At 40.2% G+C, this 72,089-nt stretch overlaps 1 protein-coding gene across 1 annotated transcript; it reads right to left on the bottom strand.

Annotated features, from left to right (window-relative positions):
* Nucleotides 1–10,090: 10,090 nt before the first annotated feature.
* On the bottom strand, nt 10,091–57,633 carry LOC137073748 (adhesion G protein-coupled receptor L3-like). The gene is made up of 47 exons (XM_067442457.1): nt 57,579–57,633; nt 53,692–53,751; nt 52,473–52,526; nt 52,223–52,279; nt 51,845–51,880; nt 47,106–47,156; nt 46,929–46,979; nt 44,672–44,725; nt 44,386–44,421; nt 44,204–44,288; nt 44,036–44,092; nt 43,859–43,909; nt 37,799–37,849; nt 37,622–37,672; nt 35,005–35,055; nt 34,828–34,878; nt 30,824–30,874; nt 30,647–30,697; nt 28,030–28,080; nt 27,853–27,903; nt 24,429–24,479; nt 24,252–24,302; nt 22,660–22,714; nt 22,013–22,082; nt 21,726–21,761; nt 21,376–21,432; nt 21,199–21,249; nt 18,965–19,018; nt 18,678–18,713; nt 18,328–18,384; nt 18,151–18,201; nt 15,918–15,971; nt 15,282–15,332; nt 15,105–15,155; nt 13,952–14,095; nt 13,406–13,437; nt 12,890–12,961; nt 12,591–12,777; nt 12,280–12,399; nt 11,999–12,180; nt 11,728–11,889; nt 11,446–11,652; nt 11,136–11,368; nt 10,995–11,061; nt 10,807–10,898; nt 10,483–10,645; nt 10,091–10,202 (listed from the first exon to the last, which is right to left on the bottom strand). The coding sequence occupies exons 2-47, from the start codon at nt 53,702–53,704 to the stop codon at nt 10,113–10,115; spliced, it is 3,429 nt and encodes a 1,142-aa protein (XP_067298558.1). The 5' UTR covers nt 53,705–53,751; nt 57,579–57,633; the 3' UTR covers nt 10,091–10,112.
* Between the last annotated feature and the right edge of the window lie 14,456 nt (nt 57,634–72,089).

Below are 72,089 nucleotides of genomic sequence, written 5' to 3' on the forward strand. Positions count from 1 at the left end.
CAAAAAAATAAAAAAATAACTTAATTTTATTTCTGAGGCACAAAGACACAGAACATAGCCCCGAAAGTGGCTGGCATTAGCTAGCTAGACAGACCAAGAGATGCATAGCCTGTCCAGCTTAGCAAGACAACAGAAGAGATGCACATCAACTTAACTTTAGAGTACTGTTATTTGCTGACATCAAACTTGGAGAGGAGAGAACACAAGTTTACCTGTTCCTGCAATTCACTCTCGTGGTGTTTTTTCCCCTCTTTTCATAGCCAGAAGGATAATTCCACTTAATTGTATCATCAGTGTTTACAACATTGATTGACGCATTTTGACATGAGGAGGAGGCGGGGCCTCGAGTAAATTGCGGGGCCCTATGCAGCTTGCATAGTGAGTGTATAGGGCTGTTTGGCTCTGACTACAACTGACTTCAGCCACAGCTTTAGATGAAATCAACTGAAGATAAAAGAAGACATTAAATCTCTGAAGATCTCAGCAGAGGATTAAACTACTTCACAGTTATTTTATGGAAAATGTTTGGTCACAATTATACTGATCAGTGTTTCATTTAGTTGGGCGGTTTGACTTGGCTTTTTGAAGAGCGGTGTTGCTAACAGTGTTTTCTAAAACGTAGTTACAATTGAAGCCAGAAGAAAATCAGTTAATATAGTTTTCATAATAAAATAGAATGATTTACTAATCTCATCACTGACCAGGTGTGCTATTTAGTAGATTGTTTTGCCACAGATTAGATTTTGAATTTAGATTTTTTTTTTTTTCAAAATTACGGAACCAAAGATTTTAGCCAGACATCAAGAATCAGCATATGATTCTCAACAATGGTGACATGGTGCATGCTGGGAACCATGAGTTTTATAATTGGGTGGCTCCCAGAATGCATTGTGACATAAAACATGTCACCATTGTTGAGATTCATATGCTGATTCTTGATGTCTGTTTGTCCTAAAATGGTTTCCTCTATAATTAAGAAATCTAAATTCTGTTTAATTTGTGGAAAGAATTTAAGAACTACAACTGACTTCTACAGCCTTAGATGAAATCAACTGAAGATAAAAGAAGACATCTTCTTAAATCTCTGAAGATCTCAGCAGAGGATTAAACAACTTCACAGTTATTCCTGTCATACTGTTCGTCTACATAGGATCTAATTGAGAATTAACAGATTTAGATGTTGATGTTTTTTGGAAAATGTTTGGTCACCATTATGCTGATCAGTGTTTCCTTTAGTTGAGCAGTTTGTCTTGGCTTTTTGAAGAGCGGTGTTGTTAACAGTGTTTTTTGCACTTAGTTACAATGGAATCCAGAAGCAAATCAGTTCATATAGTTTTCATAATAAAATAGAATGATATATGTATATATATTTTGCCACAGGTCAGATTTTGAATGTAGATTTTTTTTTTTTAATTACAGAACCAATTATTTTAGCCAGACATCAAGAATCAGCATATGATTCTCAACAACCGTGACATGGTTTATGCTGCAATGCATGCTGGGAGCCATGAGTTTTATAATTGGGTGGCTCCCAGAATGCATTGTGACATAAAAACATGTCACCATTGTTAAGATTCATATGCTGATTCTTAAAGTGTCTGTGTGTCCAAATATCGACTCAAAATGACCCGTCCTGTTTTTTTCGAGGAAGGGTGATGCTTAACGACCGAAAACACGGACCTGAGAAAACCAAGGTTGAGAAAACTGAGAAAACCCACAGGAGACTCAGGCGGTTCGTCAAGAAACGAAGGCCTCGGAGCTGCGTCGGCACGCCCGCCGAGGGAGGCCCGGCTGCTTGGGGCTCTGCTGACACGCAACCCCCGGCGGATCACCGAACCGGTGCTGTCAGGGGCGCAAATCAAAGCTCACAAGCAAAAGGGAGGAGAAACCTCCATAAACACGGACAAGGTCCAAAAATGCAAACACAGGCCGAGGTTATGGCAACGAAACCGAACCCAGAGATGATGCACTGTGTGCGGGCTGAGACTTACAGGAACGACCTGCTAATACATTTTCCCCATATCCGAGCAGGTCAGGTACCATCCGGGGCCCGAAACAAAGCTCAGAAGCCCCTGGAGGAAAATCCTGCTTGAAAATGAACCGAGTCAGAAAGTTGAACTCGGTGAGAAGCTCCATGCTATCAGACCTCCCCGGCCTGCCCAGGGAGGGTGCCTTGTCCCAGGCACGGGGAGGTCGGCGGCCCCCCTCTGGAAGGCGGGTGCGAGCAAAGTCGGACTCAAAACGACCCGTCAGGGTTCTGTCAGGGGGAGGTCAAAAACCTGACATCAAAACACGCACCCGAGAACCGGACCCAGGGAATGGCGTGCCAGAAAGCCTGTAAAAAGAGGTGCGCTGTAGGTTGGGTGCGAGTTGGGCGAGAGACTTCCAGGAACAACCCGCCGAGTGACGAGCGGGTCCGTGAAGCGTGAAGTGTGAGGCGCGGGTCAGACACCTCCCAGGGCGGACGTACCATCCGGGGCCTGGATTTACTGCTCAGAAGTGCCCCTGGAGGAAAATCCTCCACGAAAATGGACAGAGTCCAAAAGCGGAACTCGGTAAGAAGCTCCATGCTATCAGACCTCCCCGGCCTGCCCAGGGAGGGTGCCTCGTCCCGGGCACGGGCAGGTCGGCGGCCCCCCTCTGGAGCGGGGGTGCAAGCCAAGAAGGACTCAAAATGACCCGTCAGGGTTTTGTCAGGGAGGGGGCAAAACCTGACATCCAAACACAAACCAGAGAACCGGACCCAGGGAATGGCATGCCGGAAAGCCTGTAAAAAGAGGTTCGCTGGCGGTCCATGCTGGCGGTCTTCCCCGACTGGCGACCGGGGACGGTGTCTCGGTTTCGGGCACGGACGGAAAAGGTGGGCCCTAAGGTTGGGCGGTGCCATACCAAGACGGACTCAAAATGACCCTCCACCGGGCCCATCCTGAGGGGTGCTTAACTTTTTTTTTTTCACTTGGTCAAAAGGAACTTGAGACGCGCCATGGGCAGGCTCCCTCGCAGAGCTAATTCATGCAAACGAGCGCCAACCCGGCCGTCTCGGGGGTCGGGACGCGTGCATTTATCAGATCCAAAACCCATCTGGGTGCGTCCGGGCAGTCTCGGGTCATAAACTCGCATTGATTAAGTCCCTGCCCTTTGTACACACCGCCCGTCGCTACTACCGATTGGGTGGTTTAGTGAGGTCCTTGGATCGGCCCCGCCGGAGCTCCTCGCGGGCCCTGGCGGAGCGTTGAGAAGACGATCAAACTTGACCATCTAGAGGAAGTACATATAGTGGGTTTGCGGAAAAAAAACATGCATTTAATTGTCCAAAGGGCGAATAATTACCCGGAGGGACCGTAGGGCAAATTCAGATCACTTTACTCTGTTAATTACCATGCCATCTGACCTTTCGTACTAACCCAGCTCCCACTGACCGCTCCTTTGATTCCCCCAGATAGTGGACGCAGATAGGGGGCGACCAAGGGCTAAAAGGTGACCCCCCCCTCCGTCCGCTTGCCCATTCGAAAGGTCAAAAAAGAGGCCGCGATCCCTCTGGGCCGGTATGGGAGTAAATCCGGCTCGGGACGGCCCCCGTTCGGGGAGGGAGGGGCGGGGCGGGGCGTCTCGAGATTATCTAGATACATTTTAGTAATCTTTCTGTTCAACGTTAAATAAAATGAGGCATGGTATGCTAACTGTATCTTATATAGCTTGCATATAACCATCTCGCGGCTCAACAATTTTAGCTCCTACCGACCAAAATCCAACGTACTTCCAGACGTGGCTTTTTAGATTATGGAGTTAAAAACGCTTTCTCTGCTGCGGTCGAGATAGTGCAGAGCCTTTCTGCCAACTTCCCTGCAAGACGCGTCCACTTTCAGCAGTGACATTGCGACTCCGGCTATGACCTGCTCACTCGCAAAGCAGGCAGCCACGCCTCTACTACCGCGGCGGAGGATTTTTTTCCACTTTTTATTTTATTTTTATTTGAATATTAATTTTCACCTTCGAAATTCGTTTTTTAAAAACTATTCAAATATATATTTGAATATTCGTTGACAGCCCTAGTGTCATTTGAATAGAAGTTTCATATTGGAACTGGTTTATTTTGTATTGTATATTATTCAACTCTTTTGTCCATTTACAACAAGTTATTTCCCTCTACTGAATACTATATCTCTTTTATTTTATTTCAGTAAAGTGTATATAATTTCTTCCCTTCACATTTTGTTGTGTTATTTGATGTTACAACCGTAATTTAAAGGTCACATTCCTAGTGGGATAATTTAAAGTAAACTTAGAATTACTACTAAACGGAGGCACCGCTAATAAGTTTTGTTTAAAACAAATAGTTATAAAAAAGAAACTCAACTCTGAAGTTAGTCGTTTTATTAGTTTTTATTTTTTGAACCAGACCCAGAGCCCTTAGGGCCCTATAAAATCCATTTTATTTTTTCCCAAATTCTGTTTTATTTTTCCCCAAATTCCATTTTTTCCATTTTAATTTTTGCAGATTCCTTTTTTTCCGTTTTAATTTTTGGGAATTTTTTTTTTTTACCCTTTACTGTTATTTTAGTCAAAAAATAGTGTGCTTTTAATGTTAATATAATAGAACATAAAACAAAAAATAGGAATGACCTTACATTTTTTGAGGTAACAAACCACATTTACTTTTTAGGACAAACACTGCATGATGCAACATAACACTGCACTTTAAATATTAATGGTTATGAGATTAAAAATTCCAGTAAAATACATTATATTAGTTTATGTAAGTTAAAATGAAAGTGCTCCATTAACTTTTTCTTTCAATTAAAAAAAATAATAAAGAACTAAAAAAAAATCATTAATCATCTTTTATATACAGTACTATTAAGTAAAACATTTAAAGCTGAAAATTAATGTGAAAAAATAACAAATTTCACCATGAAATCATGTAGTGAATTGTTCTGTGGGTTTAACAATCACCATTATGATCCAGAGATGTGAAAAATAAAAAATAAAATACACAAAAACACAACACTGCCAGAAGTTTTTCCCAACTTCAAAGGCCCCTTTAAATGATTAAAACGAGAGGCTTATCTTAACTTTAAGGTTACTTCTATCATGTAAACTACCCATATACCGCATGTTAAATGCATATGTGTTTGGAACAGAGGGGAACACGGTCGCATTTGCAAGAGATATGCTGCCTAATATGTCTATAATAAATCAAAGCACGAGAATGACAGGGGTCGAGCAGACCACCGGAAAATCTGACAGAATGGACAATATTTGTCTGTATTTGCAATACACGAGCCGCGGTTCAGCTGCGCATGACCAATGCTGCCTGAGCACAACGGCTGCGCGGCTCCCGTTCTCCATACGCAAAGCTTCTGCGCTGCCTGCGTGTGCAGTGCGAAACCGGCGTTAGCGTCGAGTTTCTTAACTTTTTCGCTGAAGAAGGCAGAGCCGTAGAGACCAAATTCGCCATACTTTCATTGTTTTGAAGGGTGAGCTTAAGTGACAGGAGGGGTTGTGTCGCCAAGATTTGCTTCCCCCAGTCTGCATTTTCCTCAGACATACGTTCTGCTCCCACACAAATCAGAATTGCATTACAAATATGTACAATTCCGTGAAAATCTGCATTAACACTAGATTCCGTGTTAATATGAAAATTCCGCATTAATTTGCCAATTCCGCGATTCCGTGATCGTGGAAATTATAGGGCCCTACTATCTCGCGTTCACATTTACTACAGTACTATAAGCACAGGGATAAGGGGTTTTATTTATATATATATATATATATATATATATATATATATATATATATATATATATATATTATGGCTATCTATTTTTCATCGTTGAAATAACATTTCAGGGTGCAAACCTGATGAAAAATCTATGTTAAATTTCAATATTGATTCAATTATATTTTAGTTGATGCATTAACATTGATTCAATGTTTGTCTGCTATCTGGGAGTTTTTTCCACAGCTAGAACAGATGCACACAGCCCGAGTCCGGGAACGAGATTTCAGGTCACAGAGCTAGTTTAGCCTTGACAAACATAAAGCCATCTTCTATGTTACCTCTTGTACTGGCATCCCTGATGTAAGCAACAGCTGCAATAGCATTTGTGTAAACATCACAGAAGAAACACATCTCTTTGTTTTGTGCTCGAGAGAGATAGTAGCATATGTGCAGGGAATTTTGAAATGCCTTTCCAAACCTTCCATTCTTTATATTTCTCATCTGGCAGAGGAGCATCCCAGTCACAAGACTCTTTGGTAAGCACTCTTAAGAGTAAAATCTCACCTGGCCTGCAACATGGAAAATGAACATATCCTCAGATACATCCCAGCTCACCCCCAAACTTCTCTGAACTGGAGGGAGGGCAGAGCTCAGATCCAGATTCTTTAAATTATTTGCAAGTACTTCTGGAGGAAATGTTTTCATCAATTCCACTTTGTTAGAGGCAATCTAGTGAATATTTAGATTAGACAGAGCATAATGTCCTGTGGGGAAGGAGGAAAGGCCATCATCCACATAAAATTACCTTTCCACAAAAGAATTAGCCTCTGGTATTTTTGGTCTGCAAGGGAAGCTTTCATAAGCAATGTATTTGCACTGGTACTCTAGTAATTTGCTGTTTAAAGGGTTACTTCAGCGATTAGCATATGGCTTTGTATCAGTAGAAACCCTGGAGTGTATTCGAATGATTGTGCTTCCCCCCCTCCCTCTCATATCCCCCTGAGACAAGAGATTTATGCATTTTATTTCTGGAAAAATTCCTCTCATCCATGACTGTCAATATATCTGACTCCTGCAGCGTTTTGGGCTGTAAAAATCAGCGGCTAAAATCACACATTGAACAGACACGTTCAGTTTTTAATTGTAGTGTCTGTTCTCTAACTGAACTGATTTTATGAAAATGAACGTGGTCGTGGTCGCGGTGGGAAAATGATCAGTAATTCAGTAATCTAGTAGCAGTGGCTTTGGGAGTGGCCTCATAGGGCAGCAAAACATTCTGGGAATTGTTCTCTTTCATCCCCATGAGGCAAAAATACATTTTCTGTCTTTTCTCAGTCTAGAAAGCACTAAATTTAAAAAAAGAAAATAACATTTCTACTACATTAATGACCCAGTTTAAATACAGATTCATCTTCCCAGCACTGAAGTACTCCTTTAAGTTTGATGTTGTTGTACCAGAGGAAGTGCAGAAAGTTAATATGCTATTTTGTGGCAACAAAGGAATGGAACATTTGCTGGATATCAGCCATCACTGCCACATGTTCCTTCCTGAAATGCATTAGAACCCCCAAAAGGCTATTTTTTTTTACATCAGGGCCAGTAAGAAGGACATCATTTAATGACACCCTCATGTCGAGCACTAGAGTCGAACACCACTCTTATCTGACCAGGCTTCTTTGAATGGTATACCCGAACATTGGCAGATACCAGCACTCTTCATCTTTCTGTAATTGTGAATCGCTTGCCCATTCGCAAATATCTTAGGCATCTGCAAAGTGTCCCTTTCCATAATGTTCAGGAAGGCGAGGTCAGCCATAGAGGGACCCGTCTTGTCGTTATACTATGTGTAACAGAAAACTGATTCACTTATGGGACATTCATTATGTATGGGCAAGCTACTTAAGAATCTGGGAGGAAGATCTCTGAGGCTCATCATGATGGTTGAAAAAGTCCTTCACATTCATGCTGTTTGGACATGGACTCATGAATGATAATAATCAATCTTTTTTTTGTTTAGCCATCTTTTGGCCAAAGCCATCCTCCACAGACTTACCTTTGGTAGGGATATTTCAATGAGTTTCATGTTGATGTGCTGTTGTAGAAGGTGTTTCTGGAGGTTTGAGGTTGTGTTGAGAGAGTCACCGTGGAGAGACTTAATACCTGTGATGCGGAGGCTTTAGAGTTAGCATCCATTGCAGATATCAGAATAATAAAGAACATGCAAATAATAGCATCAAAGTGCTTCAGTCCACTGGGAACACAGTGATACACACAATGTAACAGTTCCAATCAATCACACACCGCAGAGAGAAATCATTCCAAGGGAATCCGACAGAACATTTGACAACCCAGCGGCAACCTCACCCAGTTTCTGTTGAAGCTAATGTGGAAGTGACTTAAACTGTAATTTATTGACTGGCCACTAGAGACAGGCTCCAGAATGGAGCAGAATCTCATTGAGCTCCATGCTAAAATTCCCAGCTTTACAGCAGAAAAAAAAAAAACATTTACAGCCTGGTACAAATTATGGTTTTGGTCTATATGGCTAATTTTGGCCTTCATGACAACTGTGAGGGGGTGAATCTTCTTTATAACTACTTTGTTTACATTATATAAAGCAATAATAAGCTCTAAAGGCGAGAACTAAATCTTGCCCTTAATTAAGTTCTGCATAATTAAGGGCGTGGCCATTTTAAGTGACAGGTGGATAGCCATTCATCTCTTATCAGTTACTCATTGCGTAACCCCAGCTCCGCCCATGTCCCGCCTCTTTGACCATTTTCTATTATCCGCAAGATAAGGCGCTGCCAAGATAGCAACAGCCAGCTCAACCCTACTTTATGCTTCAAAACTGCTTTGCAGATTCCTATGGGTGATGTCACAGACACTACGTCCATATTTTTGAGTCTATGGTGACAATAGGCATGGGTCAATACACAAGCAAACACTCTGAATAATCCAAATCAAGGGAAAAGGCAAAATAATGTTATCCAAAAAACAAGCAAAATCAAACAGATAAATCCAGTCCAAAGAATAATCCAAATTGTGTAGCTGTTTTCAGAGCACAACAAAAGTTACACTCAGCCAAGTGAGCCAAGCGCTTAAATAGGGCATCAGTGCCTGATGCAAATAAGGATAAATAATGTAAAAACTGGAGGCCGCTGGGGGCATTCAGGGGAAGCGACAAGTTCAGAGGGTGTTACAGAACCTCTACCTATTTACATGTAACAATACAAAAATGTGGTCCTTTAACAAAAACATCACCTAAACATAAGTTACATAATTTCAGGAATATACTGAGTGTAGAAAGTGCCCTCCCCCTCCCTTTGAGTCATGGACTCTCCCAGTCACCCCTGTCATTCAGTGCAAAATGGACTGTTCCAAAACTTTCCACAGGAGTTCGCGAAGTGACGGAGAAGAGAGCAGACGGTTGATAATGAGAATGGGAGATCGGCTGAAGATTGTATATAGTTTGAGTGAATAAAGTATTAGACCAATCAGTGGAGGCCTTATCGACTGTGCGTGTGCGTGCATTACACCGTAAGTCGTCACTTAATCATTTAACACTCAACTAACGCTATTCCGCCTGTATTAAACACGGATGTTTACAGTTAATGTTGTTTCCGTAATTATAGTCTACTGCTGTAACATCACTGTCATTCTATATTTGTCATTTACTGTCAGTTTTAGTCATATTAATATCATATAAACACCGATGCACGGTTGCATCTCAGGTAGCGCGCATGCGCTATAAAGTTGTTTACATCTGAGAGCTGATCGCACGTGAAGCAGCAGTCATGCTCACGCGCACAGCTCATGGACACTTAGCGCACAAATATTTTGTATTGTACTGAACGTCCATTCCGATTTATTCTAGTTCATCCTCATAGAGATTATATTGTGTTCTATTTCATAAGTGTTTATCAGAAGCTTTATTAGTATTGTGTTGTGTTTATATATGTTTCTTATATCCATATTTATATCTGTATTTTGTATTGTGTATTTACAGAACCACACATCTATGCACATTTAATAAAACCACCAGTTTGGATAAACCTGAGTAAGACATCATTGTTCTGACCGGATAAACTGTAGCCTTCAACCAAACCCGAACAAGCAATTAGAGTCAAGATTCACAATATTTTTCACTGAGCATCTTTCAAGTATCATTTACAAAAAACAATAAAGGTTGTTTAACAAAGTTGAAAAGCAATGTTCAAATGCTCCAAAAAATGGCTTGTGTACAACCAGAGCAATTATAGTAAGATATGCAATATTACAATCAAAAAGAGTTATCAACATCTAACTAATTAAAATAAAAGCAACCCGGGAGGTGGTGATTTACACAGACATACACTAGACAACATGTTTACTGTTTAAATAGTTTTTTTTATTCTTTATAAGGATTTATGGCCTTTGTTTCATGTCTCATCTGGACATTTGTGATGACTTTCCACCAATTTCTGTACTGTTGCCTGACCTGCACAAGAAGAGAAACCCAGTCAAATTGGCTTATTTCTCAAAAAAAAAAAAAAAAAAAAAAAAAAATTACCACATCAGGAGATAGACTGACTAAAAGGCCTTTGAAACAAACTTTGTGTTAGATGTGTGCTTATACAGACTAAATGCTTTATAATAGCCAGTTCACTGGGTTCTGGAACAGTGCTGTAGTCTCTCAGGTGTGAATTTAAGATTGAATTCATATGAATTAGGTGAAGCAAATAAAGAAGATTATCTGGTAGAGTAAATTGATGTCTGACCTCATCATTGAGGACACAATAGACCAGGAAGATGAAGGTTCCCTGCTGGGAGTTCACGATCACGAAGAGGATCTCCAGAATCTTACTGTCATTACTGAAGGGACCCAGAATCCAGGAGCAACCAAGAACCACAAACTGAGCCAGTGTTTTAAATGTCCTAATCCTGCAGAGCAAGAGAGAGAGAGAGAGAGAGAGAGAGAGAGAGAGAGAGAGAGAGAGAGAGAGAGAGAGAGAGAGAGAGAGAGAGAGAGAGAGAGAGAGAGCAAGAGAGTCTTTTTGTGTATTTATTGACTATATGTTATTTTGTATCAGATTGTTTGTTACTTGGTTCGTTTCATCTGTGAAACGTCAGGGTTCAATTTTTTCAAAGTTGAGTTGAGACTGATGATGATGTTGATAAGGATAATCATGTTTAACTGCATAGTAAGAGAGAGAAACAAAAAAGTAACTAATCATCACTGTTTTCCATTTAATACAAAGTCATGAGATAAAAGAAAAAGAAATGTGCCTACTGCCATTATGACCGCAACAGGTCCCAGAAAACTCCAGAAAAAACCTTTATCCTCTTTAATCCAGCAGCTGTTTGGAAGAAGATACAGTCAACAACTGTTAATGTACAAAATATGGATGAAGGTCACTCGATCTAAACTCACTCTTTACTTTCGTATCCTTTAGGATCCACCACAGCAGACATGCCCACCACAACCAGAGGAACCGTATATCCAATCACACATAGGAATCGACTGCTAAGCACCTTCCTCTTTTTGGAGCTGATCTGTGATAGGTTCTTCACACAGATGAAGAGCAGTACAGCTTCAATGAACATCCACACAAAGCCGGAGAGAAAGAGGAAGTGCAGCACACCTGATATCACGGCACACAACACCTGGAGAGCATGAGAGACGGTTATGATGATTCTCAGTGAGGCTGTGCTGAGCTGTAGGGCTCCTTCATCATTCTCACCTGCTCACGGCGTATGAGGCTCAGGAACTGTTGTGTGAGCAGGAACAGAAGGTGAGCCAACAGCAGACTCACACAGAGGTTGATTCGAGCCACATTATTCACTCCAGGACTCCACTGACAAAGGGCAAAGGTCAACAGGGCCAAACTGAAGAACACCAGCCCCACGATCACACACATCAAATTCAACAGGTCCATCAGTGAGTCGCTCTGAGAAAACATGTCAGAGTACATGAGTGCCAAATCTGTGCTCTTCTTCAATGGTCTCTATAAATGTTCTCGTACCTCTGGTGGGCGGCTGGTTTGCATGATGAGAGCGAATGTCGACAGATGAACACAGGAACACACAGTGAAGCTGCTGTTGGTCTCTAAAACAGAACAACCATCTACAATCCACTCGCTGATATTCCAGTACACACAGGACAGAGAACCGCTGGGGTCAAACTCCTGCAAAAAGAAGAAAGAACATGCAGAAAATGTTACAACACTGAATATTAGATGTTTTCAGATGTTCATCAGTTCTCAGGCTAGACAAAAACTAATTTCAGTCTCTCACTCTGATGTGTCTGAGGGTGAAGTTGACTGGTTTGGTGAGTTTAGTGTTGGTGGTTTTGGGAAGAGTAGCTGAGATCACAGTGGACATCATGGTTTTAATCGTGTCATTTGGTGTTTTGAAGAAGTCAGGCTTCAGTAGATTCTCCATTGTCTTATAACTCATGAAAGCCACAGCAGCTGATCCTGTGTGAAAAAAAATAGAAAACCACATTCGCTGAATGTGAAATTGTATTGGTAATGTCAAAAGTTATTTAATGAGTCATACTAAAACCTTTCACATACTTGTTTCACAGTTTTTCTTGGCGATCTCAATGAGATCAATGTCCACAGAAGAATGTGTTGTGTCAAGTCGAGGGATTTTATCTAAGGTGACATTTGGTCCAACCATGAAGACTTGTCCCTCTAAAGAAAAAGAAAAAAACACACATTGTGTAAATTATTCAATCTAACAATATTTTACAGCCAGATGAGAAGTTCTGAAATAATTAGGTCATCTAAAAAGTCACCAATTAGTTCATACTTTAGAGTACAACGTTAGTAATAACATTTAGGCTGTCCCTTGTAATTACTGCTACAGTTCTATTTTCACTTACCCACAGCTTCAAGAGTAAAATTGACATTGGCAGTTGTGTCTGTCCAGTTCACCAGCATGGACACAAGCTTCTCACTGGCTTTTAACAGACGGTTTCCATCTGACACCAGTTTATTTGGGTCAGCTGATAGTGCCACTAAAATCTTCTCTGAAGCGTTGAAGACCGCATCCAGAAATGTGGTCACATGCTATTTTAGTGATCATATAATTTTCATTATTTGTAAATGTTTAAACAAAGAAAGCATTGCTACAGTCTCATCTGGTGACAAATAATTATGTCTTTGGTAATTTTTCTCTTACGGTAAATGGAAGTACTTCAGCTGTAATGTTTTCTATTTGCTGAAGAAGACCCTCTACGCATCGTCCTTTGGCCTGAAAATCACATTGAACACTTTAGAGTATTTGTTGAATTTAATGTTTGTATTTTATTCTTTCTAAATAAAAGTACATTTTTGGTCTAATAAAAGAAAAGGAAAAATACAGTTCTACATACTATAGCTACCAAATGAAAGAACCAACAACTTAAAAAAAAAAAAACTTTGTTCTTCAAAAAAATTTTTTATTTTATTTTAAAACAAGTTGCCTATTAGCATGTATAATACTAAGATATTGGCGGTTTATTAGTAACTATTGATAAGCAGTAAATTAGGAGTCTACTGAGGTAAAAGTCATAGTAGTAGTTAAAATGTGTTCCCCATACTAAAGTGTTACAAAAATAATAATCATAATAAAACACATTATGCCATTGTGATGTTGCTTCAAGTTTTATGGTATGTCCAACCTTCCAATCAGTTTCAGATACTCATCTCAACTTACCGTGCAGTTTTCCAATGGTGCAATACTAAGACCTGGAATGATAAGACTCAGAATGAATTAAATAGAAGCTCTTTTCAAAAGTAATTTCAGTGTGACTGGCAGATGCTGTGGTTGTAAGAATAATCAGTTGTAGATTGGTTTACATGCATATTTTATTTAATTATAACTGGTAAAATACATTACTTGGCAAATCTAAATGGATTTATTCTAGATTTTTCTGAAATCAATAGTTAATCCCAGGCCAAGTTTAAAAAATACCAAAGCCTATCATTTTATTTAACAGATGTGCAGTTCGGTTTTATGTTGAATCTTTTTATTTAAGGTGTCTTTTGCAAAAATGGCAAACCAAATTTGGCCAAATGGTAAGTTCTTGCATTTATGTTTTCAGACCATAATAACAAATCTTGTAGATGTAGTGGACATGACACTGTAAATAAACTGATACATAACAGATGGAAGCTGATGTTAAATTAGACTCAGGTGATAGATAAATAATCCTCTAAGGGATTTCTTAAAAGTCTGCATTCAGTCTAGAATCATCCTCACCTGTAGATGTAAAAGTGGTTGACGATGTAGAAGTATAGCTGGTAGAAGTTGTAGATGTAATCCTGGTAGATGACGTAGAACTGGTAGATGATGTTGACGTAGAACTGGTAGAAGTTGTAGATGCTTGGACTGGCTGCAAAGAAACTGAAAAAATAGCAGATGGAAGTGTATGATAATGATCAGACTCAGATGCTGAAACGTTGGGTTCATGAAAATATTATGAAAGGAACATCTTTTGAAAGCCACATTCAGTCCAAAAACATACTTATAAAGACAGTGCCTATTTAAAAAAGAATACTCTTGCGTTTTTGGAGTTGTAAGATCAAGCGATCTCTGGGCACTCAGCGCTAGTTAACCCTGGCGAGAGCAGCCTTTCCTCAGCCAGTCTTTCTGGCATTTGCCGCTGGCTCGGATGTGTCTGTATTGGTTAAACATGACAAATAATTTGTCTCTTGTACATCTAATGGCCAATCTTTGGTCCAATTAATATATTTTTGCCTACCAAATCATTTTGACTGGGGGCAAAGTGAAGTTTCATAACTTTATATTTTATTTAAATATACATGCAGCGAAGATAATCCAGGTAGTGCGTTGCCTGAACTACATGTGTGGCTTTTAATGCTTAATATATCTATTTTTTGAAAATGAAAAGAGGCAGAGTGGTGTTTTAGGACATCTTTCAACTGGAGCATCTTTAACCGAATCTAATTTGCTTCAAATGCTGGATTTGTACGCACGTCCAATTTGCTGCGGACGCACGAATGGATTCAAAATGTTCACGCGTCAAGCTAGATGCGATTTTGACGCTCAATTCACATTTGGTGTGAACGCAGCATCAGTGTGAGTAATAGGTGAGCTCATTGTGAGTTCAAAATGTTGAGCAGGTTGAGAGGAGGTGGCTCAAATATGGGGTGCACTGGGGTGGTCACCGTCAACTCCATAAATAAATGAACTGAACTGAAGTGAACTTAAACAATAACAGATGATAAATCAGATGATGAGTTACTGTCTTCTTCATGCAGACACTAATTATTGAGTGTTTTGTTTTAATATTACACTAAATATTCCAAGAATATCATCAAAAAAAAGAAAGAAAAAAGAATGTCATTTTAAAGGGTTTCTTAGGCTACATTAAGTCTAGATTTATCCTCACCTGTAGAAGAAGAACTGGTAGATGTTGTAGAAGTGACCGGCTCTAAAGGAACTGAAACAATAACAAATGGAAAACCTGTTAAATCAGACTCAGATACTGAACATCTGTGTTCTTCATGAAGACTAATTTAAAGGAGCTTCTTTTGAAAGCCACATTCCAGTCCAGCATCATGCTCACCTGCAGTAGTGGGACTGGTAGATGTTGTGGGAGCGACTGACTCTAAAGAAACTGAAACAATAAAAAACAGATGTGAACAGACTCAGATGCTGAATTACTGTGTTCTTCAAGTCAATTATTAGAAAGACTTCTCATAATCATCCCGTTGAATTGGCTCTATCACGCTACTCTCCAGCTATAGTTAATGTGCAGGGAGTGTACTGGTGACGTTGTACTGTTGATGCAGTCACATCATCCAGGTGGATCCTGCACACTGGTGGCGGTTTAGGAGAGACCACTGATCCTTCAAAGCACTTTATTATCTAAAAGTAAAGAACTTTAGTATCCATCCATCCTTAAAATATGCTCACCTGTAGTAGTAGGGGTGATGGATGTTGTGGAAGTGACTGTTGAAAAAAGGCCATTAATATTAAAAAGACGACGATTAAAAAAGGGACTGCAACCTCTAGTGTCAGTTGCTAGACCGTCTCATGAGATCGGAGGAGTGAGGTTTACTCAAACAGCAACTATTAGCTGGCCTCCGTTACATATGTAAATGGTTATTTTATGATATTTTTACATAAGTTTTAAAAGTGGTCCCCATTCATTGACATTATATGAGAAAGAGTAAACAGAGGAAACATAAAACTACATTACCAGCTGAGGTTGTCTCTGGTCTGACTGTTGTATCGGTGCTGCTGATGTTAGTAACTGAAAAGAAGAACGACTAATGAAGAGCAACAAATAAACAAACACACAATAAAGGGACTCATGAAAATATTATTCTGTTGTGACATCTCTGGGACAATGCTGCTGTTGGTTATTGTGGCTGCCACTGCAAATACACAGATGACAGGCACAACATTAGAACAGCAATTGCAGCAGAACGGAGCGAAGCAGGTCTGGGCTGGCATGAAAAAAAAAAAGAAGAAAAAAAATGAAACAGAAGGGGCTTTTGCAACTGGACAGTGACCAGAACCTGACTGACAATCAAATGGGTTCTTTAATATTTTTGATAACCCAGCCTGTCCCGTACAGTCCGCTGCCTGGTGCTGTGTCCGTTCCTCCTATCATTCCATCCATGACATCATCTCCCAACCATCACATTCATGACATATATTCCCAAGAATCCTCGCTCTGTTCCCTTGTTCCTCCATCTGTAGCTCAGTCTATAATACTCCATCCATCTCATGTTAAGAAGGGACTGAACAGAATGAAGCCATGGAAAGCAGTGGGGACTGATGGTATTAGGCCTAGACTGCTGATGACCTGCTCTACACAGCTGTGTGGTATTTTCACATACCCGTTTAATCTGTGGAAAACATCTTGTCTGATCCCTGTTCCCAAGAAATACCCCTCTGAGTTCAATGATTATAGACCTGTAGTGCTCACCTCACATATTAGGAAGATGTTTGAAAGACAGGTCCTTTCTTACATAAAGACTCGCATGTCAACATGGATCCTCTACAGTTTGCATATCAGCCCTACATGAGCATAGATGATATCCTACATGCTACAGAGGACCTATACACACCTGGACACTCCTGATGCATCTATGAGGTTCACGTTCTTTGATGTCTCAAGTGCCTTCAATACATTCCAGCCTTGTTTGCGGTGTGAGAAGATGCGGGGAATGTAAGTGGATTCATCACTGATCATGTGGTGCATGGACTATCTGTCATGCAGACCACAGTATGTGTGTCTGCAGAATAATGTCTCCAATACCATCATGATTAATACTGGGGCACTACAAGGAACCATCCTGGCTCCATCCCTGTTAACCATCTATATGGCTGACTTCTTGCATTTAAATCTTTAATAAATTGTCTCGATAAGGCAAAGCTTTGGTTAGCAAGCAACTTTTTAACATTGAACGATTCAAAGACAGAGGTCATAGTTTTTGGCTAATCAGCTAAATTTGAGTATGACAGCCACCCTTGGTGATTTATCTATTTTTAATACAAGCTGTGCACGAAACCTGGGAGTTTTCCTAGATAGGCGATCAACTCTAGAGAAACAGGTGTCCTCTGTTGTCACTTCTTTTTTCCAACTCTGCCTTCTCACCAAAATTAAATATCTTGTGCCCAAAAAATCCACGGAGACAGCAATTCATGCATTTGTAATATCTCACTTGGATAACTGTAATTCATTGTACTGTGGCATTTCAAAGTCCTGGTTCATTTGTCTACAATTGGTCCAAAATGCTGCGGCCAAATAATAATAATAATAATAAAAAAATATGTAGACGATGTCACGACCCTCCTGCGAGCTCTCTATTGGCTACCAGTCAAATTCAAAAGTGACTATACAGTTCTCTTAGTCGTTTACAAATGTCTGTATCATCTTGCTCCAAGTTACCTGTCTGATCTGCTACATCCCAATAATCCGTCCCGCGACCTAAGATCTAGAAATCTAAGTTTACTCACGGTTCCTTGTGCTAGGCTCAAACATCGAGGAGACAGAGCCTTTTCAGTGGTGAGGCCTAGATTGTGGAATAGCTTGCCAACACAAACTAGAACAGTGCCTTCTTTGTCAGTTTATAAATCTCTGCTGAAAACTCTAGATTTTCTTTAGATTTTAATATGTGCTAATGTCTGCCCTTTATGTTGTAAAAAAAAAAATCTGTTCTTGTAGATTGTGAGATGCTGATTTAGCTTATGCTTGTACAGCACTTTGGTCAGTCCGGTGACTCCATAAATAAATGAACTGAACTGATCTTAAACAATAACAGATGATAAATCAGATGATGAATTACTGTGCTCTTCATGCAGACACTAATTATTGAGTGCTGTGTTTCAATATTACACTAAATATTCCAAGGACATCATTAAAAAAAAAGTGTCATATTAAAGGGTTTCTTAGGCTACATTCAGTCTAGATATATCCTCACCTGTAGAAGAAGAACTGGTAGATGTTGTAGAAGTGACCGGCTCTAAAGGAACTGAAACAATAACAAATGGAAAACCTGTTAAATCAGACTCAGATACTGAACATCTGTGTTCTTCATGAAGACTAATTTAAAGGAGCTTCTTTTGAAAGCCACATTCCAGTCCAGCATCATGCTCACCTGCAGTAGTGGGACTGGTAGATGTTGTGGGAGCGACTGACTCTAAAGAAACTGAAACTATAAAAAACAGATGTGAACAGACTCAGATGCTGAATTACTGTGTTCTTCAAGTCAATTATTAGAAAGACTTCTCATAATCATCCCTTTGAATTGGCTCTATCACTCTACTCTCCAGCTATAGTTAATGTGCAGGGAGTGTACTGGTGACGTTGAACTGTTGATGCAGTCACATCATCCAGGTGGATCCTGCACACTGGTGGCGGTTTAGGAGAGACCACTGATCCTCTAAAGCACTTTATTATCTAAAAGTAATGCACTTTAGTATCCATCCATCCTTAAAATATGCTCACCTGTAGTAGTAGGAGTGATGGATGTTGTGGAAGTGACTGTTGAAAAAAGGCCATTAATATTAAAAAGAAGACAATTAAAAAAAGGGGCTGCAACCTCTAGTGTCAGCTGCTAGACCGTCTCATGAGATCGGAGGAGTGAGGTTTACTCAAACAGCAACTATTAGCTGGCCTCCGTTACATATGTAAATGGTTATGTTATGATATTTTTACATAAGTTTTAAAAGTGGTCACCATTCATTGACATTATATGAGCAAGAGTGAACAGAGGAAACATAAAACTACATTACCAGCTGAGGTTGTCTCTGGTCTGACTGTTGTATCGGTGCTGCTGATGTTAGTAACTGAAAAGAAGAACGACTAATGAAAACAACAAATAAACAAACACACAATAAAGGGACTCATGAAAATATTATTCTGTTGTGACATCTCTGGGACAATGCTGCTGTTGGTTATTGCGGCTGCCACTGCAAATACTCAGATGACAGGCGCAACATTAGAACAGCAATTGCAGCAGAACGGAGCAAAGCAGGTCTGGTCTGGGCTGGCATGAAAAAAAAGAAGAAAAAAAATGAAACAGAAGGGGCTTTTGCAACTGGACAGTGACCAGAACCTGACTGACAATCAAATGGGTTCTTTAATATTTTTGATAACCCAGCCTGTCCCGTACAGTCCGCTGCCTGGTGCTGTGTCCGTTCCTCCTATCATTCCATCCATGACATCATCTCCCAACCATCACATTCATGACATATATTCCCAAGAATCCTCGCTCTGTTCCCTTGTTCCTCCATCTGTAGCTCAGTCTATAATACTCCATCCATCTCATGTTAAGAAGGGACTGAACAGAATGAAGCCATGGAAAGCAGTGGGGACTGATGGTATTAGGCCTAGACTGCTGATGACCTGCTCTACACAGCTGTGTGGTATTTTCACATACCCGTTTAATCTGTGGAAAACATCTTGTCTGATCCCTGTTCCCAAGAAATACCCCTCTGAGTTCAATGATTATAGACCTGTAGTGCTCACCTCACATATTAGGAAGATGTTTGAAAGACAGGTCCTTTCTTACATAAAGACTCGCATGTCAACATGGATCCTCTACAGTTTGCATATCAGCCCTACATGAGCATAGATGATATCCTACATGCTACAGAGGACCTATACACACCTGGACACTCCTGATGCATCTATGAGGTTCACGTTCTTTGATGTCTCAAGTGCCTTCAATACATTCCAGCCTTGTTTGCGGTGTGAGAAGATGCGGGGAATGTAAGTGGATTCATCACTGATCATGTGGTGCATGGACTATCTGTCATGCAGACCACAGTATGTGTGTCTGCAGAATAATGTCTCCAATACCATCATGATTAATACTGGGGCACTACAAGGAACCATCCTGGCTCCATCCCTGTTAACCATCTATATGGCTGACTTCTTGCATTTAAATCTTTAATAAATTGTCTCGATAAGGCAAAGCTTTGGTTAGCAAGCAACTTTTTAACATTGAACGATTCAAAGACAGAGGTCATAGTTTTTGGCTAATCAGCTAAATTTGAGTATGACAGCCACCCTTGGTGATTTATCTATTTTTAATACAAGCTGTGCACGAAACCTGGGAGTTTTCCTAGATAGGCGATCAACTCTAGAGAAACAGGTGTCCTCTGTTGTCACTTCTTTTTTCCAACTCTGCCTTCTCACCAAAATTAAATATCTTGTGCCCAAAAAATCCACGGAGACAGCAATTCATGCATTTGTAATATCTCACTTGGATAACTGTAATTCATTGTACTGTGGCATTTCAAAGTCCTGGTTCATTTGTCTACAATTGGTCCAAAATGCTGCGGCCAAATAATAATAATAATAATAAAAAAATATGTAGACGATGTCACGACCCTCCTGCGAGCTCTCTATTGGCTACCAGTCAAATTCAAAAGTGACTATACAGTTCTCTTAGTCGTTTACAAATGTCTGTATCATCTTGCTCCAAGTTACCTGTCTGATCTGCTACATCCCAATAATCCGTCCCGCGACCTAAGATCTAGAAATCTAAGTTTACTCACGGTTCCTTGTGCTAGGCTCAAACATCGAGGAGACAGAGCCTTTTCAGTGGTGAGGCCTAGATTGTGGAATAGCTTGCCAACACAAACTAGAACAGTGCCTTCTTTGTCAGTTTATAAATCTCTGCTGAAAACTCTAGATTTTCTTTAGATTTTAATATGTGCTAATGTCTGCCCTTTATGTTGTAAAAAAAAAAATCTGTTCTTGTAGATTGTGAGATGCTGATTTAGCTTATGCTTGTACAGCACTTTGGTCAGTCCGGTGACTCCATAAATAAATGAACTGAACTGATCTTAAACAATAACAGATGATAAATCAGATGATGAATTACTGTGCTCTTCATGCAGACACTAATTATTGAGTGCTGTGTTTCAATATTACACTAAATATTCCAAGGACATCATTAAAAAAAAAGTGTCATATTAAAGGGTTTCTTAGGCTACATTCAGTCTAGATATATCCTCACCTGTAGAAGAAGAACTGGTAGATGTTGTAGAAGTGACCGGCTCTAAAGGAACTGAAACAATAACAAATGGAAAACCTGTTAAATCAGACTCAGATACTGAACATCTGTGTTCTTCATGAAGACTAATTTAAAGGAGCTTCTTTTGAAAGCCACATTCCAGTCCAGCATCATGCTCACCTGCAGTAGTGGGACTGGTAGATGTTGTGGGAGCGACTGACTCTAAAGAAACTGAAACTATAAAAAACAGATGTGAACAGACTCAGATGCTGAATTACTGTGTTCTTCAAGTCAATTATTAGAAAGACTTCTCATAATCATCCCTTTGAATTGGCTCTATCACTCTACTCTCCAGCTATAGTTAATGTGCAGGGAGTGTACTGGTGACGTTGAACTGTTGATGCAGTCACATCATCCAGGTGGATCCTGCACACTGGTGGCGGTTTAGGAGAGACCACTGATCCTCTAAAGCACTTTATTATCTAAAAGTAATGCACTTTAGTATCCATCCATCCTTAAAATATGCTCACCTGTAGTAGTAGGAGTGATGGATGTTGTGGAAGTGACTGTTGAAAAAAGGCCATTAATATTAAAAAGAAGACAATTAAAAAAAGGGGCTGCAACCTCTAGTGTCAGCTGCTAGACCGTCTCATGAGATCGGAGGAGTGAGGTTTACTCAAACAGCAACTATTAGCTGGCCTCCGTTACATATGTAAATGGTTATGTTATGATATTTTTACATAAGTTTTAAAAGTGGTCACCATTCATTGACATTATATGAGCAAGAGTGAACAGAGGAAACATAAAACTACATTACCAGCTGAGGTTGTCTCTGGTCTGACTGTTGTATCGGTGCTGCTGATGTTAGTAACTGAAAAGAAGAACGACTAATGAAAACAACAAATAAACAAACACACAATAAAGGGACTCATGAAAATATTATTCTGTTGTGACATCTCTGGGACAATGCTGCTGTTGGTTATTGCGGCTGCCACTGCAAATACTCAGATGACAGGCGCAACATTAGAACAGCAATTGCAGCAGAACGGAGCAAAGCAGGTCTGGTCTGGGCTGGCATGAAAAAAAAGAAGAAAAAAAATGAAACAGAAGGGGCTTTTGCAACTGGACAGTGACCAGAACCTGACTGACAATCAAATGGGTTCTTTAATATTTTTGATAACCCAGCCTGTCCCGTACAGTCCGCTGCCTGGTGCTGTGTCCGTTCCTCCTATCATTCCATCCATGACATCATCTCCCAACCATCACATTCATGACATATATTCCCAAGAATCCTCGCTCTGTTCCCTTGTTCCTCCATCTGTAGCTCAGTCTATAATACTCCATCCATCTCATGTTAAGAAGGGACTGAACAGAATGAAGCCATGGAAAGCAGTGGGGACTGATGGTATTAGGCCTAGACTGCTGATGACCTGCTCTACACAGCTGTGTGGTATTTTCACATACCCGTTTAATCTGTGGAAAACATCTTGTCTGATCCCTGTTCCCAAGAAATACCCCTCTGAGTACAATGATTATAGACCTGTAGTGCTCACCTCACATATTAGGAAGATGTTTGAAAGACAGGTCCTTTCTTACATAAAGACTCGCATGTCAACATGGATCCTCTACAGTTTGCATATCAGCCCTACATGAGCATAGATGGTACCCTACATGCTACAGAGGACCTTTACACACCTGGACACTCCTGATGCATCTATGAGGTTCACGTTCTTTGATGTCTCAAGTGCCTTCAATACATTCCAGCCTTGTTTGCGGTGTGAGAAGATGCGGAGAATGTAAGTGGATTCATCACTGATCATGTGGTGCATGGACTATCTGTGATGCAGACCACAGTATGCGTGTCTGCAGAATGATGTCTCCAATACCATCATGATTAATACTGGGGCACTACAAGGAACCATCCTGGCTCCATCCCTGTTAACCATCTATATGGCTGACTTCTTGCATTTAAATCTTTAATAAATTGTCTCGATAAAGGCAAAGCTTTGGTTAGCAAGCAACTTTTTAACATTGAACGATTCAAAGACAGAGGTCATAGTTTTTGGCTAATCAGCTAAATTTGAGTATGAAAGCCCCCCTTTGGTGATTTATCGATTTTTAATACAAGCTGTGCACGAAACCTGGGAGTTTTCCTAGATAGGCGATCAACTCTAGAGAAACAGGTGTCCTCTGTTGTCACTTCTTTTTTCCAACTCTGCCTTCACACCAAAATTAAATATCTTGTGCCCAAAAAATCCACGGAGACAGCAATTCATGCATTTGTAATATCTCACTTGGATAACTGTAATTCATTGTACTGTGGCATTTCAAAGTCCTGGTTCATTTGTCTACAATTGGTCCAAAATGCTGCGGCCAAATAATAATAATAATAATAAAAAAAAAAAAAAATGTAGACCATGTCACGACCCTCCTGCGAGCTCTCTATTGGCTACCAGTCAAATTCAGAAGTGACTATACAGTTCTCTTAGTCGTTTACAAATGTCTGTATCATCTTGCTCCAAGTTACCTGTCTGATCTGCTACATCCCAATAATCCGTCCCGCGACCTAAGATCTAGAAATCTAAGTTTACTCACGGTTCCTTGTGCTAGGCTCAAACATCGAGGAGACAGAGCCTTTTCAGTGGTGAGGCCTAGATTGTGGAACAGCTTGCCAACACAAACTAGAACAGTGCTTTCTTTGTCAGTTTTTAAATCTCTGCTGAAAACTCTAGATTTTCTTTAGATTTTAATATGTGCTAATGTCTGCCCTTTATGTTGTAAAAAAAAATCTGTTCTTGTAGATTGTGAGATGCTGATTTAGCTTATGCTTGTACAGCACTTTGGTCAGTCCGGTGACTCCATAAATAAATGAACTGAACTGATCTTAAACAATAACAGATGATAAATCAGATGATGAATTACTGTGCTCTTCATGCAGACACTAATTATTGAGTGTTGTGTTTCAATATTACACTAAATATTCCAAGAACATCATTAAAAAAAAGTGTCATATTAAAGGGTTTCTTAGGCTACATTCAGTCTAGATATATCCTCACCTGTAGAAGGAGAACTGGTAGATGTTGTAGAAGTGACCGGCTCTAAAGGAACTGAAACAATGACAAATGGAAAACCTGTTAAATCAGACTCAGATACTAAACATCTGTGTTCTTCATGAAGACTAATTTAAAGGAGGTTATTTTGAAAGCCACATTCCAGTCCAGCATCATGCTCACCTGCAGTAGTGGGACTGGTAGATGTTGTGGGAGCGACTGACTGTAAAGAAACTGAAACAATAAAAAACAGATGTGAACAGACTCAGATGCTGAATTACTGTAGCCTAGAAACCTAGACGCACCCTAGCGGCAGCAAACTTAATTTGCCCGCAAGTGTGGTCTAGCAACTCTCAATTCTTATTTGAGCTGTATTCCTCAGAATCTGGACGGCCCAATCGCATCGTGTAGGTAGGCTATAGAGTCGGCGGGCGGGGCCATAATGACGACGGCCGAGTTGCGTTTGCGTGCTTCTAGTAACACAGTCTTCTAGTAAACACAGAAACTGGCGAACGGCGGCGGTCTTTCGAATCAGCTCTGCCCGCGCCTCCGGAAGACATGGAGTTAAGCTTTCCTCTGAGAAAAGAACAAAGAGCGGCACTGAAGTCATTCTTAAAAAGGGAAGATGTGTTCGGAGTTTAGCCGACCGGATACGGAGAATGTTTAATCAGTCAGCGAGCTCCCCTTCACCGTCGTTGCTCCGGTTGGTGTAGCGCTATCCTATCACGTGCAGAGGGAGTTTGAAAGACAACCGTTTATCCCGCCCCTCGGACTGAGCCCTGTCTATGGTGAGTTTCCAGACCAAACATCTTGATGTGGGTCTGGCTTGTCAGGCTAGAATTACTGTGTTCTTCAAGTCAATTATTAGAAAGACTTCTTATAATAATCCCCTTTGAATTGGCTCTATCACGCTACTCTCCAGCTATAGTTAATGTGCAGGGAGTGTACTGGTGACGTTGTACTGTTGATGCAGTCACATCATCCAGGTGGATCCTGCAAACTGGTGGCGGTTTAGGAGAGACCACTGATCCTTCAAAGAACTTCATTATCTAAAAGTAAAGCACTTTAGTATCCATCCATCCTTAAAATATGCTCACCTGTAGTAGTAGGAGTGATGGATGTTGTGGAAGTGACTGTTGAAAAAAGGCCATTAATATTAAAAAGAATACAATTAAAAAAGGGGCTGCAACCTCTAGTGTCAGCTGCTAGACCGTCTCATGAGATTGGAGGAGTGAGGTTTATTCAAACAGCATCTATTAGCTGGCCTCCGTTACATATGTAAATGGTTATTTTATGATATTTTTACATAAGTTTTAAAAGTGGTCACCATTCATCGACATTATATGAGCAAGAGTGAACAGAGGAAACATCAAACTACATTACCAGCTGAGGTTGTCTCTGGTCTGACTGTTGTATCGGTGCTGCTGATGTTAGTAACTGAAAAGAAGAACGACTAATGAAGAGCAACAAATAAACAAACACACAATAAAGGGACTCATGAAATATTATTCTGTTGTGAAATCTCTGGGACAATGCTGCTGTTGGTTATTGCGGCTGCCACTGCAAATACACAGATGACAGGCACAACATTAGAACAGCAATTGCAGCAGAACGGAGCGAAGCAGCTCTGGGCTGGCATGAAAAAAAAGAAGAAAAAATGAAACCGAAGGGGCTTTTGCAACTGGACAGTGACCAGAACCTGACTGACAATCAAACGGGTTCTTTAATATATTTGATAACCCAGCCTGTCCCGTACAGTCCGCTGCCTGGTGCTGTGTCCGTTCCTCCTATCATTCCATCCATGACATCATCTCCCAACCATCACATTCATGACATCAATTCCAAAGAATCTTCGCTCTGTTCCCTTGTTCCTCCATCTGTAGCTCAGTCTATAATACTCCATCCATCTCATGTTAAGAAGGGACTGAACAGAATGAAGCCATGGAAAGCAGTGGGGACTGATGGTATTAGGCCTAGACTGCTGATGACCTGCTCTACACAGCTGTGTGGTATTTTCACATACCCGTTTAATCTGTGGAAAACATCTTGTCTGATCCCTGTTCCCAAGAAATACCCCTCTGAGTACAATGATTATAGACCTGTAGTGCTCACCTCACATATTAGGAAGATGTTTGAAAGACAGGTCCTTTCTTACATAAAGACTCGCATGTCAACATGGATCCTCTACAGTTTTCATATCAGCCCTACATGAGCATAGATGATATCCTACATGCTACAGAGGACCTATACACACCTGGACACTCCTGATACATCTATGAGGTTCACGTTCTTTGATTTCTCAAGTGCCTTCAATACATTCCAGCCTTGTTTGCGGTGTGAGAAGATGCGGAGAATGCAGGTGGATTCATCACTGATCATGTGGTGAATGGACTATCTGTCATGCAGACCACATTATGTGTGTCTGCAGAATAATGTCTCCAATACCATCATGATTAATACTGGGGCACTACAAGGAACCATCCTGGCTCCATCCCTGTTAACCATCTATATTGCTGACTTCTTGCATTTAAATCTTTAAACAATTGTCTCGATAAGGCAAAACTTTGGTAAGCAAGCAACTTTTTAACATTGAACGATTCAAAGACAGAGGTCATAGTTTTTGGCTAATCAGCTAAATTTGAGTATGACAGCCACCCTTGGTGATTTATCTATTTTTAATACAAGCTGTGCACGAAACCTGGGAGTTTTCCTAGATAGGCGATCAACTCTAGAGAAACAGGTGTCCTCTGTTTTCACTTCTTTTTTCCAACTCTGCCTTCTCACAAAATAAAACATCTCGTGCCCAAAAAATCCACGGAGACAGCAATTCATGCATTTATAATATCTCACTTGGATAACTGTAATTCAATATACTGTGGCATTTCAAAGTCCTGGTTCATTTGTCTACAATTGGTCCAAAATGCTGCGGCCAAATAATAATAATAATTAAAAAAAAAATTGTAGACGATGTCACGACCCTCCTGCGAGCTCTCTATTGGCTACCAGTCAAATTCAAAAGTGACTATACAGTTCTCTTAGTCATTTACAAATGTCTGTATCATCTTGCTCCAAGTTACCTGTCTGATCTGCTACATCCCAATAATCCGTCCCGCGACCTAAGATCTAGAAATCTAAGTTTACTCACGGTTCCTTGTGCTAGGCTCAAACATCGAGGAGACAGAGCCTTTTCAGTGGTGAGGCCTAGATTGTGGAACAGCTTGCCAACACAAACTAGAACAGTGCCTTCTTTGTCAGTTTATAAATCTCTGCTGAAAACTCTAGATTTTCTTTAGATTTTAATATGTGCTAATGTCTGCCCTTTATGTTGTAAAAAAAAAAATCTGTTCTTGTAGATTGTGAGATGCTGATTTAGCTTATGCTTGTACAGCACTTTGGTCAGTCCGGTGACTCCATAAATAAATGAACTGAACTGATCTTAAACAATAACAGATGATAAATCAGATGATGCATTACTGTGCTCTTCATGCAGACACTAATTATTGAGTGTTGTGTTTCAATATTACACTAAATATTCCAAGGACATCATTAAAAAAAGTGTCATATTAAAGGGTTTCTTAGGCTACATTCAGTCTAGATATATCCTCACCTGTAGAAGAAGAACTGGTAGATGTTGTAGAAGTGACCGGCTCTAAAGGAACTGAAACAATAACAAATGGAAAACCTGTTAAATCAGACTCAGATACTGAACATCTGTGTTCTTCATGAAGACTAATTTAAAGGAGGTTCTTTTGAAAGCCACATTCCAGTCCAGCATCATGCTCACCTGCAGTAGTGGGACTGGTAGATGTTGTGGGAGCGACTGACTCTAAAGAAACTGAAACAATAAAAAACAGATGTGAACAGACTCAGATGCTGAATTACTGTGTTCTTCATGTCAATTATTAGAAAGACTTCTTATAATCATCCCTTTGAATTGGCTCTATCACTCTACTCTCCAGCTATAGTTAATGTGCAGGGAGTGTACTGGTGACGTTGTACTGTTGATGCAGTCACATCATCCAGGTGGATCCTGCACACTGGTGGCGGTTTAGGAGAGACCACTGATCCTCTAAAGCACTTTATTATCTAAAAGTAAAGCACTTTAGTATCCATCCATCCTTAAAATATGCTCACCTGTAGTAGTAGGAGTGATGGATGTTGTGGAAGTGACTGTTGAAAAAAGGCCATTAATATTAAAAAGAAGACAATTAAAAAAGGGGCTGCAACCTCTAGTGTCAGCTGCTAGACCGTCTCATGAGATCGGAGGAGTGAGGTTTACTCAAACAGCAACTATTAGCTGGCCTCCGTTACATATGTAAATGGTTATTTTATGATATTTTTACATAAGTTTTAAAAGTGGTCACCATTCATCGACATTATATGAGCAAGAGTGAACAGAGGAAACATCAAACTACATTACCAGCTGAGGTTGTCTCTGGTCTGACTGTTGTATCGGTGCTGCTGATGTTAGTAACTGAAAAGAAGAACGACTAATGAAGAGCAACAAATAAACAAACACACAATAAAGGGACTCATGAAATATTATTCTGTTGTGACATCTCTGGGACAATGCTGCTGTTGGTTATTGCGGCTGCCACTGCAAATACACAGATGACAGGCGCAACATTAGAACAGCAATTGCAGCAGAACGGAGAGAAGCAGGTCTGGGCTGGCATGAAAAAAAAGAAGAAAAAAAAAATGAAACCGAAGGGGCTTTTGCAACTGGACAGTGACCAGAACCTGACTGACAATCAAACGGGTTCTTTAATATTTTTGATAACCCAGCCTGTCCCGTACAGTCCGATGCTGGTGCTGTGTCCGTTCCTCCTATCATTCCATCCATGACATCATCTCCCAACCATCACATTCATGACATATATTCCCAAGAATCCTCGCTCTCTACCCGTTTAATCTGTGGAAAACATCTGGTCTGATCCCTGTTCCCAAGAAATACCCCTCTGAGTACAATGATTATAGACCTGTAGTGCTCACCTCACATATTAGGAAGACTTTTGAAACACAGAGGACCTTTACACACCTGGACACTCCTGATGCATCTATGAGGTTCACGTTCTTTGATTTCTCAAGTGCCTTCAATACATTCCAGCCTTGTTTGCGGTGTGAGAAGATGCGGGGAATGTAAGTGGATTCATCACTGATCATGTGGTGAATGGACTATCTGTCATGCAGACCACAGTATGTGTGTCTGCAGAATAATGTCTCCAATACCATAATGATTAATACTGGGGCACTACAAGGAACCATCCTGGCTCCATCCCTGTTAACCATCTATATTGCTGACTTCTTGCATTTAAATCTTTAATAAATTGTCTCGATAAAGGCAAAGCTTTGGTTAGCAAGCAACTTTTTAACATTGAACGATTCAAAGACAGAGGTCATAGTTTTTGGCTAATCAGCTAAATTTGAGTATGACAGCCACCCTTGGTGATTTATCAATTTTTAATACAAGCTGTGCACAAAATCTGGGAGTTTTCCTAGATAGCCGATACACTCTAGAGAAACAGGTGTCCTCTGTTGTCACTTCTTTTTTCCAACTCTGCCTTCTCACCAAAATTAAACATCTTGTGCCCAAAAAATCCATGGAGACAGCAATTCATGCATTTATAATATCTCACTTGGATAACTGTAATTCATTGTACTGTGGCATTTCAAAGTCCTGGTTCATTTGTCTACAATTGGTCCAAAATGCTGCGGCCAAATAACAATAAATTTTTTTATTTTTTTTTTGACCATGTCACTCCCCTCCTGCGAGCTCTCCATTGGCTACCAGTCAAATTCAGAAGTGACTATACAATTCTCTTAGTCATTTACAAATGTCTGTATCATCTTGCTCCAAGTTACCTGTCTGATCTGCTACATCCCAATAATCCGTCCCACGACCTAAGATCTAGAAATCTAAATTCACTCATGGTTCCTTGTGCTAGGCTCAAACATCGAGGAGACAGAGCCTTTTCAGTGGTGAGGCCTAGATTGTGGAACAGCTTGCCAACACAAACTAGAACAGTGCCTTCTTTGTCAGTTTTTAAATCTCTGCTGAAAACTTTAGATTTTCTTTAGATTTTAATATGTGCTAATGTCTGCCCTGTATGTTGTATAAAAAAACCAACATCTGTTCTTGTAGATTGTGAGATGCTGATTTAGCTTATGCTTGTACAGCACTTTGGTCAGTCCGGTGACTCCATAAATAAATGAACTGAACTGATCTTAAACAATAACAGATGATAAATCAGATGATGAATTACTGTGCTCTTCATGCAGACACTAATTATTGAGTGTTGTGTTTCAATATTACACTAAATATTCCAAAAAATCATCATCATCAAAAAGTGATTTTAAAGCGTTTCTTTTAAATGCTACATTCAGTCTAGATATATCCTCACCTGTAGAAGAAGAACTGGTAGATGTTGTAGAAGTGACCGGCTCTAAAGGAACTGAATCAATAACAAATGGAAAACCTGTTAAATCAGACTCAGATACTGAACATCTGTGTTCTTCATGAAGACTAATTTAAAGGAGCTTCTTTTGAAAGCCACATTCCAGTCCAGCATCATGCTCACCTGCAGTAGTGGGACTGGTAGATGTTGTGGGAGCGACTGACTCTAAAGAAACTGAAACAATAAAAAACAGATGTGAACAGACTCAGATGCTGAATTACTGTGTTATTCAAGTCAATTATTAGAAAGACTTCTCATAATCATCCCGTTGAATTGGCTCTATCACTCTACTCTCCAGCTATAGTTAATGTGCAGGGAGTGTACTGGTGACGTTGTACTGTTGATGCAGTCACATCATCCAGGTGGATCCTGCACACTGGTGGCGGTTTAGGAGAGACCACTGATCCTCTAAAGCACTTTATTATCTAAAAGTAAAGCACTTTAGTATCCATCCATCCTTAAAATATGCTCACCTGTAGTAGTAGGAGTGATGGATGTTGTGGAAGTGACTGTTGAAAAAAGGCCATTAATATTAAAAAGAAGACAATTAAAAAAGGGGCTGCAACCTCTAGTGTCAGCTGCTAGACCGTCTCATGAGATCGGAGGAGTGAGGTTTACTCAAACAGCAACTATTAGCTGGCCTCCGTTACATATGTAAATGGTTATTTTATGATATTTTTACATAAGTTTTAAAAGTGGTCACCATTCATTGATATTATATGAACAAGAGTGAACAGAGGAAACATCAAACTACATTACCAGCTGAGGTTGTCTCTGGTCTGACTGTTGTATCGGTGCTGCTGATGTTAGTAACTGAAAAGAAGAACGACTAATGAAGAGCAACAAATAAACAAACACACAATAAAGGGACTCATGAAATATTATTCTGTTGTGACATCCCTGGGACAATGCTGCTGTTGGTTATTGCGGCTGCCACTGCAAATACACAGATGACAGGCACAACATTAGAACAGCAATTGCAGCAGAACGGAGCAAAGCAGGTCTGGGCTGGCATGAAAAAAAAGAAGAAAAAATGAAACAGAAGGGGCTTTTGCAACTGGACAGTGACCAGAACCTGACTGACAATCAAACGGGTTCTTTAAATGGTCCCATGGAATGGGTTGTTTTATTGTTTTATAATGTTTCCTGGGGTGTACTTATATTGTTAGTATGTTCTTTACATCAAAAAATGTCATAATTTAGAAATAAAAGCCATTTTTCTATACTGATACTAGCCCTCTGTTTAGAATGCTCTGTTTCAAGAGGCGTGTCTGCTGTGAGTCATCAGTGAAAACACCCACTGTTGTGATTGGCTGACATCTTTGCATTTGAAATGAGATTACGTGCGGAGGGGGTGTGGTTTAGTCATGCAGGAGCTGGAGCAGCTGCAGCTGCCAGTGGAGAGAGAGAGAGAGAGGGAGCTGGGGAAAGATTGCTGAGGAAGTGTTATTGTACCGACTTTTTGAGTGCGCAATTTTATTTTGTTTGTATCTGAGAGCTCTGAATAAACACGAGTTAACTTTGCAACGTTATTTCTCTCACAAAATGCTTTCACCACAGCGAACAACAAACACGACATCGACATGAATACAGTAAGAGCTTCTGTTGAGCATAATGAGCAGCGTCATTCAAACGGGGGATTGACCGATCCGAACATAAAACGAGTGTTCTTTTAATGCTCTCTCTAGTTTAATCATCTAAATAACAGATTTGTTTCATGCTACAAACAGAAATGACGTGAAGTTGATAGTTTTAGTCACTGGCTTGATTCACTGATGCATTAAGATGGCCAGCGGCGGGACTAACAGTTTTAAAGGACTTAGAAAAATATTCTGTGTGAACTTGAATGATTAGCTACACATCAGAACTCACTGATCCCAGATCAGGCATTAATGAACACTGTTAGTCACTGTTTTTGGCGGTGCTGTTGAATCTGTATGGTAAAGCCTGTGCAGTGCTGACATCCACTGATAAACTGCCTCCATTCTCTAATCTCTACTAATTCTCTGGGCGGGCAAAGCAGAGGAAGGGGCGGTAACCTTTCCTGGTATGACGTCATAACAGGAGAATTAAAGATCAGCTCGTCTCAGCTCTACTTTTCTCAAAGGCAGAGAAAGACAGCCTGAACTTGGTTTACACTGATCAAAATTTCTAGTGACTTGGGGACGACATTTAGGCTAGGGGAACTCATATTAATGTTGAAAAACCTCATAAAATAAAAATGTCATGCCATGGGACCTTTAATATATTCGATAACCCAGCCTGTCCCGTACAGTCCGCTGCCAGGTGCTGTGTCCGTTCCTCCTATCATTCCATCCATGACATCATCTCCCAACCATCACATTCATGACATATATTCCCAAGAATCCTCGCTCTCTTCCCTTGTTCCTCCATCTGTAGCTCAGTCTATAATACTCCATCCATCTCATGTTAAGAAGGGACTGAACAGAATGAAGCCAGGGAAAGCAGTGGGGACTGATGGTATTAGGCCTAGACTGCTGATGACCTGCTCTACACAGCTGTGTGGTATTTTCACATACCCGTTTAATCTGTGGAAAACATCTGGTCTGATCCCTGTTCCCAAGAAATACCCCTCTGAGTACAATGATTATAGACCTGTAGTGCTCACCTCACATATTAGGAAGATGTTTGAAACACAGGTCCTTTCTTACATAAAGACTCGCATGTCAACATGGATCCTCTACAGTTTTCATATCAGCCCAACATGAGCATAGATGATATCCTACATGCTACAGAGGACCTATACACACCTGGACACTCCTGATACATCTATGAGGTTCACGTTCTTTGATTTCTCAAGTGCCTTTAATACATTCCAGCCTTGTTTGCGGTGTGAGAAGATGCGGAGAATGCAGGTGGATTCATCACTGATCATGTGGTGCATGGACTATCTGTGATGCAGACCACAGTATGTGTGTCTGCAGAATAATGTCTCCAATACCATCATGATTAATACTGGGGCACTACAAGGAACCATCCTGGCTCCATCCCTGTTAACCATCTTTATGGCTGACTTGCATTTAAATCTTTAATAAATTGTCTCGATAAAGGCAAAGCTTTGGTTAGCAAGTAACTTTTTAACATTGAACGATTCAAAGACAGAGGTCATAGTTTTTGGCTAAACAGCTAAATTTGAGTATGACAGCCACCCTTGGTGATTTATCAATTTTTAATACAAGCTGTGCACGAAACCTGGGAGTTTTCCTAGATAGGCGATCAACTCTAGAGAAACAGGTGTCCTCTGTTGTCACTTCTTTTTTCCAACTCTGCCTTCTCACCAAAATTAAACATCTTGTGCCCAAAAAAATCCACGGAGACAGCAATTCATGCATTTGTAATATCTCACTTGGATAACTGTAATTCAATATACTGTGGCATTTCAAAGTCCTTGTTCATTTGTCTACAATTGGTCCAAAATGCTGCGGCCAAATAACAATAAATTTTTTTATTTTTTTTAATTTTTTTTGACCATGTCACTCCCCTCCTCCATTGGCTACCAGTCAAATTCAGAAGTGACTATACAATTCTCTTAGTGGTTTACAAATGTCTGTATCATCTTGCTCCAAGTTACCTGTCTGATCTGCTACATCCCAATAATCCGTCCCGCGACCTAAGATCTAGAAATCTAAATTCACTCACGGTTCCTTGTGCTAGGCTCAAACATCGAGGAGACAGAGCCTTTTCAGTGGTGAGGCCTAGATTGTGGAACAGCTTGCCAACACAAACTAGAACAGTGCCTTCTTTGTCAGTTTTTAAATCTCTGCTGAAAACTTTAGATTTTCTTTAGATTTTAATATGTGCTAATGTCTCTGCCCTGTATTTTGTAAAAAAAAATTAATCTGTTCTTGTAGATTGTGAGATGCTGATTTAGCTTATGCTTGTACAGCACTTTGGTCAGTCCGGTGACTCCATAAATAAATGAACTGAACTGATCTTAAACAATAACAGATGATAAATCAGATGATGAATTACTGTGCTCTTCATGCAGACACTAATTATTGAGTGTTGTGTTTCAATATTACACTAAATATTCCAAGAACATCATTAAAAAAAAGTGTCATATTAAAGGGTTTCTTAGGCTACATTCAGTCTAGATTTATCCTCACCTGTAGAAGAAGAACTGGTAGATGTTGTAGAAGTGACCGGCTCTAAAGGAACTGAAACAATAACAAATGGAAAACCTGTTAAATCAGACTCAGATACTGAACATCTGTGTTCTTCATGAAGACTAATTTAAAGGAGCTTCTTTTGAAAGCCACATTCCAGTCCAGCATCATGCTCACCTGCAGTAGTGGGACTGGTAGATGTTGTGGGAGCGACTGACTGTAAAGAAACTGAAACAATAAAAAACAGATGTGAACAGACTCAGATGCTGAATTACTGTGTTCTTCATGTCAATTATTAGAAAGACTTCTTATAATTATCCCCCTGAATTGGCTCTATTACTCTACTCTCCAGCTATAGTTAATGTGCAGGGAGTGTACTGGTGACGTTGTACTGTTGATGCAGTCACATCATCCAGGTGGATCCTGCACACTGGTGGCGGTTTAGGAGAGACCACTGATCCTCTAAAGCACTTTATTATCTAAAAGTAAAGCACTTTAGTATCCATCCATCCTTAAAATATGCTCACCTGTAGTAGTAGGAGTGATGGATGTTGTGGAAGTGACTGTTGAAAAAAGGCCATTAATATTAAAAAGAAGACAATTAAAAAAGGGGCTGCAACCTCTAGTGTCAGTTGCTAGACCGTCTCATGAGATCGGAGGAGTGAGGTTTACTCAAACAGCAACTATTAGCTGGCCTCCGTTACATATGTAAATGGTTATTTTATGATATTTTTACATAAGTTTTAAAAGTGGTCACCATTCACTGCTATTATATGAGCAAGAGTGAACAGAGGAAACATCAAACTACATTACCAGCTGAGGTTGTCTCTGGTCTGACTGTTGTATCGGTGCTGCTGATGTTAGTAACTGAAAAGAAGAACGACTAATGAAGAGCAACAAATAAACAAACACACAATAAAGGGACTCATGAAATATTATTCTGTTGTGACTTCTCTGGGACAATGCTGCTGTTGGTTATTGCGGCTGCCACTGCAAATACACAGATGACAGGCGCAACATTAGAACAGCAATTGCAGCAGAACGGAGCGAAGCAGGTCTGGGCTGGCATGAAAAAAAAGAAGAAAAAATGAAACAGAAGGGGCTTTTGCAACTGGACAGTGACCAGAACCTGACTGACAATCAAACGGGTTCTTTAATATTTTTGATAACCCAGCCTGTCCCGTACAGTCCGCTGCCTAGTGCTGTGTCCGTTCCTCCTATCATTCCATCCATGACATCATCTCCCAACCATCACATTCATGACATATATTCCCAAGAATCCTCGCTCTCTACCCGTTTAATCTGTGGAAAACATCTGGTCTGATCCCTGTTCCCAAGAAATACCCCTCTGAGTACAATGATTATAGACCTGTCGTGCTCACCTCACATATTAGGAAGACTTTTGAAACACAGAGGACCTTTACACACCTGGACACTCCTGATGCATCTATGAGGTTCACGTTCTTTGATTTCTCAAGTGCCTTCAATACATTCCAGCCTTGTTTGCGGTGTGAGAAGATGCGGGGAATGTAAGTGGATTCATCACTGATCATGTGGTGAATGGACTATCTGTCATGCAGACCACAGTATGTGTGTCTGCAGAATAATGTCTCCAATACCATAATGATTAATACTGGGGCACTACAAGGAACCATCCTGGCTCCATCCCTGTTAACCATCTATATTGCTGACTTCTTGCATTTAAATCTTTAATAAATTGTCTCGATAAAGGCAAAGCTTTGGTTAGCAAGCAACTTTTTAACATTGAACGATTCAAAGACAGAGGTCATAGTTTTTGGCTAATCAGCTAAATTTGAGTATGACAGCCACCCTTGGTGATTTATCAATTTTTAATACAAGCTGTGCACAAAATCTGGGAGTTTTCCTAGATAGCCGATACACTCTAGAGAAACAGGTGTCCTCTGTTGTCACTTCTTTTTTCCAACTCTGCCTTCTCACCAAAATTAAACATCTTGTGCCCAAAAAATCCATGGAGACAGCAATTCATGCATTTATAATATCTCACTTGGATAACTGTAATTCATTGTACTGTGGCATTTCAAAGTCCTGGCTCATTTGTCTACAATTGTTCCAAAATGCTGCGACCAAATAACAATAAATTTTTTTTTTTTTTTTGACCATGTCACTCCCCTCCTGCGAGCTCTCCATTGGCTACCAGTCAAATTCAGAAGTGACTATACAATTCTCTTAGTCGTTTACAAATGTCTGTATCATCTTGCTCCAAGTTACCTGTCTGATCTGCTACATCCCAATAATCCGTCCCGCGACCTAAGATCTAGAAATCTAAATTCACTCACGGTTCCTTGTGCTAGGCTCAACATCGTGGAGACAGAGCCTTTTCAGTGGTGAGGCCTAGATTGTGGAACAGCTTGCCAACACAAACTAGAACAGTGCCTTCTTTGTCAGTTTTTAAATCTCTGCTGAAAACTTTAGATTTTCTTTAGATTTTAATATGTGCTAATGTCTGCACTGTATGTTGTATAAAAAAACCAACATCTGTTCTTGTAGATTGTGAGATGCTGATTTAGCTTATGCTTGTACAGCACTTTGGTCAGTCCGGTGACTCCATAAATAAATGAACTGAACTGATCTTAAACAATAACAGATGATAAATCAGATGATGAATTACTGTGCTCTTCATGCAGACACTAATTATTGAGTGTTGTGTTTCAATATTACACTAAATATTCCAAAAAATCATCATCATCATCATCAAAAAGTGATTTTAAAGCGTTTCTTTTAAATGCTACATTCAGTCTAGATATATCCTCACCTGTAGAAGAAGAACTGGTAGATGTTGTAGAAGTGACCGGCTCTAAAGGAACTGAATCAATAACAAATGGAAAACCTGTTAAATCAGACTCAGATACTGAACATCTGTGTTCTTCATGAAGACTAATTTAAAGGAGCTTCTTTTGAAAGCCACATTCCAGTCCAGCATCATGCTCACCTGCAGTAGTGGGACTGGTAGATGTTGTGGGAGGGACTGACTCTAAAGAAACTGAAACAATAAAAAACAGATGTGAACAGACTCAGATGCTGAATTACTGTGTTCTTCATGTCAATTATTAGAAAGACTTCTTATAATTATCCCCCTGAATTGGCTCTATCACTCTACTCTCCAGCTATAGTTAATGTGCAGGGAGTGTACTGGTGACGTTGTACTGTTGATGCAGTCACATCATCCAGGTGGATCCTGCACACTGGTGGCGGTTTAGGAGAGACCACTGATCCTCTAAAGCACTTTATTATCTAAAAGTAAAGCACTTTAGTATCCATCCATCCTTAAAATATGCTCACCTGTAGTAGTAGGAGTGATGGATGTTGTGGAAGTGACTGTTGAAAAAAGGCCATTAATATTAAAAAGACGACGATTAAAAAAGGGACTGCAACCTCTAGTGTCAGCTGCTAGACCGTCTCATGAGATCGGAGGAGTGAGGTTTACTCAAACAGCAACTATTAGCTGGCCTCCGTTACATATGTAAATGGTTATTTTATGATATTTTTACATAAGTTTTAAAAGTGGTCACCATTCATCGACATTATATGAGCAAGAGTGAACAGAGGAAACATCAAACTACATTACCAGCTGAGGTTGTCTCTGGTCTGACTGTTGTATCGGTGCTGCTGATGTTAGTAACTGAAAAGAAGAACGACTAATGAAGAGCAACAAATAAACAAACACACAATAAAGGGACTCATGAAAATATTATTCTGTTGTGACATCTCTGGGACAATGCTGCTGTTGGTTATTGCGGCTGCCACTGCAAATACACAGATGACAGGCACAACATTAGAACAGTTGATGCAGTCACAACTTCCACAACATCCATATTTCCACAACAAAATCAACACCACCTCAAACTCACGCACACTTTTCAGAACTTTCACCTCTCTCCTCTGTCCCCCTCCACCACCTCCCACCACCTCTCTTTCTGCAGACGATCTTGCCAATTTTTTCACAAACAAAACCACACTCATCAGCAGTCAGTTCACACCTCCACACAGACACACTTTTGAATCAGCCACTTCCACAGCCAAACATCTTCTCTCCTCCTTCTCTACACTCACTGAGGACGAAGTATCTAAGCTTCTCCTCTCCAGCCATCCCACTACCTGCCCTCTAGATCCCATCCCCTCACATCTCCTACAAGCCATCTCCCCTACACTCTTACCAGCACTCACACACATCATCAACACATCTCTCTCCACCGGCATCTTCCCCACCACATTCAAGCAGGCTCGGGTAACCCCACTGCTTAAAAAACCCACATTAGACACATCACTTGTAGAGAACTACAGACCTGTTTCTCTCCTACCATTCATTGCGAAAACACTTGAAAGAGTTGTTTTCAACCAGGTCTCATCTTTCCTCTCACAGACTAATCAACTGGACGTAAACCAGTCAGGCTTCAAAAAGGGCCACTCAACTGAGACGGCATTACTGTCAGTTACTGAAGCCCTGCGGCTGGCTAAAGCTGCATCCAAATCATCAGTCCTCATCCTCCTTGATCTGTCTGCTGCCTTTGACACTGTGAATCATCAGATTCTTCTGTCCACCCTCTCATCACTGGGCATCACAGGGACTCCTCTCCACTGGTTTGAGTCCTATCTCACAGGTAGGTCTTTTAAGGTTGCCTGGAGAGGAGAGGTATCCAAAACACATCAACTGACCACGGGGGTTCCTCAGGGCTCAGTGCTTGGACCTCTCCTCTTCTCCATTTACACTACATCACTGGGACCCATCATTCAGGCACATGGTCTCTCTTATCATTGCTATGCTGATGACACACAGCTCTACCTCTCATTTCAACCAGATGATCCCGCAGTAGCTGCACGAATCTCAAACTGTCTGGCGGACATCTCGGCATGGATGAAAAAACATCACCTGCAGCTCAATCTAGCAAAGACTGAGCTGCTTGTTTTCCCTGCTAACCCCACCATACAACACGATTTTACCATCCAGCTAGGTTCATCTCTGATTACTCCTGCGGGGTCGGTCAGAAATCTTGGAGTAATCTTTGATGACCAGCTGTCCTTCAAAGACCACATCTCGAAGACGGCTCGGTCATGCAGGTTTGCATTGCACAATATCAGGAAAATCAGACCGTTCCTTACGGAGCATGCAACACAGCTTCTTGTCCAAGCCCTGGTCATTTCTAGACTTGACTATTGCAACGCGCTTCTGGCTGGACTTCCATCTTGTGCAATCAAACCGTTGCAAATGATCCAGAACGCTGCAGCACGTCTTGTATTCAATGAGCCCAAAAGGGCTCATGTCACACCTCTATTCATCTCTCTGCATTGGCTACCACTCGCTGCCCGGATCAAATTCAAAGCCCTGACTCTTGCTTATGGATCTTCCACAAGCGCAGCACCCGCATACTTCGACTCACTCCTACGCGTCTACACACCCACCAGAAGCCTTCGCTCAGCTAATGAGCGAAGGCTTGTGGTACCATCACAGAGAGGCATGAAATCCCTCTCTCGAACTTTTTCTTTCATTGTTCCGGGTTGGTGGAACGATCTTCCGTCGTCCATACGCACAACAGAATCACTCACTTCGTTCAAAAGACAGGTAAAAACTCATCTCTTCCATGAGCACTTAATCTTACATTAAAAAAAAAAAAAAAAAAAAAAAAAAAAAAATTCCCCCTCTATTTCTCCTTTCTTCTTTCCTTTTCTGGTCTTTGCTACTCTAAGCAGTGTACAAATCTTAGTATTTAGGGCACTTTTTGTGTTTCGTTGCCTCTTCTTGACGGATCGCTTCCTGTTCTCCTGAGTTGTAAGTCGCTTTGGATAAAAGCGTCTGCTAAATGCATAAATGTAAATGTAAATGTAAATGTAGAACAGCAATTGCAGCAGAACGGAGCAAAGCAGGTCTGGGCTGGCATGAAAAAAAAAGAAGAAAAAAATGAAACAGAAGGGGCTTTTGCAACTGGACAGTGACCAGAACCTGACTGACAATCAAACGGGTTCTTTAAATGGTCCCATGGAATGGGTTGTTTTATTGTTTTATAATGTTTCCTGGGGTGTACTTATATTGTTAGTATGTTCTTTACATCAAAAAATGTCATAATTTAGAAATAAAAGCCATTTTTCTATACTGATACTAGCCCTCTGTTTAGAATGCTCTGTTTCAAGAGGCGTGTCTGCTGTGAGTCATCAGTGAAAACACCCACTGTTGTGATTGGCTGACATCTTTGCATTTGAAATGAGATTACGTGCGGAGGGGGTGTGGTTTAGTCATGCAAGAGCTGGAGCAGCTGCAGCTGCCAGTGGAGAGAGAGAGAGAGAGGGAGCTGGGGAAAGATTGCTGAGGAAGTGTTATTGTACCGACTTTTTGAGTGCGCAATTTTATTTTGTTTGTATCTGAGAGCTCTGAATAAACACGAGTTAACTTTGCAACGTTATTTCTCTCACAAAATGCTTTCACCACAGCGAACAACAAACACGACATCGACATGAATACAGTAAGAGCTTCTGTTGAGCATAATGAGCAGCGTCCTTCAAACGGGTGATTGACCGATCCGAACATAAAACGAGTGTTATTTTAATGCTCTCTCTAGTTTAATCATTTAAATAACAGATTTGTTTCATGCTACAAACAGAAATGACGTGAAGTTGATGGTTTTAGTCACTGGCTTGATTCACTGATGCATCAAGATGGCCAGCGGCGGGACTAACAGTTTTAAAGGACTTAGAAAAATATTCTGTGTGAACTTGAATGATTAGCTACACATCAGAACTCACTGATCCCAGATCAGGCATTAATGAACACTGTTAGTCACTGTTTTTGGCGGTGCTGTTGAATCTGTATGGTAAAGCCTGTGCAGTGCTGACATCCACTGATAAACTGCCTCCATTCTCTAATCTCTACTAATTCTCTGGGCGGGCAAAGCAGTGGAAGGGGCGGTAACCTTTCCTGGTATGACGTCATAACAGGAGAATTAAAGATCAGCTCGTCTCAGCTCTACTTTTCTCAAAGGCAGAGAAAGACAGCATGAACTTGGTTTACACTGATCAAAATTTCTAGTGACTTGGGGACGACATTTAGGCTAGGGGAACTCATATTAATGTTGAAAAACCTCATAAAATAAAAATGTCATGCCATGTGACCTTTAATATATTCGATAACCCAGCCTGTCCCGTACAGTCCGCTGCCTGGTGCTGTGTCCGTTCCTCCTATCATTCCATCCATGACATCATCTCCCAACCATCACATTCATGACATATATTCCCAAGAATCCTCGCTCTCTTCCCTTGTTCCTCCATCTGTAGCTCAGTCTATAATACTCCATCCATCTCATGTTAAGAAGGGACTGAACAGAATGAAGCCATGGAAAGCAGTGGGGACTGATGGTATTAGGCCTAGACTGCTGATGACCTGCTCTACACAGCTGTGTGGTATTTTCACATACCTGTTTAATCTGTGGAAAACATCTTGTCTGATCCCTTTTCCCAAGAAATACCCCTCTGAGTTCAATGATTATAGACCTGTAGTGCTCACCTCACATATTAGGAAGATGTTTGAAAGACAGGTCCTTTCTTACATAAAGACTCGCATGTCAACATGGATCCTCTACAGTTTTCATATCAGCCCAACATGAGCATAGATGATATCCTACATGCTACAGAGGACCTATACACACCTGGACACTCCTGATACATCTATGAGGTTCACGTTCTTTGATTTCTCAAGTGCCTTCAATACATTCCAGCCTTGTTTGCGGTGTGAGAAGATGCGGAGAATGCAGGTGGATTCATCACTGATCATGTGGTGAATGGACTATCTGTGATGCAGACCACAGTATGTGTGTCTGCAGAATAATGTCTCCAATACCATCATGATTAATACTGGGGCACTACAAGGAACCATCCTGGCTCCATCCCTGTTAACCATCTTTATGGCTGACTTGCATTTAAATCTTTAATAAATTGTCTCAATAAAGGCAAAGCTTTGGTTAGCAAGTAACTTTTTAACATTGAACGATTCAAAGACAGAGGTCATAGTTTTTGGCTAAACAGCTAAATTTGAGTATGACAGCCACCCTTGGTGATTTATCAATTTTTAATACAAGCTGTGCACGAAACCTGGGAGTTTTCCTAGATAGGCGATCAACTCTAGAGAAACAGGTGTCCTCTGTTGTCACTTCTTTTTTCCAACTCTGCCTTCTCACAAAATTAAACATCTTGTGCCCAAAAAATCCACGGAGACAGCAATTCATGCATTTGTAATATCTCACTTGGATAACTGTAATTCAATATACTGTGGCATTTCAAAGTCCTTGTTCATTTGTCTACAATTGGTCCAAAATGCTGCGGCCAAATAACAATAATTTTTTTTTTTTTTTTTTTTTTGACCATGTCACTCCCCTCCTGCGAGCTCTCCATTGGCTACCAGTCAAATTCAGAAGTGACTATACAGTTCTCTTAGTTGTTTACAAATGTCTGTATCATCTTGCTCCAAGTTACCTGTCTGATCTGCTACATCCCAATAATCGGCCCGCAACCTAAGATCTAGAAATCTAAATTCACTCACGGTTCCTTGTGCTAGGCTCAAACATTGAGGAGACAGAGCTTTTTCAGTGGTGAGGCCTAGATTGTGGAACAGCTTGCCAACACAAACTAGAACAGTGCCTTCTTTGTCAGTTTTTAAATCTCTGCTGAAAACTTTAGATTTTCTTTAGATTTTAATATGTGCTAATGTCTCTGCCCTGTATTTTGTAAAAAAAAAATTAATCTGTTCTTGTAGATTGTGAGATGCTGATTTAGCTTATGCTTGTACAGCACTTTGGTCAGTCCGGTGACTCCATAAATAAATGAACTGAACTGATCTTAAACAATAACAGATGATAAATCAGATGATGAATTACTGTGCTCTTCATGCAGACACTAATTATTGAGTGCTGTGTTTCAATATTACACTAAATATTCCAAGAACATCATTAAAAAAAAGTGTCATATTAAAGGGTTTCTTAGGCTACATTCAGTCTAGATTTATCCTCACCTGTAAAAGAAGAACTGGTAGATGTTGTAGAAGTGACCGGCTCTAAAGGAACTGAAACAATAACAAATGGAAAACCTGTTAAATCAGACTCAGATACTGAACATCTGTGTTCTTCATGAAGACTAATTTAAAGGAGCTTCTTTTGAAAGCCACATTCCAGTCCAGCATCATGCTCACCTGCAGTAGTGGGACTGGTAGATGTTGTGGGAGCGACTGACTCTAAAGAAACTGAAACTATAAAAAACAGATGTGAACAGACTCAGATGCTGAATTACTGTGTTCTTCAAGTCAATTATTAGAAAGACTTCTCATAATCATCCCGTTGAATTGGCTCTATCACTCTACTCTCCAGCTATAGTTAATGTGCAGGGAGTGTACTGGTGACGTTGTACTGTTGATGCAGTCACATCATCCAGGTGGATCCTGCACACTGGTGGCGGTTTAGGAGAGACCACTGATCCTCTAAAGCACTTTATTATCTAAAAGTAAAGCACTTTAGTATCCATCCATCCTTAAAATACGCTCACCTGTAGTAGTAGGAGTGATGGATGTTGTGGAAGTGACTGTTGAAAAAAGGCCATTAATATTAAAAAGAAGACAATTAAAAAAGGGGCTGCAACCTCTAGTGTCAGCTGCTAGACCGTCTCATGAGATCGGAGGAGTGAGGTTTACTCAAACAGCAACTATTAGCTGGCCTCCGTTACATATGTAAATGGTTATTTTATGATATTTTTACATAAGTTTTAAAAGTGGTCACCATTCATCGACATTATATGAGCAAGAGTGAACAGAAGAAACATCAAACTACATTACCAGCTGAGGTTGTCTCTGGTCTGACTGTTGTATCGGTGCTGCTGATGTTAGTAACTGAAAACAAGAACGACTAATGAAGAGCAACAAATAAACAAACACACAATAAAGGGACTCATGAAAATATTATTCTGTTGTGACATCTCTGGGACAATGCTGCTGTTGGTTATTGCGGCTGCCACTGCAAATACACAGATGACAGGCACAACATTAGAACAGCAATTGCAGCAGAACGGAGAGAAGCAGGTCTGGGCTGGCATGGAAAAAAAAGAGAAAAAAAATGAAACAGAAAGGGCTTTAGCAACGGGACAGTGACCAGAACCTGACTGACAATCAAACGGGTTCTTTAATATATTTGATAACCCAGCCTGTCCCGTACAGTCCGCTGCCTGGTGCTGTGTCCGTTCCTCCTATCATTCCATCCATGACATCATCTCCCAACCATCGCATTCATGACATATATTCCCAAGAATCCTCGCTCTCTTCCCTTGTTCCTCCATCTGTAGCTCAGTCTATAATACTCCATCCATCTCATGTTAAGAAGGGACTGAACAGAATGAAGCCAGGGAAAGCAGTGGGGACTGATGGTATTAGGCCTAGACTGCTGATGACCTGCTCTACACAGCTGTGTGGTATTTTCACATACCCGTTTAATCTGTGGAAAACATCTGGTCTGATCCCTTTTCCCAAGAAATACCCCTCTGAGTACAATGATTATAGAGCTGTAGTGCTCACCTCACATATTAGGAAGACGTTTGAAAGACAGGTCCTTTCTTACATAAAGACTCGCATGTCAACATGGATCCTCTACAGTTTTCATATCAGCCCTACATGAGCATAGATGATATCCAACATGCTACAGAGGACCTATACACACCTGGACACTCCTGATACATCTATGAGGTTCACGTTCTTTGATTTCTCAAGTGCCTTCAATACATTCCAGCCTTGTTTGCGGTGTGAGAAGATGCGGAGAATGTAAGTGGATTCATCACTGATCATGTGGTGAATGGACTATCTGTCATGCAGACCACAGTATGTGTGTCTGCAGAATAATGTCTCCAATACCATCATGATTAATACTGGGGCACGACAAGGAACCATCCTGGCTCCATCCCTGTTAACCATCTATATGGCTGACTTCTTGGATTTAAATCTTTAATAAATTGTCTCGATAAGGCAAAGCTTTGGTTAGCAAGTAACTTTTTAACATTGAACGATTCAAAGACAGAGGTCATAGTTTTTGGCTAATCAGCTAAATTTGAGTATGACAGCCACCCTTGGTGATTTATCGATTTTTAATACAAGTTGTGCACGAAACCTGGGAGTTTTCCTAGATAGGCGATCAACTATAGAGAAACAGGTGTCCTCTGTTGTCACTTCTTTTTTCCAACTCTGCCTTCTCACCAAAATTAAACATCTTGTACCCAAAAAATCCACGGAGACAGCAACTCATGCATTTATAATATCTCACTTGGGTTACTGTAATTCAGTATACTGTGGCATTTCAAAGTCCTGGTTCATTTGTCTTCAAATGATCCAAAATGCTGCGGCCAAATATAAAAATAAAATAAAAAATGTGATCATGTCACTCTCGTCCTGCGAGCTCTCCATTGGCTACCAGTCAAATTCAGAAGTGACTATACAATTCTCTTAGTCGTTTACAAATGTCTGTATCATCTTGCTCCAAGTTACCTGTCTGATCTGCTCCATCCCAATAATCCGTCCCGCGACCTAAGATCTAGAAATCTAAATTTACTCATGGTTCCTTGTGCTAGGCTCAAACATCGAGGAGACAGAGCCTTTTCAGTGGTGAGGCCTAGATTGTGGAACAGCTTGCCAACACAAACTAGAACAGTGCCTTCTTTGTCAGTTTTTAAATCTCTGCTGAAAACTTTAGATTTTCTTTAGATTTTAATATGTGCTAATGTCTCTGCCCTATATGTTGTACATTTTTATTTTATTCATTTTAACTATTTTGATTTATTTTTTTAATCTGTTCTTGTAGATTGTGAGATGTTGATTTAGCTTATGCTTGTACAGCACTTTGGTCAGTCCGGTGACTCCATAAATAAATGAACTGAACTGATCTTAAACAATAACAGATGATAAATCAGATGATAAATTACTGTTCTTCATGCAGACACTAATTATTGAGTGCTGTGTTTCAATATTACACTAAATATTCCAAGAACATCATTAAAAAAAGTGTCATATTAAAGGGTTTCTTAGGCTACATTCAGTCTAGATATATCCTCACCTGTAGAAGAAGAACTGGTAGATGTTGTAGAAGTGACCGGCTCTAAAGGAACTGAAACAATAACAAATGGAAAACCTGTTAAATCAGACTCAGATACTGAACATCTGTGTTCTTCATGAAGACTAATTTAAAGGAGCTTCTTTTGAAAGCCACATTCCAGTCCAGCATCATGCTCACCTGCAGTAGTGGGACTGGTAGATGTTGTGGGAGCGACTGACTCTAAAGAAACTGAAACAATATAAAACAGATTCAGATGCTGAATTACTGTGTTCTTCAAGTCAATTATTAGAAAGCCTTATTTTGAAAGACATTCTCATAATAATACCCTTGAATTGGCTCTTTCATTATACTCTTCTCCCCACCTACAGTTAATGTGCAACAAGCATACTGCCAACATTGCACTGTGAATGAAGTCACATCATCCAGGTCCTGCAGAGTTTAGCTCCAACCCTAATTAAAAGCAGCTGAAGCTAATCAAGATCTCTTGTTGAAAATACACAGGCAGGTGTGCTGAAGCAGGTTGTAAATAAACTTTGCAGGACAGTGGGTCCCCAGGAGCAGGGTTGAAGACCTCTGATCCAGGTGGATACTGCACACTGGTGGCGCTTGAGGAGAAACCCCTGATCCTGTAAAGCACTTTAGTATCTAAAAGCACAAGATCCATTCATCCATTCCATCTCATCCTAGAGGTGAGGCTTCGATAGTGATGGGCAGACCGAGGCTTCGTGAAGTACTGAAACAATTTAAGCAAATGTGCCGAAGCTTCGAAACAACACCCGACACCTGTCTCCATGATGCCATCTAGTGGTCACTTGCGTGTATTGATCTGAAATAACCTTGACAGTGATCTACTACTGTATATTAAAAACAAAACAAAAAACACGTTTTTAATCGTTTTTTAAAAACGTTTTTTAATCTGGCTGACAACTACTTGGTTTTGTAACCTGTAGTCTCCTCATTGTAAATAACTTTAGTCTTTTGTTTTTGTTTTTTTTTTGTCATGAAAAATTAAGATTATTAAAAGAAATAAAACCACAATGTGACATTTGTTACAAAACATTTTTATTCAAAAATATAAATTGCTCTGCTGGTGAAGGACTTAGTCGACATACATATATACATTTCTCCAGCTTTTGAAAAAATTCTCTCACAAGGTGGTAGACACTTGTTGCTGGCATGAACAAATATATATTTTTAGCAAGTACATACAAATGAGGGAAATTACTGAAAAATTAAGTTAATGGATCATGCATTCTGGGCCAATACAATACACAATACACACATCTCACTTTATGTGGTGTTTCCAAATTGAAACGCTCCCACACCAGATGTAGGCTAGTGTCTGTTATGTGAAATCTCTTATGTGGAGACTCCATATATATATATATCACCTAAGAATATCTTCTATATCTATAATTTTAACTTATATGAATGTGTCACTAGCCTATATCTATCCTAACTATCTGTCGCTGTCTATACCTATTAGTCAATCTCATTTAAATCTAGCCTAAATATAACTAACCAAAGGGCACCATAAATCTCACTTATATTACAAAATATATCTTCTCTCACAAAACCCATGAGGTGAATATGGATTAACTTCACTTTCAAACTGTGGGGAATGAGGTTCATTCAGATGTGTGACTGTGTGGTTTGTTCCCGCCCCTTTTAATCAAAGCAGTTTCGACAGGCGCACCTGATGAAACACTTCCGCGATTCGTTTAGCTGTAGTAGTCACGTGACATGGGTGTGCCGAATCACAGCTCCGAGCAGAGTTTCGAAACATCTGCACTTCGGGATCTCGACACAGCGTTGAAACGTCAGATTCGCGTCAGCCATCCCTAGGCATCGATTGACTGATAGACAACTACTCTGTAAGTGTTTGTAACTTCTCATTTGATTGTTTGTTCATTTGTTGTTGGATAAGTGTGTCTGTGTAGTGCAGTGGTGTGTATTATTAGTTTTGGTGTATTCTCGCGGTGTGTGTGTGTGTGTGGGAGTTAGCATTTGTTTGATCATTGCCACGTTTGTGAGTGAACGCGTTTGTTGGGGGCGTTCCCAGCTGCTTTCAATAACGATACTCAGGTGAGTATAAATAGCGTGATAGTCCACGGAAGCGGCAGTGTGAAGCCCGACGAGTGTAAAGACTTCAACTCTTCCCTGTGCAACTCCTCCCGAACAAGGACCCCGACAAGGCACTTGAGAATCATTTTCCTTTTCATTATTTGTGTTCAGTTTTTCTTATTTCTATGTGGCCTTTTCTCTGATCTGTATTCACCATGTGCTTTCAAATTTCTACTATTATTACTAGCACTCGTAAATCACGCTCTGTACGCCCGAGGCACCGCAATCCTAATAATTTGCGCAGTCTACAGAATCCTCTGCTACTTTACTCTCTATTCCAATTGGTCTCTGGAATTGCCAGTCTGCTGTAAACAAAGCAGACTTTATTTCATCTATTGGGACTCATTCTAAGCTCAGCCTCATGGCCCTAACTGAGACCTGGATCAAACCAGAGGACACTGCCACTCCTGCAGCCCTCTCAAACAATTTAACTTTTTCACACACCCCTCGGCCTATTGGGACGGGTGGGGGTACTGGTTTGCTTATCTCAAATGATTGGAAATTTGATTGGATGCTAACAGTGCTACTGCCACACTTTGCTCCACTCTAACATCCTCCTTAGACAGTTTTTGCCCCCTTTCATCCAGATCAGCCCGCCCCACCCCATCTGCCCCCTGGCTGTCTGATGTTCTCCATGAACATCGCTCTGGACTCAGGGCGGCAGAGAGGAAATGGCAGAAATCTAAAAACTATACTGACCTTACCTTGTATCAGTCTCTTCTCTCTTCTTTCTCTACAAATGTCTCCACTGCTAAAACAACATACTACCACAACAAAATCAACAATTGCTCTGACTCTCGCAAACTCTTTAAATCATTCTCCTCTCTCCTTTGTCCTCCTCCTCCCCCTCCTTCATCAACTCTTACAGCTGATGACTTTTCATCATTCAGCATCATTTTTCACAAACAAAACATCTCTCATCAGCAACCGGTTCTCCTCATCACAAAATGACACTCACATCTCAACAACTAACATGAACACGCTTCCATCCTTTTCTTCGCTCTCCGAGGCAGATATTTCTAAACTCATCCTTTCCATTCACCCTACTACCTGTCCACTTGATCCTATTCCCACTCACCTCCTTCAGGCCATTTCTTCTTCAATCACTCCTGCACTCACTCACATTGACAACACTTCTCTTCACACGGGGACCTTTATCACAGCATTTAAGCAGGCTCGGGTCACCCCACTGCTTAAGAAACCCTCTCTGAATCCAGCACATTTAGAAAACTACAGACCGGTATCTCTTCTGCCTTTCATTGCAAAGAAACTTGAGCGAGTTGTGTTCAATCAACTCTCTATGTTTCTTGAACAGAACAACCTCCTGGACAACAACCAATCCGGCTTCAAAAGCGGCCATTCGACTGAGACTGCCTTGCTCTCAGTAACTGAGGCACTGAGACTGGCAAAAGCAGCTTCCAAATCCTCAGTGCTCATCCTGCTGGATCTGTCTGCTGCTTTTGACATAGTTAACCACCAGATCCTCCTGTCAACACTTAAGAAGAGATGGATCTCAGGAACTGCTCTCCAGTGGTTCAGGTCTTACCTCTCTGGTAGGTCCTACAGGGTGTCATGGAGAGGTGAAGTGTCTAAGTCACATCATCTAGGTACTGGGGTTCCCCAGGGCTCAGTGCTTGGACCACTTCTCTTCTCCATCTACATGTCATCATTAGGCTCTGTCATTCAGAAACACATCTTCTCCTATCACTGCTATGCTGATGACACTCAACTCTACTTCTCATTTCAACCAGATGATCCTACAGTCAGTGTTCGTATCGCTGCCTGTCTGAAAGACATTTCTGACTGGATGAAGGAGCATCACCTTCAACTCAATCTCGCAAAGACAGAATTACTTGTTTTCTCAACCAACCCAGCACTTCATCAAAATTTCTCCATTCAGCTTGGTTCATCAACCATAACTCCATCAAGGACAGCCAGGAACCTTGGAGTTGTGATTGATGACCAGTTAAACTTTACTGACCACATTACTGCAACAGCCCGGTTCTGCAGATTTGCTTTATACAGCATTAGAAAGATTAGACCCTTCCTATCAGAACAGGCTGCACAACTCCTGGTTCAAGCTCTTGTTCTCTCCAGACTGGACTCTTCTGGCTCTTCTGGCTGGGCTTCCAGCATGCACTATTAAACCCTTGCAGCTGATCCAGAATGCAGCGGCGAGAGTGGTCTTTAATGAGCCGAAGAGAGCTCATGTTACGCCTCTCTTCATCAGACTGCACTGGTTGTCAATGGCAGCTCGCATCAAATTCAAGGCACTAGTTCTCGCCAACAAAACAACCACTGGCTCTGCACCAATATAGCTAAACTCGCTTGTTCAGACTTAAACACCCTCCAGAAGCTTGCGTTCTGCGAGTGAGTGACGCCTCATGGTTCCATCCCAAAGAGGCATGAAATCGCTCTCACGGACATTTTCCTGGACCGTTCCCACCTGGTGGAATGAACTGCCAATCTCAATTCGTGCTGCTGAGTCTGTAGCCATTTTTTTAAAAACATCTTAAGACACATCTTTTCCAATTGCACCTGACCAATAAAGAATATCACTTAACTATCCATTAGATTTTTCCATTAGAGTTAAAAACAAAAAAACAAAAAACAAACAAAAATTTGTTTGTGTACTGTGCTCAATTAACTGAGACTTCTTACAGCCCTTACAGGTTGTTGGCCTTGTTTGTTTCGTTGCTTCTATTGCTCTCCCCTTTTTTGTAAGTCGCTTTGGATAAAAGCGTCTGCTAAATGATTAAATGTAAATCCATTCATTACAGAAATATGCTCACCTGTAGTAGTGAGAATGATAGATGTTGTGGAAGTGGCTGTCGAAAAAAAAGACCATTCATATTAAAAGATGACAACCTCAAATTTGACATGTCACACACGCATACTTTTGGTGTTTATGACGTTTTGTGTATTAATTTTGATTTCCCATAATGATGATGCAGTCGATTATAGAAGCCATCTCAAATTGAATGAAACAAAAACTGCCACCTTATAATTTTGACTATTTCTTGAGGTTTTCAAAATGTTGACTGTGTTATATTAAATGCATTATTATATAAATTGACTATTTATAACAATTGTGTGTTTTACAAATGTGGTCACCATTCACTGCTATTATATGAGCAAGAGTGCACAGAGGAAACATCAAACTACATTACCAGCTGAGGTTGTCTCTGGTCTGACTGTTGTATCGGTGCTGATGATGTTAGTAATAGCTGAAAATTAACAGCAATTAAACACCCAATAAAAAAAGAGCTCATGTAGATATAAGTACTCTTTCCATCTCTGCTCATCTTTATCAAGCTCATCTTGATAAAGAAACACACTCACACACCTGTTCCATTCAACAGATCCACAAACACTCAGCCAAAGCACAATCCAACACAGGGAAACATCAAACTACATTACCAGCTGAGGTCGTCTCTGGTGTGACTGTTGGATCGGTGCTGCTGATGTTAGTAACTGAAAACAATTATGACTGATGAATACTAATAAACCAGCAACAGAGCTCATGTTGATAAAAGTATTCTTTCCACCTCTGCTCATCTTTATCTAGAAACAAACACACTCACACATCAGAGGTGTATTTCAGAAAGCAAAGTTAACTAACCGTCACACATACCTTAAACTCTCAGTTGATTAACCCAATCTTTGCTTACTCGAGGTATGCTGGTTCCAAAAACAAGTCCCGGAGTAAGATCAGCCAACTCAGAGTATGTTCCTGGTTAACACACAAGACATTCTCAACAGAGCGACGAATCAATGATTCACCATGGACACAGAAGCTAAGAGGAAGTGCAGCATTTACTTCATTCTTCTTCTTTTGTTTAATGGCAATTTACATAACCTACTTAGTGCACAGTGCCACCTATTTGGTGTTTATACAAAAATGTGTTTAATGTCTTAGTTTAATAAGTAATCTTTATTCACTGAAAATATTCTAATTCTTTGGAATTAATATATAATATTGTATATTTTATAACTGAAACACATTTGGTTATATTAATAGCTCTATTAATTATTTAAAACACATCTTAATACCTCTTAAGCAAACTAACTCTGGAACATAACCTGCTCCGGAGCAGCTCGTGATCCAGGGTTAGTTTGCTTAAGAGGTATTCAGACGTGTTTTAAATAATTCATAATTTTGATTGCCATAAAGAAGTCCACTGCGTTACCCGCACCAGTGTGGACTGGGCAGAAGTGCGCATCAAGGGCAAATATCGGCTGCAAAGTGGGCGCTCACGAGCACCATTCGGAGACCTAAATGTCCAAGTAGGACATCCTGCAGTCTCGTGGACTTAACGGACAGACACACGCAGCAGTTATTGTAAGTCTACAACACCAAAAGTGCACATGAAGTGTGCCATTTGGGATAGGGCTATAGCATCCTATAGAGAATCATTGGTCTGTTGAGACTGTCTGAGTTGGCTGAACTTACTTAATAACTTGTTTTTGGAACCAGCATACCTTGAGTAAGCAAGGTTTGGGTTAATCAACCGAGAGTTCAAGGTATATGTGATGGCAAGTTAACCTTTGCTTTCTGGAATACCCCTGTTCCATTGAACCAATACACAAACACTCAGCCAAAACACAATGCAACTTGGGAAACATCAGACTGCATTACCTGCTGAAGTCATCTCTGATTGTGTGACTGTTGTTTCGGTGCTGATGATGTTAGTAACAACTTAAAAAATAAATAATAAAAAAACGACTGATGAATACTTATAAACTAGCAAACGCAATAAAAATAGCTCAAGTAGATATAAATATACAATACATGTCCCGGTGTTGAATTAACACAACTCTGTGTCCATATTGGAACCACCAGTAGGGTGTTAAAGTAACACTGAAGCAGTGTTAGAGTTAGATACTTGGGTGATGAATTGAGTGATGGTTGTTTAAATATTGAAGACATCGGATGATACTAAGCAGAAACACTGAAGGACAGAGAAACACAAGAACTACAACTGACTTCAGCCACAGCCTTAGATGAAATCAACTGAAAATACATTAAATCTTTCTAACAAGACTGACTATATGACTTTATATATGTAATTTGCCTACTGTTCTTATTGAGAATTAACAGATTTTAAGATGTAGATTTTACATGTATCCTTTGCTGCCTTTGATATCCCCACTAAATCCTGTGCTTTCCATTCAGTGACAGTTGAGCTGGGGAAAAAAGATGGCATCCGAAAGTTGCGTTTGCTGGTCAGTTTGTGTGTAAACGCAAAGTGGATTCATCTGAATATGACATTCTTACGTTTTCGTGTGTACAGCCAATCCATATATTTTGGGAAACGGTGATGTCATTACACTACGTCCGGTACGGTGAAAGACTAAAGGAAACTATGGGCACTGGGCATGCACACATCAATATTGCATCATTTAATTACCGTATCTACATTATTGTAAAGGCAGGTTGGGGCGTAATAAACATCTGTTAAGTAGCAAATGTATTAATTGTATTTATGTATTTATTTTATCATGAGATTTTGCATCACCTCCTACCACTGCTATACCCATAGACAGTAAAATAAATGGACAGAGCTATCCCATTGACTTCAACGGCGGAAAGTGATGTCAGTAAAGGAGCACTCACTTCCTGATGGCTGAGCGAACTGCGCAGGCTCAGACTGAGCTTGACGACGTAGATGTGACGTGAGTAGTGTTGTAGTCAAGACCACCTAGACCGAGACCAAGACAAGACCAAGACTTTGAAGGGCCGAGACCGAGTCAAGACAAAGACCAAGACAGGCAGAGACCGAGTCAAGACCAAGACCAGTACAAGTCCCCACACTTATGATAAAATGTGGAATATGCATATGATTGGCACTTCTCTCATATGTGTGGGTGTGTAAGTGTACCATGAGAGAAGTTTTGATCAAATAATCAAAAGGCATTGCAGCTTTGTGGGAATTAATCTTTTTCTTCTATAAGCAAATAACACAACTTTTTGTCAATGGGAGGCACTGAAGACGACGTGTCCATATTGTTTACGGTCTATGGTGGAAAGAAACACCAAACTGACACTGACAGAGGGTGTGTTTGTTTTGTGAAAAGCGCTCATGCCCATTTTAAAACTCAAAGTTCCCTAAAAATGCTTATCTCAGACGAAGTCCATTATGTCTTAAATGAATGTGAATAACAGAAGGTGGAATATGTATCATACAGATATGCATTAGTATGCTGCTTAAGCAAATTATTTTATATATGTACATATTTTTCATTCACAATTTGAAAATGTTATTGTGCAGCTTTATTGTGCAACAGCAAGGAAAATAAACCCTGTACTTGCATTTTATTTTGATTAACTACAGTTTGATTTAACAAATATCTCACATGTGCAGGGTTTTTTCTTTTTGCAACAGTAATTTTTGGTTCTTGATGATGTTTCTTTTGTTCCAACAGGTTCAATTGTTTTGGTATATAATTATATAAATATTAGAAATAGCATTAACAGTTAACAAATAGCCACATTTAAAAAAAATAAAATAAAATTTTATATCACAGCTTAACTGTGGATCAACATTGCTTTAGCACAAAATGCATTCAATGGCAACATCTTTCAATTTACCTGAATTCTTTGCTCAACAGGTTCAATTGTTTTGGTATATAATTATATAAATATTAGAAATAGCATTAACAGTTAACAAATAGCCAAATTTTCTGCCATATTCAATTTAATAAAATGATCAGATAGCTAACAAACAACTTTGTTCTGTTTTCACCTCACTCCAGTCTAAATGATTTTAGACTATTTATTTTACTACACATTCAACATACATAAGCAGAAATACTGTGGATAGTTAAAACTAATAATTCTTACTCTCCACTCTTGCTAAATTGGGTAAGCACAATTGTGTTCTCATTTCTGAGGTGTTCTGAGTAAATGATTAAACTGATTCGTTTAATTCAGTGTTGAACAGATCAGTTCTTTTTACCGTCGTTAAAATGATTCGGTTCAAATGAGTCATTTGGTCGTGAATCGGACATTAGCAGACCCGTTGTGTGCGAATCACGGCTGTCAGAACATCGCGGAAGGTTTGTCACACAGAAAACACTTCATACCTGGATAGAAATTGTTTCCTGTTTATTTAATGTATGATTTATGTCAGCTGTTTAGCTGGTCAGAGAAGATCAACGTTTTTGAGCGCAATTCACACCGAGCGATAATTCAAAACAATTGTCCGAATGCGCAACGTTCAACATGGATTCGGTCTTCTGAACTTTTGATTTTGATTAATATGTGAAATATGAGAGAGAGCTAAGAAGGTGCTTATTTTGAAGACAGAGAGAGTGCGCACGGGGTGGAGTTCTCTGCTCTTTATATGCCTTCAGGTGTGGTCTTGACCGGTCTTGAGACAAAATCCCAAGTCATCTTCGCCCGAGACCGAGACGAGACCGAGTAAATATGTGGTCGATACCAAGAGGAGACCAAGACCTTTAAAATGTGGTCGCGAGACCAAGACCGATCTCGAGAACTACAACACTAGACGTGAGCCTCCTGTCTGACAGCTGTAGGTCTTCTAATAGTTGTGGAATGTGAAATCTGAATCACGTTGTTTAAATATTTTCTCCCGTTGCTTTTGCCTCATTATGGGCTTCTCCCCATTCTTCTCCCTTGACTTTATCAGACTGTATGTCTCCACGTCCCCCCGACTGTCTCATAGACAGTAAAAGATTTCTTCTGAGCGTCTCCTCCTGTCTATATGGTAATTTATCTGCTGTGCGACAGAGTCGCGTTGGTTATGACGCAATCGTTAGCCTATTTTTACAAAAACAGCTTCTACGGGGCGATAGTGTAAGATACAAGGTAACGGAGACTTTTATGCATTGTCGTGTTTCTTTAGAAATAAACAATGGACAAATGGAGTCTTTAAACGTCTCAGATGTAAAGTTATTCACTGTCAAAGTGACTCAAAAATGAATGGGAGTCAAAGGGATGCTAACAGCAGGTGATGGCTTGGTTAGCAATGGCAGCCCCTATGGGTGGAACGCTTTCCGAGCGCTAGATTACCCCCTTGGCTATACCCCTTCTATCTATAACTCTTCTTCTCCATTTTTAGTGTATTTCTGTGACAGAATTACAGCGCCACACACTGGCCTGGCATGTATACTACATCGTTTAGAGTCGGTTTTGGTGATCAACATCAAGAAATATCTGCATACACACAAATGCAGATATTTCTTGAAAAAAGGAGAAAAAAAAGATTGGATTGAGAAAGCTCTGGCTATGTGTGGACGGGGCCTCTGCGTTACATTTAACAGTTTGTAGTGTGTACACGGAGCAGTGTTCATTTAATCTGGGCTAACCCATGTGGAGCCTACATAGCTGTGGTGGCTGGAAAACTTTGACCCTTAAGGGGTTAACACGCTGCTGGTGGTTCCCGTATGAACACAAGAGTAGTTTTAATTCAACACTGTACCCTTTCAACCTCATCCTTTTCAACAGATCTCAATCATTCAGCCAAAACACAATCCATCAGAGGAAACATCAGACTACATTACCAGATGAGGTTGTCTCCGGTCTGACTGTTGTATCGGTGTTGCTGATGTTAGTAATAGCTGAAAAAAATAATGATGGAAGAATAGCAATGAATCTTTAAACACACAATAAAAAGAGCTCATGTAGATATAAGTAGATAAAGATAAGCAGGGGTTGAAAGAGTAGAGACAAACATATTCACACACCTGTTCATCAAATTAACTATTATCATAAAAATTACTCCATTTATTTTATCCCCATAAATCAGAAACACTGTCTCAAAATCGACTGCTCAGGAATGCAAAATAGTCAAAATAGCACAAGTCCCACCCACTGTGTTTACTAGTAGTACGCAAGCGCAACTCTGCAGTCATTATATTAAGCCCCGCCCACCGACTCTATACACAATGTGATTGGCCCAACCAGAGTTTGGTTTTTACAGCTTAGAAGTGTATTGAGAATTGCTAGCCGACACTCGTGGCAGATTAGATTTGCTGTCGTTAGGGTGCGTCTAGATTTCTAGGCTAGCATTGAATCAATGTTACAAAGAAAGTTCCCTTTCAGTTGGTCATGTTCAACTTACTCACAAATAATCAGTGTAACAGGTCATTACATTCATCAGATCAGTAAATAACTGATAGTGACAGTGTTACATTACCAGATGAGATGGGCGCTGGTGTGACAGATGTAGAGCTGGTGTTAATGCTGCTTACGTCTGAAGGTTTTGGATAAAAAGTATAATGAAGTATTAATGAACAGAAACAAAAATATAATGTCAGAATGAGCTACTGTAAATATAATTACCTGCACAGTATGCTGAATTGCATATAGTAGGTCTAACCAGCTCATAGACATAATAATTGCCTGGACAGGCTTTGACTTTAATGGGAAAAGACCCAAAAATGCAGCAGTTATTGTTCCAGTGACTACAAACATCTCGAGTGACGACTCCATCTGTTACTGTTGGGTGTCCACCACGCATCCACAGGGGGGCAGCTGTGCCACACCTGTATGGTGCAACACACGTGTCTGGGATTTGAACATTCAAGCCATAAAAGAAGAGACGGTACCAGCCTCTCCAGGTGAAAGAAGTGTCGCACATGGAGGATGAATATGTATAACTGGTGGCTCTCCATGGATCATCTAGCACAGTGTAGTTATAGCAGGGGTCAATAGAGAGATCTGTATTTTTTTTAAAAAAACAAGAAAGAGAACAGAATGTTTTGCATGTAATTGTAAAGTTTCCCAAACATGACTCTAACGGCCATTTCATACCGCAAGCGAGAGCGGTACGTGAGCAGCACATATTTTTTCCGGCACCAATGTTAATCTGAGTGCATTCACAGCGGGAGCAGGAGCAGCATGTGAGCGTCAAGCAGGAGCGTCGCGTGAGCAGATGCGAAGCAGGGGTTTCGACGGTGAGCTTATTTTTGCTGCGCTGCTGATGCTCAATTAAAGTGAAAGCACACTTTTGATGGACAAAATAAATGATATCACACAAAGCTCTCAAAATGCACACAAGAAGCACGTATGGTGTGTTTTAACAATAACTGGAGTATGTCAGAAACGAAGAATAAAAAACATCTGTAGAAGATTTACCCATTTAAACTTGTTTTAATTATTCAGTTTGGGGGATAGTATGGTAATGATTATAAAAAGTAAAGTAAACTAGCCAGAAAATATTATAAACTTTCTTTTAGTTTAGTATGTAATACTCAGACAATTATATATAGGCTCTAGTGTGCGAGCCGCTGCTGTGACGCTGTACAAACACTTCCAGTGTGAATACTCTCGCGCGTCAGCAGCTGCAGTGATGGTGTAGGTACGCTGAAGCGCTGCTCATGCACTGCTCACACGTGCGGTGTGAATAGTCCGTAAATGAAAGGTTATAGTTGTAGATGACACAAAGTCACCGTGAACTGGAAGTTGGGACCTATATTATCATGATGTATTTTCAGAGTTATACAGGATATTGAATGAGGAAAATTGAGAGCGTAGGTTGTTTTTGTTATACTCTAGAAATGGATTGGATCTAAAAAATAAAAAATAATAAAAGTAGGTGTTCCTGTAAAGTTGCATTAATGATAAGTCGTTTTCGAATCACTTTTATGTATACTGATACACCATTTACTATTTGATGAAACTATAAAGTGCATGTGTATGCTATCCAATTATGTGCAGAGGGAGTTTGAAAGACAACCATTTATCCTGCCCCTTCGTATTAAGCCCTGTCATTGGTGAGTTTCCAGACCAAACATCTTGATGTGGGTCTGGCTTGTCAAGCTATATTTCTACAACACAGTATGCACATTTAGCCTTTGGTTATGTTGTTCGGTCATGCAGATTAAGGCATTAATATTTGCTTTATAAATACTAATAAACAGCCAATATGCTAATAATATGCATGCTAATAAGCAACTAGTTAATAATTATAATTGGAACCTAAACTTTCTCTGCATGAATGTGCCAATGGTCAGCACTATAACCCCGAAAAAAGACAAGTTCGTGACACTATAGCATGAACTGCTGATTATTTGCTAGTTCAGAAGATATGCCAATGTAGACACAGTGTATTACATTACCAGTTGAGATGGGTGCTGGTGTGACAGATGTAGAGCTGGTGTTAACACTGCTAATGTCTGAAAGATTGGATGAATAGTGATTAATAAAAAGAGACCTAGATATCACGAATGTGTAGAAAGACATCATGTGAATATAATTACCTGCACAGTATGCTGACCAGCAGTAATTTGGGCTCACCAGCTCATAGACATAATAATTGCCTGGGCAGGCTTTGACTTTGATGGGATAAGACCCGAAATAGCAGCAGTAATTATTCCAGTGACCGCAGACATCTCGAGTGACGACTCCATCCGTTACTGTTGGGTGTCCACCACGCATCCACAGTGGGGTATAAGTGCCACAGCTGTACTTCTCAACACATGTGTCTGGGATATGAGCGCTCATGTCGTTAATGAAGAGACGATACCAGCCGCTCCAGGAGACATTTGTGTCACACTTGTTGTAAATGTAATATTGTCTGCTGTTGGCTCTCCATGGATCATCCAGCACAGTGTAGTTGTAGCAGGGGTCAGCAGAACGGAAATCTGTTTTGAAAACATAAAAATATGTTGCTTTATTTATAAAATAACCATTTTAAAAAATCTAGTTTCCTGTGAAAACAGACATGGTTTACAAATCTTGAACCTTAACCCCTTAACTGTCACTGTCCGCTAGTGGGATGCTTACCAGCCAGCACAGCAATGTAGGCCCCACATTGGTTAGCCCAGATTAAATGAACACTATGCAGTGTGCACAGTAGAAGACTGTTAAATGTAACACTAAGCACTTTGAATTGTGTTACACATCATTGGAAAGATTGGAGACTACACTTTCAGAATCTGGAAATAACTCAAAATGCCCCAGAACTGACTTGTGTCCCTACTTTCCATGATTATGAATATTAATTCGCTTACACACACTGACTGACTGGTTGCTCACTCAGTCACTCACTATCACATTAATTCAAGCCAGAAAATAAGCCAATAGAGAGACGTGTTACATTACCTGTTGAGATGGGCGCTGGTGTGACAGATGTAGAGCTGGTGTTAATGCTGGTGATGTCTGAACGTTTGGATGAATAGTGATTAATGAACAGAAACACAAATATCACAAATGTGTAGAAAGAGCTTATGACTTTAATTACCTGCACAGTATGCAAAATCACAGTCAGTTGGTCTAACCAACTCATAGACATAATAATTGCCTGGACAGGCTTTGACTTTAATGGGAAAAGACCCGTAATAGCAGCAGTAATTGTTTGAGTGACCGCAGACATCTCGAGTGACGACTCCATCCGTTACTGTTGGGTGTCCACCACGTATCCAAAGTGGGACACGAGTGCTACAGCGATATTTCGCAACACATGTGTCTGGGATCTGAACACTAAAGCCGTAAAGAAAGAGGCGATACCAGCCGCTCCAGGTGACAGACGTGTCACACATATGAATGTAAGACTGTCTGTTAGTGGCTCTCCATACATTATCCAACACAGTGTAGTTGTAGCAGGGGTCAACAGGATGAGAATCTGTTAAGACAAATGATGAACATAAACAATAAAAATAAAAAGTGTTGTAAAATCTGAAGAGTCCAGCATCCTATAAACATAACCTCCTTTGAGTTTAAGGAATCATGGAGAATGGGTTTTGTACTGTTGTCAAGGTTATCAAGACACACATGACCTTAGTAGACCTACTGTACACTCACAGAAAAAAAGGTACAATAGAGGTACAATTTTGTTCCTTGGGGAACACAATTTTGTTTAATTTTGTTCCTTGGGGCATTTTTTATTGCTTTGGAATAGTAGGCCGGAGTGTTGCGCAATGCCGACAAAATGCTGTTATTTTCATCCGTATTGCAGGTTGACTTTGTTCAGCCTTCCCGGGGATGGGGGAGTTAGGGATCAATGGTTAAAATGTATTTTTAACTCAGTCCCTCATAATTATTACCCAAATCTCGCTTTCTGTGCTGCACATTTTACGGAGACTCAATCGTCGCAAGTTCAATGCAGGATTCGCACAACGGCCTGTCCTGAAAGATGGAGCAGTTCCAACTTTAAAAATGGGCTGCAACCTGTGAGTATGATTTATTTTTCGTTGATGTGTTTTCTTGTAATAGTTTGTATTGTTAATTGTACGTTGTAGCAAGGAAGTAAACAAATCACAATGCTGTTTGGCTCTGCAAACCATTTTTTTTAACCCTTTGACACGTACCATGAGCGTACAATCACATATACATGTGGTTAGAAAGTTCAGTGATCAACTGGTAAATTCAAAAATGTAAATCTGCTTTAGCGCGTTGACTGGCACTGAGCCAGAGACTGAGGGAGTGAGAGACTGACTAAGCTCAGTGTCTTTTAATATTTATTTTAGGTTTCATATACCTCAAAAATGTCACACATATCAGGAGAAGTGGATGATCTTGGGTTGTAAATCCAGCATGCCCCATCTCGGTCAGTGTTGTAAAAATATATTGGCGGCATAGACGCCCACAGCCTGTGATAACTACCGATCAACTAACAAAATAATTTTCTACCCTGTTCCCTCACGCATTTAGCCTAGAAATCTAGACTCGCCCTAGCGGCAGCAAATCTAATCTGCTGGGAGTTGTCTAGCAACTCTCAATACAGTTCTGAGCTGTTAAAACCAAACTCTGGTCAGGCCAATAACATCGTGTATAGAGTTGGTGGGCGGGCTTAACAAAATGACGGCAGAGATGAGCTTGCATGTTACTAGACTTGTACACAACACACTCAGCTTTGATTGTGACTCTGGAGGACTTGGAGTTAAGCTTTTCTCTGAGAAACGAAGAGCACAAATCATTCTTAAAAAGGGAAGATGTGTTCAGAGTTTTGCCGACTGGATACAGCGAAATTTTAATCTGACAACGAGCTCTGGTTCACGTTGGTCTGGTTGGTTGTAGCGCTATCCAATTGCGTGCATAGGGAGTTTGAAAGACAACCATTTATTCGCCCCTCGGATTGAGCCCTGTCAATGGTGAGTTTCCAGACCAAATCTTGATGTGGGTCTGGCTTGTCAGGTTATCACGTAATGTTACATAAGGTGAATTCAGGGTGATTGGGACACTTTTCCCCCAAGTCATCTCAATGCCAAAAAGTCTCCCAATCACCTTGAATTCCCTCTATATCAGGAGACGTGGATGAACTTGTGTTGTAAATCCAGCAGGCTCTGTCAGTATTGTAAACATTTCATGGCAGCGCGGACGCCCAAAGCCCAAGATAACTTTACTGATCAACTAACACAACCATTTTCGACCGTTCCCTCACATAATGTCACATTATATACGTCAGGTGAAGTGGATGATCTTGTGTTGTAAATCCAGCAGGCTCCGTCTCGGTATCAGTATTGAAATCATATAATGGTGGCGCCCCGCCACTAGGCAGTTAACGAATCACAACACACTGGGCCAGCTAACCCATCTGACCCAATGGGTATTTTTGAAGGACCGGCTCAATAGAACCTGGAAACCATCAGACCATTTTTACAAGCAGGGACAGAGCAGTGTAGAATAAAGGCAAAATATATGAAAAATAATGCATAAAAAAAAGCATGAACACGTTACAGTGCACCCCACAAACACAATCAGGCCTTCAAAATAATGTGTTTTACCACCCCTTTAACAGAGGTTTAGATGTTGATGTTTTATTGAAAATGTTTCCTTTAGTTGGGCAGTAGGTTTGGCTTTTTATGTGAATTTGTGGATTTTGTTACAGTGTTAACGAAACACATAATCCACACAAATCAAAAGAAGTCAAACTTTAATTATCATGAAGAAAAATGTATGATTAAATTCATATCTGACTAAAAATCTTAATAAGTAATATTCACCAACAATTTCTTGCCACAGATCAGACATTCTGAATATATTTCAAATACATTCTAAGGGGAATAAAGTTTAGATGCACACATATATCAAGAATCAGCATATGAATCTCAACATTGGTGACATACTTAATGCTGCAATGCATGCTGGGAGCCATGAGTTTTACACTGTGGTGGCTTAGTAGGGTTGGAGCTAAACTCTGGAGGACATCAAATCTCTAGGACTGAACTTGCCTACCCCAGACTTAGAGGTACAAAAATGTACCCTTAAGGGTACCACCCCAGTGATGGCCTTAAAAGGTTCAAGTTAGGTACAAAAAGGTAACCTTTTTTCTGGACAGTGTAGACTCACAGACCCTTGCATTTCTCAATAATACGACCATCTTTGATTTCGGTCATACAAGGCCAAGTCCTATTTACTTGAATGGAGAAATCCCGAAATCTCAAAACGTGCTTGCCACATTCTCATTTAAAGAGGTCATATAATGGTACATGCACTTTTACAAGGAAATGTGTGTTGGCAGTGCCTGTACACAACCATCCTATAATGATAAAAATCCATCCAGTGTGTTTTTTAATATGATATTAGATAGTTTTAAAACTATCTAATATGTTTCCCCCTGTCTCAATTCAAGCCGTTCGACTGTGTGATGTCATACGCACCCCTCCCACGATTGTTGATTGTTTCAATACAGACCTGTCCTGATCAAGCTCATCATAGTCTACCATTGTTGATACGCTGAAGCAGAATGGCGTCGAAGTGATTGCGGGGTAGTGTTCTTGTGTGTAAAAATGAACACACCAGTCATTTTGATGTTCCTAAATTTGAACCGCTGAAGACGCAGTGATTGAGTTGTTTTCAAAGGAAATATTCCACCCAAACAACGTCAATGTTTTTTATGTTGGCGTGAACCGCAAAGCATTTCTAACCAGACTGTTTTATAAATGAGGGTATAAAGCAGGTTTTGCTAAGAAGCTGCTCCTGAAAAAAAGGATTGGTACCAGCTATTCGTGTTCCTGCTGCACCTCCAGAAGTAGTGAGTGTAGTTTGAAACGGTTCCACTCTTCACGATAAATGCAGCTAAAGTTTACAGGGTAACTAATTACATTATGGCATGCTTTCTATGTATGACGTTTGTATGACGAGGGAAAATAGAAAACTAGAGAAGGAAGAGTTAGATTTAAAAAAAAAATTATGATAAGATTAAAGGTGAACTATGTAGTATTTTTGCAGTAAAATATCCAAAAACCACTAGGCCAGTGTTATATATTTTGTTCAGTTGAGTTCTTACAATATCCCAGATGTTTCCAACTATTTGTAAATTGTGAGAAAATTGCGATTTTAACTAAGGACAGGGACGTTTCAGCATTGCATTTGACAGAGTCGCCTTTCAATCGCGTCATATCTGCGTTACCCTCGGTTTCGGCTTTTATTTGGCAGGAGCGCTTTACTCTTAGCAGTGTGAACAAGTGAACGCACGGAGTAACGTCATAACATCGTTTTAAACACACTTAAATGTATCTAATATGATAAACAGAGCTCCATTACCTCAAAATCATGACCGGAAGAGCTGATCAGTGCAGGCGAATGGCGACTGTCTCCCGTCCCTTCATAATAAAAGTCCCGGTATTCGCGAGGCGGGTATTTGTTTAACAATCGCTCCAGCAGCTGTGCTCAGGTCTACAACACTCGGTCCTGCTCTGCTTTAGACTACAGTAGTGTTTATAACCGCATGCATGAACGTGATTTCAGCCTGAGTCCTATTTTCCACCGGCTGTGATGAGAAGACCACATCTCCCAAGATGCTGCGCTCACACGTTGCGTCATCAAACTACGCATTTGTTTTGATTTGGCGCCCCCCAGGGGACGGAAAGTTCCATAGTGCACCTTTAAGTGTTCATGAAAGAGATGAGTTTTTACCTGTCCTTTGAATGAAGTGAGTGATTCTGCCATACATATGGTGGTCGGAAGATCGTTTCACCAACCGGGAACGGTGAATGAAAAGTACTGGAGAGGGATTTCATACCTCTCTGTGATGGTACCACAAGCCTCTGCTTGTTAGCTATGCGAAGGCTTCCGGTGGGGGTGTAGACTCGTAGGAGTGAGTTGAAGTATGTGGGTGCTAAACTTGTGGTGGATCCATAAGAAAGATTCAGAGCTTTGAAACTGATGCGGGCAGTGAGAGGTAGCCAATGCAGAGAGATGAAGAGAGGTGTGACATGAGCCCTTTGGGGCTCATTGAAGACAATATGTACCGTGTTCTGGATCATTTGCAGCATTTTGATCGCACATGATGGAAGTCCAGCCAGAAGCGCATTGCAATAGTCAAGTCTAGATATTACCAGGGCTTGGACAAGAAGATGTTTTGCATGCTCTGTAAGGAACGGTCTGATCTTCCTGATGTTGCGCAGTGCAAACCTGCATGACTGAGCTGTCTTTGAGATTTGGTCTTTGAAGGACAGCTGGTCATCAAAGATTACTCCAAGATTTCTGACCAACCCTGAAGGGGTAATCAAAGATGAACCTAGCTGGATGGTAAACTCCTGTTGTAGGGTCGGATTAGCATGGAAGACGAGTAGCTCAGTCTTTGCTAAGTTGAGCTGCAGGAGATATTTTTTCATAAATGCCGAGATGTCCGCCAGACAGCTTGAGTATGTACTGAAAGCACATTGTAAGAGACAAGAGAAATCCCTGAAGGTAGCCCCTCGGAGGCTGCTCTGAATCTGCTCTAAGGGACCAATAGCGGCTGTTATGCGCCCTCGATGCGCAATTTAACTGAGGTATGAGATCCAGCAGTATCATAATCATTTATAAAGAATTTTAAATGTGTGATCAGACAAACATTTGAATTACTGAGTCATTTAGACACAACGAGACATCAAGAATCAATGTATGAATCTCAACAATGTTGACAATCAAAAGCATCATGCTGCAATGCATGCTGGGTAGCAAGTCTTTGTGCAGTGTTTGCACTTTGACCTCACATTGTGGCCATAGTATGAGCACACAGCGAGGGCATTGTGAAGTTGTTGTGACCACATCACGAGTTTCCTGCTCATGCTGAGATCACTGAGATCAAACTGTTGACTGGGATCAGTGAGTCCACGAATGTGGGTCGAGCGTTTGCAGTATACATGGACTGCACACGCCTGATTTAACGATGCACATGCAAAGCACCTGAACTGGAGGCGATGCATGCAACCTATTTTGCAGAATCCAGAAGTTTGTTGACACTGTTCACATGTATATAACGTGCCTGAACAATGTGTTTTGCACACAAATTTAAATATTCCCAATAGCTCAGCTGTTAGAATGCACTCTACACACTTATACAACATGGATAGAAAAGTACAAACAGATATGTGTGAAACAAACAAACAAACAAACAAACAAACTAGACAATTTAACTTGCAGAAAGCACATACTTTTGCTCAAAATGAGCTTGAGGGGGGGGGGTGAAACACTCAGTTTCAGTCAATCTCATGTCAATCTTGAGTACCTATAGAGTAGTATTGCATTCTTCATATCTCCGAAAAGTCTTTAGTTTTATTATATTTATAAAAGAAATATAGGCTGTACCGACTCTTTCCAGAAAAAAACGAGCGCCTAGAGGTGTATTGTGTGGGCGGAGCTAAAGAGTGACAAATGCGCAAAGCGGTGACGTCCTCAAGCGTGGAGAAACCCATGGCTATCTCAGCTAATACAGATAATGATCCAGAATCAAATCTGAGGCAGAAATAAATTGAACAGGAGAAACAGCAGCAGCAGGACGTCCGTCTCTGTGGTATGGACTGTATTTAGTGGCCTATCAGCATTTGTGTGTGTTTACTCGCAGTTTATGAGGACATGATTCGGTTTATGGACTATTGTATGTGACTAAACATTAGCAGTAGCAAGCAAAACTGACATCTTTTGCATGTCAGACTAGTGTAACGTTATACAGAGAACAACAATGGAGTAACTGTTAGCGCATTTGAATGACGAAGCACGCGATCGTGTCGTTTACTGATGTTTACTCACGCGACGGTAGCCAATAGCAGAGACATTTGAAGCAGTTTTACTCACAAGCTGCTTCCAAAGCAGGACCGAACCTTTATCGCTGGGACCGCTCTGTCAAAAACACACTCCTTTGGTATGATTTGGTGAAGTCCTGTGACAGCAGTGGCGTGGTAATCCACTTTGAGACGCGACTGAAGTGATGTTATGAAGCTTCCCGTCATTTCTGCATTCAAATCGGTTCAAATGCAGCGCTGCCTTCCCGGAATGCTGTGCTGAAGCGTTGAAGTCGCTCGAGGTCAACCATATGAATAAAGTGGAGCGCGGCCCGGACTATAACCGACATTAGTGTTCACGGACGAGTGGATCTGCAGCTGAGAGTGTTTATGGGCGTGCATTTTCTCTCTCGCTGTAGTCACGCACGCGCACCCTACCGGGAGAAGAGCCCGTACGCCCCATACAAGGACCTTCCGCTCTATTAACGTCAAGTCGACCCATACTCGAAAAAAACTCTCCTTTTTGACACAGAAATACTCTATCAAACGTCCAACATTAGTGTTTGAAACTTTGTCTATGTTTAGGATGGGAATCCAAGTCTTTAACAGTGTAAAAAGCTCAGTATGCATGAAACAGCACCCCCCCCCCCCCCCCCTTAAAATGCCAAATAAGCCTAATTAGAGATAGTAACGATCCAAATATAAAATAGCATTTGAAAAGATGTGAAAAATAAAAAAATAAACATGACATGACATGGTCATTGCCAAAATGCCAGCAAATAGCATTACAGTGTATTACCAGTTTTGTTCGTCTCTTGTGCGACAGTTGTAATGGCCAAGTTAAGTGTCAAGACACCTGAAGAAAAAAAAGAAGGGAAAAACATGAATACAAATGATTCAACAAAATAAAAACAGCATAACATTTGAAATAGGAATCACTTTGTCTAACAAACACATCGACATTGCCTTGCCAGGCTTTCCCCATGGAAATAGTTCACTCAAAAATGTGTTCTTTTATCATTTACTCATTCCCATGTCATTTCAAACCCCAGGATAAGCCATCTTTTCCACATAGTGAAATGGGGCTAAAGCTACCCAGCCTTTTTGTCCAGGCCCACATTCTAAATGGATATAAGAAATATAGCATGTTCCCAGCAGCTGATATTAAATGAACTACGTATTGTATATTGGTTATTGCAATTGATTAATTAATGGGATTGATTAAACTTGAAAATGGTTTTTGTCCAAATTTAAACATCATTTACACAGCTTTAATCCTCCCAAACAGGACTGTGTCAGCATACAGATCTTTTGGATTACCATTGCACAGGCACAAACAAAATCTGAAAAATTATTTTAAATCTTTTGTGTTGATTTTTGGAAAAAATCTGTGGAATTCTGCATACAGCATTTAAACAAGATCAAATGTTTTAAAGACAGCTAAGAGTATGATTAATAGATAAAAGCATGACCAAATTTGGCCCGTTAGTGTTATATTCATTACAACAGAAAAAGCAACAAGCCATGAATCAATAAATGGAAATTAAAAGCACTGCTCACTTACACAGCATTATAGAGATGGTAGCTGGTGTTCTTGTAAAACCTGTCATGAAATAGGAATACGGTGTCCTAGATTGTTTATTTGATCTTGAGATAATAAAATCATCTAACAGCAGTTTTATAACGTATAAAAGTTTTTGGGGTTAAATGTTTAAAAGCAAGAAAAATATTTACTTGTATGAAAGGTGGAAGCCATTTGACAATCCAGTGCATCTCTCTTCACCCCCAAACCAAAAGAGGATGAGCTTCCTTTACAGTCAGAGAATAAACAAATTAGACATTGACATAATTTTAAAAGGGGTTTTTTTTTTCACTTGTTGTCAAAGCATAATGCAATACAGGATGAAAAAAAAAAACTTGTATTAACTGTATAAATAGCGTATTAAATTATTGTTTATAAATTAAAATAATCTTACCTGACATAAACTATACACAGTGATCCTCAGCCACCACGACTGACTGAAGATGTTTGCATGTGTTGAGATGCTTATAGAGGTTCAAAACTGTCCATCATTCTGGTAAGGAAATATCTGTACAAGCTAACGGTTTCCTCCTCAAATGCAAATTCAAATACAAATTTTTAGCCTACATAAAAGACACTTACATAGTTGCTTGTCAGGTCCTTTTCATACAGGGCTGGACCGGGTCTAAAAATCATTTGACATTTTAACATAGTATTTTTCAAGAGTTAACACCTAACTTATGTAAGGCACTGATGTCTATCTTTCATTAGGCTATCATTGAAATATAGGCACAATTTAATTAAATTTCATTAAATCTATTAAAAAAAGTTAATAAAACTTTTAAAGAGAAAATAAAGCGTTGTCCTTAATTCATGGGATCCAGACTTTAAAGCTGTTTTATAGAATATAGTTTCACTGTAGGTGAAACTTTTTTAATAAATGATTCTTCCAAAACACCATATTTCTTCGCTGTTCGCTGCAATGTAAGTTGTGGTTCTGCTAAAGTGAAACGTTTGTGTGTTGCCGTTTTCCACTTTACCTTGTCATGAATACATGCTCGCGGCTGTTTTCAGCTGATTCAAAAGAGAACCTGTAATGTTTCCATATCATACGATTGTATAAAACCAAATTCAGAGTCAAAGTGCCGTTCAGATCAGGATTTAAACCCAGCGTACGTTCGGCAGCGGCTGCGCTCTGCAGGTATTTTGCAGTTCCATGCGCTCAAATAAATAAATAAATAAATAAATAAATAAATGAATGAATGAATGAATGAATGAATGAATGAATGAATGAATAAATAAATAAGCCTTATATGGAAGGGAGGTCTCCCTCGCTTCTGTCAATTCAGAAGACAAACCAATGGGCCGCTGTATCACACTGTGATGTTGCAGTTGACCGCTGCTGGTAATTGATCATTAGTTGTTTGTATTTTTCCCCTGAACTGAATCCCAACAATAACTTCCTCAATTATTATTATTATTATTTTTATCTCCTATTTATTTGAGAGGGTATTCCTCTCAAATCAGAGTTTGTCAAATATAGCTTTTCTTTTTCTTTTGAAGAATGTAATAAAACAATGTAACACAAACACAAATTTTTTTTTATTTAACAATTATTATTTTATTATAGTTTTGTTTAAGATATTTTGTAAGAAAAAATACATTGAAGTAATCCTGAATGTGACCTAAACCAAATCCAAATGGATTTACATTGATAAAAATAAAAAAATAAAAAAATAAAAAAAAACAAAGGATTGCTTTGAAAGAGACATTAGCTGTTTTATTTATATATTTATTTTTGTTTTAAATGTATATCCCTATACCCATAAACCCTCTTTTCCCCTCTCTTAAAGGTCCCATTCTTTGCGATTCCATCTTTCAAACTTTAGTTAGTGTGTAATGTTGCTGTTAGAGCATAAATAATACCTGTAAAATTATAAAGCTCAAAGTTCAATGCCAAGCGAGATATTTTATTTAACAGAAGTTCCCTTTCAAAGCCTACAGCGAACGGCCGGTTTGGACTACACCACTGCACTTCCTGATTTAATGACGTCACTAGAACCGTTTGTTGACGAACCCTCCGCCCACAAGAACACGCAAATTCGGGGGCGTTGTCCTTTTGCTCTTGCAGGTCGAGAATAGGAAGCGTTGTTTTTGTAGAGTGTGTTTGTCGCCATGCCATTGAAACGCTGTTATTTTCATCCCGGAGTCAAATCACCTGTGTTTGGCCTTTCCACGGACGCTGTACGTAGAGATCAACGGCTACAGTTTATGGTTAACTCGGTTCCGGAAAATTTTAATCACAATTTAAAATTGCAGCACATTTTGCTGAGGACTGCTCAATCTCAATCAGTTTAATGCCGGATTCGCAGAAAGATTATTCTTAAAAGATGACGCAGTTCCCTCTTTGTCTGGAGAAGGCCTTGGTTATGGACCACAACCAGTAAGTGTATTTTATTATTTAAGTCGGTCCGTTTAACAGTTTATGTAACTCATGACACAAAGTGCAACACTGATTAGCTTTGTTAACTAACGTTAGATGGTAATTGAAACTAATCCGAAAAACTTAGCATATAAAAGTGTAGTAATTCATTCAGACACCATCGATTGTTGGTGTT

Source organism: Pseudorasbora parva, chromosome 4, assembly GCF_024679245.1.
Source record: "Pseudorasbora parva isolate DD20220531a chromosome 4, ASM2467924v1, whole genome shotgun sequence".
In the NCBI taxonomy this organism is placed as follows: Eukaryota; Metazoa; Chordata; class Actinopteri; order Cypriniformes; family Gobionidae; genus Pseudorasbora; species Pseudorasbora parva.

What these genes read in the sequence shown, in the direction of transcription:
- LOC137073748 (XM_067442457.1), bottom strand. An exon ending in ACCAGAGACAACCTCAGCTG is followed by an intron (nt 21,762 to 22,012) that starts GTAATGTAGTTT and finishes TTTTTTCAACAG; the next exon opens with TCACTTCCACAACATCCATC. An exon ending in TACCAGTCCCACTACTGCAG is followed by an intron (nt 21,250 to 21,375) that starts GTGAGCATGATG and finishes TTATTGTTTCAG; the next exon opens with TTCCTTTAGAGCCGGTCACT.